Source organism: Catharus ustulatus, chromosome 6, assembly GCF_009819885.2.
Source record: "Catharus ustulatus isolate bCatUst1 chromosome 6, bCatUst1.pri.v2, whole genome shotgun sequence".
NCBI lineage: Eukaryota > Metazoa > Chordata > Aves > Passeriformes > Turdidae > Catharus > Catharus ustulatus.
Genome location: NC_046226.1, coordinates 10,020,935 through 10,080,461, shown reverse-complemented (window position 1 = coordinate 10,080,461; position 59,527 = coordinate 10,020,935). Strand labels below are relative to the sequence as shown.

The 59,527-nt window shown below is 40.9% G+C and overlaps 1 protein-coding gene across 2 annotated transcripts; it reads left to right on the top strand.

The window, feature by feature from the left end:
- The first annotated feature begins 13,561 nt into the window (after nucleotides 1-13,561).
- ASPG (asparaginase) lies at nucleotides 13,562-58,528 on the top strand. Of its 2 annotated transcripts, XM_033062843.2 has the most exons (16): nucleotides 13,564-13,785; nucleotides 18,283-18,412; nucleotides 20,984-21,095; nucleotides 23,742-23,867; nucleotides 25,350-25,433; nucleotides 26,473-26,599; nucleotides 32,671-32,783; nucleotides 34,266-34,451; nucleotides 37,397-37,510; nucleotides 40,505-40,624; nucleotides 41,638-41,733; nucleotides 43,459-43,622; nucleotides 49,951-50,037; nucleotides 56,002-56,101; nucleotides 56,412-56,470; nucleotides 58,107-58,528. In XM_033062843.2, exons 1-15 carry the CDS (start codon nucleotides 13,626-13,628, stop codon nucleotides 56,463-56,465), a joined length of 1,773 nt encoding a protein of 590 aa, XP_032918734.1. In that variant the 5' UTR covers nucleotides 13,564-13,625; the 3' UTR covers nucleotides 56,466-56,470; nucleotides 58,107-58,528. The 2 variants fall into 2 exon arrangements, with proteins under 2 accessions (XP_032918735.1, XP_032918734.1); XM_033062844.2 differs by lacking the exons at nucleotides 49,951-50,037; nucleotides 56,002-56,101; nucleotides 56,412-56,470; nucleotides 58,107-58,528 and adding an exon at nucleotides 43,977-48,887 and having other exon boundaries at nucleotides 13,562-13,785.
- The last annotated feature ends 999 nt before the right edge of the window (nucleotides 58,529-59,527 follow it).

The window sequence follows — 59,527 nt, the reverse complement described above, 5'->3', positions numbered from 1 at the left end:
AAGCTTAAGCTCAGGCAGTGAATTGAGTTATTTTAGGTTGGTATTTTGACTGAGTTGGAACAGAATGCAGAATTGATGAGATAAGAAACTGATAAACCAGCATCATGGAACACCACATAGGGAAAAATAAAAAGTGTGATTAAGACAGCTATGAATAGAAGAAAAGGAACTTTGGCCACCCAGTCTGTTCCTTGGAAGTGATTTCCCCAGAGAGGAAGGAAACCATCAGCAGGGTGAGATGGCTGTGCCCAAGGGGACAGCAGCCAGGCGTTTTGGAGTTGATGAGTGAAGCATGAGCTAAGCAGGCTGCAGAACCAAGGAAACAAGCCAGAGGCTACAGCATTTTTATTTTTGGGGGGAGTAGTGGGGGATAAAGGACAATCCCAACAAGCATCCAGGTGGGTCAGCAGAATTGGACCAATGATGGAGAGACTCTCCTGTGGAGAGCAGTGTCTTCTCCAAACCTTCTCAGTGCCGGTGGATTTGCTAGTGCAACTTGGCCAACAGACTGCTAGGAAAACTCTAAGAAAGATGTTTCTGACTTGCTGTTCAAAATCTATTACAGGTTTCACACATCCAGACCTTCCTCTTGTGCCAGAAGTACTCCAGGTGAACTGGTTTGACAGTCTGCAGCTTTCCAATCCTCCACCTTCACTTCCTGCTATAAGCTGGTGTGTGGGTCACAGCAATCTCGTGTCCTCCCTGAGGCTGATCGCAGCACATACTTTATTAACTCAAACTCCTGGCACTTTTTCCCTTTTCCTACATGTGTGTCAGTATGGCTTTTGTAAGTTTTGTTTTATTTCCTAAAGCCTTAAAAAGCATTCCAAGTTTATCTTGCCTGCAGTATCTGTGTGGCCTGAGGCTCAGTTACTCGTGTACACTGCCTCCTTCCACTGGTATTTTCCCTCTTGATGCCAAATCACTTCTCTTACTTTGCCTAAGGCCATTTTCAGCCTGCCCTTGCCAGTGCCTACAGCCCAGTGCCAGACTTTGCTCTCAAACACCAGGTGCAGGACCTGCTTCCAGTTCACACCCAGAGGTGAGGAAGAGATAACTGTGGAAATTTCTCCTTGCTGAGTCACTTCACTGCTGCTCTTGGCTTGCCAGGTCTGGAGTGGCACGTTTTGTGTCATGGGCTTTTTTTCTAGAGCTGTGTTTCCAAGGCTGAGACAGGATCATTTTTTTTGGGTCAAATGGTCACAAGGCCTTCCCCATGCCTCCCTAGCCAACACAGCCAGACTTTGAATGAGACTCTGTTCCCAAAATGGTCATTGAGCCCATTGAGCCCAACCCTCAGTTTTCTGGCAGAACTAAAAGAAGGCAAGGATTAACAATCTGAAGCATGAAGAAAAGCAGGGATGGCCAGCCTCTCTTGCAAAGTGGTCCATCTTCTAATTCTGCTACCACTTTATGTCCTATCAGGATTTGTCTCAGCATTGCACTGAGTGTTTTAGTGACTGAGTGTTTCTGAGACTTGACACCTATGGCAGAAATGCAATTCCAGTGGATTCACCACCTTTTAACACAGAAATACCTCCATGCTATTGCCATCTCAGTGGGCCTTTGGCTGGACAGAAAGGTTTTGGTCCCATCCACCTCTCAAAGAAAGAGGAATTAAACTTGTGCAGGCCAGTGTAAAAGTTTAACAGCATCTGTTTCCCATCCTTGTATCCCTTTTCCCTGTAATCCATGACTCATGGGGCTGCAGGCTGAGAGCATAGGGCCCAGCAGGAGCTCTGACCTGGTTATTCTTTGTCAGCAGATCAAACATGGAAGAACTAAAAACCCCTGAAGTCAAACAAGTACCTAAGAAGTTCTTTAGCTGATGGTGAACTATTGGTGGTGGTGAATGTTGGATGTGCACCATGCCTCTCAGGCAACTCTGGTTGTTACTATATTATTATTAACCAGTAATTACTAAACTAATTTGTTGCAACTAGATGTCTGTCTTCTAGATAACTGAATTCTGTAAAAAGATTACAGTAATTTCCCATGTATAAGGCGCACCCTTTTGACTCAAATTTTGGCCCGAACCCGGAAGTGCGCCTTATACTCCAGAGCACCTTTTATATGGAGAAAGTTTGGAAATTTCCCAACCTGGAAGTGCGAGCCAAGCCCTGGAGCCCTGGTGGCCATGCAGTCCTGCCGACCCTGCCATCCCTCACACCCCCCGCTGCGTCCCCGCCCGGCCGCTCCCGGGGCTGTGCGGCGCTGCGGCCGCGCCGAAGCCCCCAGGCCATACCCACTGCGGCTCGGCCGGGCTCACAGCCCCAGGTGCGGCACCGCGCACACCCCACGCACACAGCGTGGCCATGGACACCAGTGGGCCCCTGAATTTTGCAAGAGCTTTTGTTTACAGTGTAAAGAAAATTGAGGTTACTGGGGAAAGGAGGGCCAGAGCTGGCATTTGAATAAAGGAGGGATGATGGCTTCATGAGCTGCAGTGAGGGCAGTCTCAACAGGTTAAATTTAATGCCAGTCTACATGGAATTGTTAGAAAAACCCCCACATGAATTAATATAAATTATGGCATCATGCTTTAAACCCAGGGCACAGGTGTTGAGCACAGACTGCAGGAGTTACACTGACCTTGCTAAGTCATTGGAATGAAGGACCGGAGTACCACAGAGCAGGGTTTGTCTACCTCACAGAAAGGGATAGAACTGGACAGAAATAAAAATCCACCATTAGTGTGTAGTTTGATTTGGAGTTTTTCTGGGGAAGAACCTTGAGAAAAGCAAATGAAACTCCAAAGAGGTTAATAAATGAAAGAAATCTGAGGCAAAGTTGGTGTGTCTGAGATATCTGTTAATCCTCTGAAGGAGTGTTGAGGGAAAAGGCAAGCTCTGAGCTGATCTGGTGAATCTGTAGGAAGAGAAATTGCTCTTTTCTTAGTCACTGAGCTACTTGGATAGGTGTATTTGTCATCCCTGTCTGATGCTCCTATATTTAACTTTCACTCAAGCTCCAGGAGTGTCTGTCTAATCTCCCAGATCTGTGATTTCAATGCCTTGGGGAAACAGAGGTGGCTGCTCCCTCTGCTGAGAGCACTCCTCCATCCTGCAAGACAGGGCCAGGACCTTGCCAGAGCTCCCCCTTCAAGGGAGGGCACTCACCCCCTTTGCATCTCTGGGTGATCCTGGCAGATGTTTCTTGGCACATGGATGAGTGTGTGGATGTTTCTTGGTCCCAGGGCAAGGGGCCAGAGAGCTGAGCTTGGGTGCTGGTGCTCAGTGAGGGCACTGATGCTCACTGCTGAGACTGGTGAGAGGGAAATGGGTTGAGGTGAGCTGGGCAGGAGTGAGATGCACACAACGTGAGCCTTCCTGAGGGGTCATGGCCTTCCCTCTTTCCCCCCAGCAATTCCCTCCCACACTGGGAGCCACCCTGGGGAAAGAGGGAAGTGAATTTGTGACATATTTCAGGGGAAAGAGGGAGGTGAAGAGTGTGATTGAAATGCTGGCCTTGATTTCCTCCAAAAAGGGGCAGAGGCTGCTTTTTGCTCTGAAAAACTGGAATCAAAACTGCAACTTCATCCCTCATGGGGAGATGAATTCACGACTTTTTCACATGATGTTTATGAAACTTGTCTTCTCTCTAGGCCAGTCACAGTGATGAGCCCAGGTGCTCCACAAACGCACCAGTGTGATGGTTTTCTTTTCCCCTCCTGTATTTGTTCTTTGTGCCATGTGGAGAACCATGGAGGAGTTTTAAATATTTTGCTTCTCTCATTTTGTGTTCTTCCTAAAGAGAGCATACAACACCCAGGGGTGCCTTTCTCAGTGTGCTTGAAGAAGGAAGAGTACACCTGTTGGCAGTATTTCAGCATTTACAAAGCTCTTTGTTCTCTTTTTAGTAGCAAAAATCTAGAGTGCATAATCAAGAAATGACCAGCACAGAGGATGCATATATATCTCTGGGGTATTTTCTTCGTCTATCTTTAATAAGGGCAGAAAGGCCACATTTAAAAGACGGGAAAGTAGATAAGATTGTATTAAAATTCTTGATACAGACAGTATCTTCCACAGCAGGTATTTCAAGAGATTACAGAACATAGCTGCAGGGAGTTCCTCTGTAGTTGAAGATGTTAGCTCTGTCTTGAACTGCTTTGGCTCTGTCTTCAACAGCAGTTGTGCAAACACTTTCCTCCTGCCCAGCTTCCAGGTAAGATGGGAATCGAACAGGCACAGTTTACATCTGATTATTTTATGTATTTTCTAAGGAATAGATATTGCTTGAGTTTTTTATATAAAGGAGAAGGTAGTAGAAAATATGCTGGGACAAGCGCTAAATGATTGCTGCTGATGTTTTTATGTAAAGGAGAAGGAGGTAGAAAATATGCTGGGAAAAACATTAAGTGATTGCTGCTGATGGCAGTTCCTAAAATTGAAGTAGTTTCTGAAGCTGATCCATTTGTAGAGATGCTCCATAGGATGTCAGTGTTACAGGATGAGGAATCTACCCAGGGAAGCGCAGTCTGTGGTAACTTGGGAGCTTCCAGAGGATTCACAAGTGCTTCTGGAAGGAATATTTCACACTTCCCAAATGGTGGCTTCCAGACAGGAGGAGCAGGAGAACAATCCATCTAGAGATGGATGTGCAGTTAGAGTGTTGTAAAGCTGTTGTAAATCATAGCCCAGACTGGAATCAGAATGCAGAGGGCTTCTGTTTACTTCCTCTGTGCTTATGTGTGAGAAGGCATTCCCTGATCTTAATATCTTTATTTTCATATTAAAATGCAAATTATTGTCTTAATTTTACTGCTGCCAGTTTTCATGCTACTCTTTTTCAATTTATTTGCATTGAGAAAGTTCTTAATTTTTTTTCCTCTGTTTCTCTGCTGTAACAATATAGTCTCGTGGTTATTGGACAACTGTCCATCCAGTTACATTTAATTTAGATCTTCTAGAGCAATTTCACACAGCTCCTGTATTTATCTCATGCTGAGTATTGACCTACAGTCAACTTGAGTTGACTCCCTTCTGATAAAAGCTTTTCCAGGTTAGGATCATTTCAATAAGTACTTTTAATATACTCTGAACTAGTTTTTGTCTAGTAAACGAAAAAGCTACCACAATTTTTTCTGAGACATAGGGAGATAATGATTTAGGGCCACATTATCTGCTCCAATTAAATGTCTATAGTTTGCATTAAAATATTTTTATTATATAATTTTTTCTTTACAGCCTTTCTAAACACAAGAAGGATTGTCTGTGCAATCCCATCATATGTGTTGCTGCTTAATGCATGTAATGTGTTGTGATAGTAGAAGACTTGGCCAGAATAGCCAAGTATTTGAGGTCTTCAGTTCTCTTGTTCTTTTTTATTTAGTGCTGGAGATTAAAAGGAGAGAAATTGTCTATTTTAGCCCTTTGTGGATTAGTGATTTATGGGATTGGAATAAAAAGAAGCCTTTGGACTGGAGAGGCTGTTGGCACTTGCACGCATTTACTGAAAAATGGCCTTTGACTTCTTTGGTTTTCTCGTAAAGACTCAAAAAATGTTAGAGGCTGATGGAAATTTGTCTAGGACTACACTCCAAAGGTGACTGCCATGCGGTTTTCTACCATTCAGTGTCAGGAAAAATTGATGCGAGGTAGAAGTTGAAATTAGCAATTCTGCTTTTACTGCAGTTCATAGGAAGGAGCTCATTCCCCTGGATATAGCAAAGAAGCCCCATTTAACAGTGCACCTCTTCTGTTTCAGAGACTTTCTGGATACAAGATGGTTGAAAATTACTTGCTGAACATGCAAGATCTTAGAGCAGCAGAGCAACTTTGTCTCCCTGCCCACTCGCAGTTGTTAACAATTTGACGTGATGGCTGTCGTACTGACCTAATAATTGTTATTGAGCTTAAGCTCAGGCAGTGAATTGAGTTATTTTAGGTTGGAACAGAATGCAGAATTGATGAGATAAGAAACTGATAAACCAGCATAATGAACACCACATAGGGAAAAATAAAAAGTGTGATTAAGACAGCTATGAATAGAAGAAAAGGAACTTTGGCCACCCAGTCTGTTCCTTGGAAGTGATTTCCCCAGAGAGGAAGAACATCAGCAGGGTGAGATGGCTGTGCCCAAGGGGACAGCAGCCAGGCGTTTTGGAGTTGATGAGTGAAGCATGAGCTAAGCAGGCTGCAGAACCAAGGAAACAAGCCAGAGGCTACAGCATTTTTATTTTTGGGGGGAGTAGTGGTGGATAAAGGACAATCCCAACAAGCATCCAGGTGGGGTCAGCAGTATTGGACCAATGATGTAGAGCTCAATGGAGGGAGACACTCTCCTGTGGAGAGCAGTGTCTTCTCCAAACCTTCTCAGTGCCGGTGGATTTGCTAGTGCAACTTGGCCAACAGACTGCTAGGAAAACTCTAAGGAAGATGGTTCTGACTTGCTGTTCAAAATCTATTACAGGTTGCTGAACATGCGAGAAAATTTTAGAGCAGCAGAGCAACTTTGTCTCCCTGCCCACTCGCAGTTGTTAACAACTTGACGGGAGGGTGTCATACTGACCTAATAATTGTTATTGAAGCTTAAGCTCAGGCAGTACATTGAGTTATTTTAGGTTGGTATTTTGACTGAGTTGGAACAGAATGCAGAATTGATGAGATAAGAAACTGATAAACCAGCATCATGGAACACCACATAGGGAAAAATAAAAAGTGTGATTAAGACAGCTATGAATAGAAGAAAAGGAACTTTGGCTACCCAGTCTGTTCCTTGGAAGTGATTTCCCCAGAGAGGAAGGAAACCATCAGCAGGGTGAGATGGCTGTGCCCAAGGGGACAGCAGCCAGGCGTTTTGGAGTTGATGAGTGAAGCATGAGCTAAGCAGGCTGCAGAACCAAGGAAACAAGCCAGAGGCTACAGCATTTTTATTTTTGGGGGGAGTAGTGGTGGATAAAGGACAATCCCAACAAGCATCCAGGTGGGGTCAGCAGAATTGGACCAATGATGTAGAGCTCAATGGATGGAGAGACTCTCCTGTGGAGAGCAGTGTCTTCTCCAAACCACCTCAGTGCCGGTGGATTTGCTAGTTCAGCTTGGCCAACAGACTGCTAGGAAAACTCTAAGAAAGATGTTTCTGACTTGCTGTTCAAAATCTATTACAGGTTTCACACATCCAGACCTTCCTCTTGTGCCAGAAGTACTCCAGGTGAACTGGTTTGACAGTCTGCAGCTTTCCAATCCTCCACCTTCACTTCCTGCTATAAGCTGGTGTATGGGTCACAGCAATCTCGTGTCCTCCCTGAGGCTGATCGCAGCACATACTTTATTAACTCAAACTCCTGGCACTTTTTCCCTTTTCCTACATGTGTGTCAGGATGGCTTTTGTAAGTTTAGTTTTATTTCCTAAAACCTTAAAAAGCATTCCAAGTTTATCTTGCCTGCAGTATCTGTGTGGCCTGAGGCTCAGTTACTCGTGTACCCTGCCTCCTTCCACTGGTATTTTCCCTCTTGATGCCAAATCACTTCTCTTACTTTGCCTAAGGCCATTTTCAGCCTGCCCTTGCCAGTGCCTACAGCCCAGTGCCAGACTTTGCTCTCAAACACCAGGTGCAGGACCTGCTCCCAGCTCACACCCAGAGGTGAAGGAGAGATAACTGTGGAAATTTCTCCTTGCTGAGTCACTTCACTGCTGCTCTTGGCTTGCCAGGTCTGGAGTGGCACGTTCTGTGTCATGGGCTTTTTTTCTACAGCTATGATTCCAAGGCTGAGACAGGATCATTTTTTTTGGGTCAAATGGTCACAAGGCCTTCCCCATGCCTCCCTAGCCAACACAGCCAGACTTTGAATGAGACTCTGTTCCCAAAATGGTCATTGAGCCCATTGAGCCCAACCCTCAGTTTTCTGGCAGAACTAAAAGAAGGCAAGGATTAACAATCTGAAGCATGAAGAAAAGCAGGGATGGCCAGCCTCTCTTGCAAAGTGGTCCATCTTCTAATTCTGCTACCACTTTATGTCCTATCAGGATTTGTCTCAGCATTGCACTGAGTGTTTTAGTGACTGAGTGTTTCTGAGACTTGACACCTATGTCAGAAATGCAATTCCAGTGGATTCACCACCTTTTAACACAGAAATACCTCCATGCTATTGCCATCTCAGTGGGCCTTTGGCTGGACAGAAAGGTTTTGGTCCCATCCACCTCTCAAAGAAAGAGGAATTATACTTGTGCAGCCCAGTGTAAAAGTTTAACAGCATCTGTTTCCCATCCGTGTATCCCTTTTCCCTGTAATCCATGACTCATGGGTCTGCAGGCTGAGAGCATAGGGCACAGCAGGAGCTCTGACCTGGTTATTCTTTGTCAGCAGATCAAACATGGAAGAAATAAAAACCCCTGAAGTCAAACAAGTACCTAAAAAGTTTTTTAGCTGATGGTGAGCTATTGGTGATGGTGAATGTTGGATGTGCACCATGCCTCTCAGGCAACTCTGGTTGTTACTATATTATTATTAACTAGTAATTACTAAACTAATTTGTTGCAACTAAATGTCTGTCTTCTAGACAACTGAATTCAGTAGAAAGATTAATCTTTACTCTGAGGTATTTTAATTGACATATGACTGCCAAAAATTAGTCATGTGACCCAGTTGCGTATTCAGAGGAGGCTGTCAGGTTGATCAAGTGATAAATCTGTGGTGATTACTCCTGACTGCCTGTTTGACCTTCATATTTCTGGAAATAGCTTCCAGCTCTGTTTGCTCCACCACTTCCCAGGACTGAGGTGAGGCTGACCAGCCTCTAGTTTTCCATCTCCTCTTCCTTCTTCCCATTCTTGAAGTTACAGGTGACATTTGCTTTCTTCCTCTCCTCAAGAACCTTCCCCTGATTGCCATGACCTTTCAAAGGAAAACAAGTGTGCTCAAATTCCATCAGCCAGTTCCCTCAGCTCTTGTGAGTGCAACCCATCAGGTTCCAGGGACCTGTCAAGGTCTGGTTTATTTAAATATTCCCTAACCTTATCCTTCTCATTACAAGAAGTCTTCCTTGCCCTGCATCTTACTCAAGGTCTCAGGTGCCTGGGATTCCTAAAGGCAAATACAACCAGTGAATACTGAGACAAAGGTGGCATTGTCAGCTTTCCTATGTCCTTTGTCACCAAGTGTCCTGCCTTGGGCCCACCTTTTCTCTAGTCACCCTTTGGCTGCTTATTTATCTTAGGAAACCTTCCCTGTTGAACCTTCATATCCCTCTGTAAATTCAATTTCAGGAGGGCCTTGCCTTTCATAACAACATACCTGCACATATTCTGACAGTATCTCTAAATTCCTACTTGGACACCTGTCCCTTCTTCCACCTCTTGAATACTTTTAATGCGTAATTCTTACATGGAGTTCCTTGTTCATCCGTGCAGATCTGCTTCTACCTCTGCTTGATCTCTTCCCTGGCGGAAGAGACAGTTTTTGAGATTAGAGAAGGTGATCCTCCAAAATAGGTCAAAAATATATGGAGGTTTCTTAAGAGCTTCATTATTTTTGATGGATGATCTAGCCAGGCAGTCACCTCAGCTGTTGTGAAGCAACATATATAAAGATTCACCAGAGCTTCCAGAATTCCTGCAGAAAGACAACGTGTTGGAATTGATTTTCAGACAGCAGTTAGCTGTGAGAGATCTCACAATTGGTCACACACAACAGTATCTTCCTTTCTCAAAATCAAACTCCACAAATACTGGATTTAGAGAAGAGGGTCTCACCTTTGGTTAGCAAGCTGCAGCTTTGCTGTAGTTTCTCCAAGACAATTCTGTTCACTCGGGCCATCGCCTGTTGTCACTCTGGGCATGTCAGAGTTCTGCAGCAGGAGGTGATCACTCTAAATAAACCTGGGACACCTGACCACGGGTCAAGCAAGCAGAGCCTGTTGGGACTGCACTCACTGTAGCTCATCAAGTCACCATCCCTTTATTAGTCAAATGCCATCTCTCACCGTTTTTCCTTGGTAACTCAATTCTCTCTTTGCACTGTAAACAAAAGCTCTTGTAAAATCCATGGGCAAGCTTTCAGGATAGATGCCAATAAAAGCACAACACTGCTAGGAGAGGTCAAAGCTTCTACAGGATCTAAGTGCACTCACCTGTATCTCCTACAGCTAAAAAAGACAGTCCTGTTTTCTCTGGAAATGGATCACTTCACACTGACATGCACTCTCACCTTGATTTCCCCACTTGCCCTTCCTGCAGAGAGCACAGCTGCCATGGTGCCAGTGGCCACAGGCTCAGCAGGACCCAGCTGGTTTCATTCAAAGCACCCTAATCCTTACACACACACTTTTTGTGGAACTAATTGTGAAATTCCCAACTGTGTTACATCCTTTTCCCTTTTACTGTTCATCCTGACAATGTGATTCTCCTGAAAGAACAGAGCAGAAGTGCTTTGCAGCACTAAGGAGAATCAGTTGAGGAACCAGAGTGACATTCCACTCATCTTTTGGCAACCTCTGTGCCCTGGGGGTATCAGCTGGCACAGCTCACAGAGGCGAGGTGTAGGTTGCTGGTCACTTTGAAAAGAAGGAAAGACAGAGGCTGAAGCTCAGAAGGAATCTGGGCACTCCAGGCACCGCCTGCCTTGGAATAGTCTCCCTCTCCTGAGACCAACAGCAGATTCATTTCTGTTCCCCAGCTCCTCTTCCAGCTTCATCCAAAATGCTTTGTGGTGGCCCTTAATTACCAAGGCTTTAAACAGAGCCTTGAAACTTTGCTATTTAGACAGTCTGCCCAATCCTGACCTTCCTCTGCCTTTCACTTGTTTCAAGCACCAGCCCAGGAGCAAAGTGATACTTTTCTTGCTGTTTTCTTTGCATTTCATTAGTGTCCCTTTCTTCGACACTCCTCTGTATTCAAACATTATCTTCTGCCACAATCTACCCTCTCCAGCTCCCAAATCCCCTCCCAGGTAGATGATATTCCCTTCCATCCTGATATGTACATGATTTATCTTGCTTAAAGCAGAGTCATTCTACTTGCAGGCAGGCAAAGAGGGAACAGGTTTTCTTTTGGTTTGCTCCTTTCCTTTCTTGCTGCTGTTTCCACTGTTGTAGAAAATGACACTGAATTCTTCAAAGGAGGCCTAAGCTCATTCAGCAGATATGGAGAGTCCATTGCCTTCATAAACACCAGTTAAAATCATTAGAAAGGTCATGCTGACAGACTGTAGGGCTGGGATCCAGCTGCTGGAGACCTGAACAAAATAGCTGTGAGGGCAGAAACTCTTTCCAACCAGTGCCATCAATATTCCTTCTCATGTATGGGATTCTGTGAGGTATAGAATGTTAAATACCACCTTCCTCTGTTAAATCCCACTTTGCTGTTCTGGTTCTGAAACTTCCTGCTTTAAAATTGCAGCAAGTCCAGAACTCAGGTCCATTAAGTCATCCAAGCCATCATTCTTCTCTGCTTGCAAAGAAATCACTTATTTGGACATAGCTTTGCCAGTTAAGTTTTCAGAGGTACTTTTGTTGCTTCCAGCCTTATGTTCTGAGATGCACAGCCTGAGTCTGCTGTTGAGCTATTAGAAATGCTGCAATCAGTTCTTCCCTGGAAATGGAAGTTATGAGCTTGAATTCTCTGCCCTCAGGCAATCTGCTGCCTGCTGCATAATTCCAGGGAATAAGCATCTTTGTTGTGTATATTTTTCTACTGTCAGTATCTCAATATCTCTTATTTAGGTGTTATTCCTATGAATTCTGTTGCTGTGTCCTCCACTCTTCTGTTTGTGCAATGAGTAATTTCTGGACCTCATTGTGTAATTCACTTGGGATCACTTCTCTAATCCAAGGATGCCATTCAGAATTCTGTATTCCAACATACAAAGTGATTATCAGGTGTATGCAGTTAACAGCATACAGTTTTGATTTTTAAAATGAAGAATATTTTTAATTGAAAAAACCAAAATAAAAAACCAGTGTGTAATACTAAAAAAAAAACAATTTTTTTTTTTGCCAGAAACATTTTTAAAAGCTGATTATTCTGTGAAAGAAATAAAGAATTTCTGACCAACTCTAGTAATCCTGCTCAAATGGGGCTTCAGTTTGGTTCTTTCTGGAGGGAATCCCACAGAACCTAAAATGACCTTTCTGTTGAGTTTAAAACCCTTTGTCACATTCTTTTCATGTGATCTTGATTACTTTTTTTACTCTGAGTAGCATAGGGAGAAGAGCACAATGAATAAAGATACTTTGAGATCTGTGCCAGAAACACATGAAGGAAGTGGAAAGTATTTCTTTGATATATAACAGGAATTAGATGCAATTTTGTCATTATTTTTAAAAATATGTTTCCCTGCAGCAGATGCACAGTGTTTGTTTATTTACTTAGAAAATTTTGTTGTGATGTGTCAATACACACAGTGTACTCCAGCAGCTGAAGTTACTACACAGTTTGTTTCTACCTTCAGACACTGCTAGGTTTTTCTCAATAGCCTACAGTATAGATAAAAAAATGTAAGTAGCAGCTGGGCAAAAAAGGCTTGGGGATCCTATGGACAAGTCGTGTATGAGGCAGCAAAGGGTTCTTGCAGCGATGAAAGTGAAGGCTAGGCTGCACTAGCAGGACAATTACAGCCAGCACACAGGGGGTGATTACTGCCCTCTGCTTGGCACTTGTGAGACCACGTCTGGAATTCTGTGCCCACGTTTTGGGCCACTCAGACTATGAGAGATTGACAATTTGGTGGGAGAACATAAAATTTATTTCTGTTGGGAGTACTAAGTACTTCTACTGTTGGAAGTAGAAGAAATTGCTTGAACTATCCCACAATCCCTATTTTTACCTTGAAATTGAGTTACATTTCATTTAGAAGGTGCAGTGTAGGATACAAATTAAATTCATATGACCAGGAGCCAAAAAAATCCCCATCACGTTCCTGCAGGTAATATGTTCTTCCTCTGACGTACTGAGTACCTCAGGCACTTCAGTGACATGGTTAGCCTCAAGGTGCTTGTGCAGCAGCTGCTTCCCAGCTCACGCAGATCGTGCCTCCCAGCATTTGTCCCCAGTAACTGGCTCATTGGGTTTTAGCCAGTTCTTGGCTGATTTTGCTTTACAGTTAGCCAGTAATAACAAATCTCATGACAGCTGACTTAACGATTGATCAGATTTCCTTGAACACAACGTCAGCCTCCTCACAGCTGATGTCCTACCCGATCCTCAAAAGAATCTATGTGGGAGGAAGCCGAGGGTGCAGATTAGGATGCTGGAATGGAGGGGCAGGGGCTGCCACGCTGCCGGTTTGGGAGACGCTGGGTAGGCAGGAGGCGCCTCTGAGGCCAGGTAGGCAGGGGCAGTTCGCACCTTCTTCCCCTCGAAGGAAAAAGGGGACGACGCAGGTGCTGAGCCCTGTGTCCCTTCTCTCCTGCCCGGGCCCAGAACGCGCCGCTGCCCTCGGCTTCTCCTTCAAGCATGAGGGGCTCTGCCTGCCCGGGCCGCGCTGCCCGCAGCGCAAAGTGCAGGGGGCGGTGCCGGCGCTGCCCTCACGGCGCTGCCCCTCACGGGCGCTGCCCGGGCGGGCGGGCACGGCGGCTCTCCCCGCCCCCGGGATAGCGGGAAGGGGCGGCCCGGTCGCCGCCCTCCCGCCCCTATAACTCCCCGTTGTCCGGACGGCCGGGAGGTAGCGGATCCTGCGGTACGGGATGGAGGCGGCGGGAAAGGCGCGCTCCCTGCTCAGAGCCCTGGCCGGGCCCCGGCCCCAGGAGCGCCCCGGCTGCCCCCCGGCCTCTTCCCCCAAGAGCGAGGCGCGGGTGCTGGTCATCAACACGGGCGGCACCATCGGCATGGTGGAGGATGTCAAGGGTGAGTGGCCGGCAGCGGGGGTGGCTGCGGGGAGCGGGCCCGGCCGTGGGGCTGCGGCCGGGGCTGCCTGGGCACGGCGCGACCCCGGGGACCCGGCGCGGTTCGCGGTGCGCCATCGCTGCTGCGAGAGGCTCCCTCTGATCCCCGGCTCCCGTCAGCTGGCTCAGCCGGTAGCTCAGCTGATGGGCATCCTTGTGAGCGTCACAGCAGCAGCAGCGGCTTTTGGCAGGGGACAGCGTGTTTCCTGCAGCGCGCGTCCTTTCTGCCGTGCCTCGCGCGCTGAAAATGAAACCAACGCGATCGCACTAGGCATGCCGGCTGTTCTGAGCCTTAAATGTGCCACTGTCACCCGCCACCCGGAGAGCGTGTGCCTGGCATTCCTGCTGGGAAGAGCGTGGGCTGGTGGCCGTGACAGGGATTTTCCAGTGGTGACGGGGCAGGAGCAGCGGATGCAAGGGTGGCAGCTGCCAGGTGTCAGGATGAGCGAGATCGGATGCAGTGCCAGTCACCTGCCTTGGGATAGGTTTCTGCTGCTCTTCCACCAGGTCTTGCCTTCCTTCATGAAACCACTGAAGAGTGCTGCCTTGCCTTGCCTTACTGGGGGAGGGGGAGGCTTTGATGAAGAGACTAGATATGCCAAACTCTCTCCCAGCAAGGGGAAAATGTTTGCATCCAAAACTGAACACTGAGATGTGTCAGTATAATGCCTGCATTTTATCTGCAGGCTTCTTAGGTACCTGCAGGTACATGCTGTGGGTTTTTAGGTGCCCCTAAATGTCAGCAGATAGATGCCCAAACTCCCTGGACACCTGCACAGGCCCTTAGTCCAGCAGCTGGTTGGAGTGGCACCTAAGCACCCCTCGATCATCACTCAATAGGCACAGATCCCAAGGGGCGCTGGAAACATCAACCCATTCGTATGTCTGGGGAAAAAATGGATTTCAGTCAAGTCTGTCTTGCTGAAGGGCTGTGTGCTTGCCAGAGTTGGATTAAAGGGAAACAAGGTAACACAAGGAGTGGGAGTGAGAGGGAAACAGTCCAGTTTTGGGGAGTGACTAGTCTCTTTCCTCCTTTACTTGGAAGGCAGTGAAGCATCCCCGAGCTTCCACAGCATGTGTCTGTCTAGATTCAAACCATGGGTATTTGTGATCCCTACTACTGAGTTTTGTGCCCCTGCCTGAAATACTGTCTCTGCTTCTTATTTGTAGGATTAAAACACTTGGGGCTTCACCTTGGAGCTTCCTAGGCTTGATTTTTTTTTTCAAATACATGTCCTTTCTTCTCTGGAGACAGTGATTGGCTGATCCTTATTATAAGATGTTCTTTGTTTTTTATGGCTGTCATATTGTTTTTAATCTGTCAAAGTTGTAAAAAAAAGTCTGTAATTCAATGCCATGTGCTGACTTGCCTTTCTCGTTTTGCATTGTTTATACTAAAACAATTTCCTACTTTTATTGCCTCAGCTTTCTAAATGTCTTTTTTAAAGTGAATAAATTACAATCACATGTCTCATTCTTTTATGAATGAACTTTATAACCTCTTCTCATCTTGTATGTTGTTTTTTTTTTCTTTTGCTTAACAAGTGTCAATCATTGAAGCATGTGCAAACAATCTAGCAGTTATGATCCAATGATGCTGACTTGCTGCATCCTGGGGTGGGGGGAAGGGTTTGACCTGCTTTTCATACCCACATCTAGCTGCAGAGCAGCCAGACTACCTCTTTCAGAATATTTGGCAGTCTTTAGTGTTCAGACAGAAGCTAGTGAAAGGGCATGGGAAAGGCAGCATGCTTCAAGGGAAGATACAATAGATGCTCATTTCTTTTATTTATCAGTGGATGGAAAGTGCCTGTTTACAGCCCTTCCTAGAACTGCAAGTATTTTACTTCAAGCATGGTGAAGAGAAGTAGCTCATCTGGCAACTCCAGCACATCTTGGAAATTCTTGTTGGAATTTTTGCACACCTACGTTACCTGTGCAGGAGTCATTTTCAGAGAATGAATAGTCTGTTTCAGTTCATGTGACTTGGATGGCAACCAGACTCAGGTGCAGACTCCTTCATTATTTATGTTTTTTCTGTCAAGCCACTCCAGTGCATTTTTAAAGTTTCTTACTCCTACTTACTTCCTCCTACATTAGTTTCTTTTGGCTTATCAGTAGCTCATTTCAGAAAGAGAACCTTACTGTGCTCCAGAGTGAGGTTACTGTGATAGTGATCTTTCCATCAAGTTTGTGCTGGTGCTTTCAGGAAGATTTTTTCCTTAGGCATGTGGGCTAGCTCTCTTTCCTAGCTTTTACCTGTAATAAGGGAAAAAAAACCCCAAACCAACAAATCCAAGTAGAACTAAGATAAATACCCTTAGAAAAATTAACTATCTTGGACAGTCTACTTAGCTTAGTTATTTATGTGTCTATTTTAGGCATACTAGATTGCCAAAGGACTGGCTGCTGTAGTTCAAACCTTTTTCTCTTTAAAATCTGTGTACCTCACTTCTGAAAGCTCCAAGTAATGTAGCTGCTGCAGTTAATATTTTTGCTCCCTGCTCTCTGCAGCAGCACAGGTTGTAGGATAGTTTGGCAGGTAGCTATAACTTAGTTATCTACAGCAGCAGAGTGAAAAGCAGAGTCCTGGGCTGTAGGTGAGACAGAACCATGATTGTACTCCTTGGCCACAGGTGCCTGTTTGCCATTCTGTCTTTGTTCACCTGCTCTGGGATGCCAGTGCTGGCCAGCTAACAAGAGACAGGACAGAAGCTGATGAGAGCTATTTGGACAAGTCACACAGCCTGCCTGTGTTGCTTCAAATACTTGGTCAAGAAGCTTGGCTCACAAAAGCTGTTTTCCATGCATAACAAAGTAGAAGTGTTCTTAAAACTGTTGCACTTGAGTTCCCCCGTGTTTGCTTCTTGGAGCTGTAAAGCAGAAATCACTGCTAGAAGTGGATGCATGTAAGGGGCTGTCCAGGTTGTAAGTGGGTCATCTTGGATACATCTGCAGAATGCCTTAAAAAAAAAAAAAAAAAAGGTTTACATTCAGTGCAAGCAATTACAGAAAAATCCTGACAGATTTGTGATTAAGAGATGAGGAACTACTGTTTATAGAGAAGGGATTTAAGAATGTTAACGTTCCAGTTCCTGTGGCAAATACAAAAAATAAACAGTCTAATCCATTATCAATATTCAGGGCAAGATTAGCACTGGACAAACAGAAGAATAATCAGAAAACACCCAGGAAACGCTTGAAACTGGGCTGCATTTCTGAGCCAAAATGATTCAGTGCCCAAGCACGGCAGAAGTCAGCATTTGTGACTAAGCTAGGAACATCTTTAACAGGAAAAGTAGGGATTATAGCTGAATGAATGAAATATCTAGGGCTTGAAAGTGTTTTAAGTATATTTTGTAAAACAGAGCATTCTGGCAGTAATCCAAACAAATCCACTCAAATGCTGTTGCTGTCCTGTGAGGATGTTGGCTATGAAGAGGCCCCCTTCTTAATTTAAGGCAAGCCAGGAGGGAGAGCAGGGAGTTCTCAAGGATTTTTCCATCAGCTTGGAAAGTAAATGGAAAAAGATAGAAATACTATTGAAAATATTCTTTGTGTTTTGAGTATTTGAAATAAGCCTTGCTGTTTGAAGGTGAACCGAAAATAATTAGAGGTGCTAACCTGGATGAGAATAATGTTTATTTAAACAGAATTAGGAAATAGGAGAGAATTCCCTGACCTCAAACTAAAAGAAGTAGAACAATGAGATAATAGTTTGTTGGCCATGTGAAAGGTGCCTTTCTGGCTAACAGAGAACAACATGCAGATTCCCTTTGAAATACCTGGTTGCAATCAGAACACTTGAAGGTCCACCAGACACTAAAGGTGTTGAGCTAGTTTAAACAGCAGCTCTTTTAGGGCCCCTGCCACAGACAGACCCCATCACGGGCAGGGAGAAGGAGAGCTGAGTTTAAGATGCATCCACATTTTCAACTTTTTCTGTTCAGAGGTTTCTGCACCTTTTTACCTTTTGTGAGTTCAGATGTTCAAAAGTACCTAGCATATATCACAACTTGACAGTACAGAAAAATGCTGGGTGCTTTTAAAGCCTTCTACTACTACTACTAAGTAGTAATAGCAGCAATAGTTAATGGCAAATGTGAGAAAATGGTAGCTTTCTGCTAGCTGCAAAAATTGGCTTCCTATCCCTGCTTCTGATAAGTATTTGCAGACAAGCTACAATGAAAAATAGGTAAAAGCATAAATGTTTGATGTGGAGGAGATTTGAAACATTATTTCTCATAAATAAAGGATTTATCTGTTTCAAGTCAAGAAAAGAATAACTGTGTGAATATTTATTAGTTTTGTTCATTTTTCATGATTTTAAGCTGGCAATAGTTTAATTTGGAAGGATAGGCAAACTGCTGTGTAACTTGTCTTCTTCACTCCTTACCATGCCACTTGCTTCCTTCTATCCCTGCTCCTTGGTTTACTTCCTTTATTCTTTGTTTTTAAGGGCTTGCTCCTGAGGCCAATAAATTAGTGCACAGCTTGAAAATGATGCCAATGCTGCATGATGAGGCGTATGCCCGGGAAACAAAACTGAGCAGCTCCCATGAATTCCCAGAGAACACGCTGGTGCTCCCGTAAGTACAGAAGGGCTAGGAAGTGTCTTGTTGTTTTTCAGGTAATTACATCTTGTTGTTTTTCAGGTAGTTACATCTCTAGACATTTGACTTGAAGAATCTATAATGAGATTAGCAAAAAGGCTTTTATTAGTTTAGAAGAAAGAAGCCCACTGTGTTTGATGTGATAGAAAATATGTGTTTGGGTATATTTGCAATTAAGTGCCTTAGAACTGCCTGAGAAATAACTTTTAAATTAGGCAACAAGTAACCATTCCAGGCAGTCTATTCCTGGATTTTTTTTTTTTTTGGTATATTAATTTGCTGCTGTGCAAACATGCAAATATTCTATATAAACTAAGAAAACTGTACATACAGCTCCATGTGAATTATCTTCAGCATATGTTTGAAAAAGTAGCATGTAATTAATGCATCTGTGAATAGGCCTCATGCTTTAATTCTGCAGGCCTTCTGTTTTTAAAAGTTCTAAAAGCTGATTGCTTTTCCCAAATTTATGCAACATTATGATAATAAGCGATGGGCTTATAATTAATCTGCATTGCTTCTTAACTGTTGGGCAATGATTAATAAGCTTATATGTTTTATTTAGAGGCCAGTATGCTAATTTGAAATATTCCCTAGCGATGATGAATGACTGTACCCCTGTAAACATGCTAACTTTGCACAAAGGATGATTTTACACAGTTGTTTAAAAATAAATGGGACCATAGCTGGTTTTCTATAAGTCTAAAAATGCACATTCAGTAATCTTTAAGGAGAAAACCAGGATATTCAAAGAAAATAAAAGGTTTATGATTTTTTTTTCTACTTTGTATTGAGGCCTCTAGAAAGCTTTTAAAAGTAACCACTTCAAAGGCAGATAGCAGGAAAAGGTGTATAAGGAAAACACTAATGGACACCTGGTGCAGTAGTATTTATATGAATATACAGTTTGTGTTAAATGTGATGCTTACACTAAGAAAAATGGAGCTCTATTTTGATGTAGTGCTAGAATAACTTTTAAATACTTAAGGGATTAGAAACATAACAAAACTACACTAATATACCCGTATGAGTCCTAAATATCCTTCTCCTGAAAGTATCTTTCCCTGAAAACCAGAAAAGCTAATCTTGTCTTGTTCTTCTGGCACTGCTGAATGCTGTTTCTGGAGGTTAGTGGTGGCAATTTGCCATCTTGCCTTTTGTGCTGGCCAAGTGATATTTTAACTAGGTGGTTGAGAAATATTGTGAGTTCCTGAGGGGAGAAAAATTTGTGAACTTTGTTTATCATTGTGTAACGTCAATTGAAGAGGAATTTCAAGATCTCTTTTTAGAGAGAGACATCAGAAGCTGAAGACAGGGCTGGTTTCTGGTATCAAGATGTCATGTTTTATTTAAACAGCACATCCTCAAGAGAGCTTTCTTCTTGCAGATTTTCAGCTGACTTCCAAAGTTACTCTTAGCATGTGTAAATGTGATATCCAACAAGGCAGTTTTTCATGTGAAATCTGAGTTCTTAGGTACAGGATGTCAGTTTAAACACATTGCAAGTGCTCTCTCTGCTGTATGCAACAGTCTTAGAGGCTTCCTAGGGGGAATGAGTCTGCAGATTTTATTGGCAGTCTCAGGTGACTCGAACAAGGGAAATACTACACCCAGCTTCAAAAAGGATAGAAGGAAGATCATGGGACCCACTGACCTGTCAGCCTCCCCTCTGTGCATGGGAAAGTCATAAAACAGATTTTCTAGAAGGTCTGCTAAGGTGCATGGATGACAGGAAGGTGATTTCAGCTAGCACAGCTTTACCTGGACTTCTTTAAAACGTCTGATGTGGTCTCCTACAGCATCCTTCCCTCTAAATTGGAGAGAGATGGATTTGATGGGTGGGCTGTTCAGTGAATGAGGAATTGATTGGATGGTTGCAGCCAGAAGGTGGTGGTCAATGGCTCAGAGTCATGATGGACATCAGTGACAAGTGGTCTCTCTCAGGGGTCTATTTTGAGACCAGTGTTATTTAATATCTCCATTAATGACATGAATGGAGGGATCGAGGGCAGCCTCAGAAAATGTGTGGATGACACTACACTGAGTGGTGCTGTTGACACACCCGAAGGGTGGGATGCCATCCAGAGAGACCTGGACAAGCTCAGGAACTGGGCCCATGTGAATCTCATGAGATTTAACAAGACCAAATGCTGGTGCTGCACCTGGGTTAGAGCAGCCCTGGTGTCCATCCAGGCTGGGGATGAACAGATGAGAGCAACCCTGCCCAGAAGGACTTGGGGGTGCTGCTGCTGGATGGGAGGCTGGACATGATCCAGTAATGTGCATTCACAGCCCAGAAACCATCCATGTCTGCCTCCCAAGTTGTATTTATAATTCAATTAAATTTAGATATTTATGTTTTAAACCAGATCAAGCTATGAACTTCTAAACTAGGAATTTAATTTCCAGATTTTAGAGACAATTTTCATCTAGATTTGGGGGATGGGGAAGAAAAATGGGAAAACTATTGATTTAAAGTAATAATCAGAAGTTATGAGATTATATTAATGCTAAGATTTTTTTTTTTTCAATTCTCTTTCTTCATAGTCTCTCTAAGCAAAACAAGAGAATTTTTTACACAATCCTTGAGCTCTCGCCACTGCTTGATTCTTCCAACATGACGCCAGATGACTGGGCCAAAATTGCAAAGAAACTTGAGGTACAGTGATGTGGGATAAGAATTCATTTTTCACTTAAACAAAATCAGCAGTATATCTAGTATATTTAGGAAGATAAAACAATTCAGTAGCACTATACATATATATTTGTTTCTTTAAATGTTAAGTAGCTTAATTAGTGACTTGCAAAGTAAGAAGTACTGTGCTTGCAAAGTTTGCAGAGTTTTTATTTAATTTGAAAATGTTTTAAACTCCTTAAAGTTATATCATTCTTCCAAGGGTGAGCCATGCCATAATTCCATACAATAAAATAAATAGAAAAATTGCAGCTGTGATTGAATAAGGTGTGTAATATGTAGGCTGGTGTGTCCTAAAACATTGCCTTGAATTCGCTGTCCAAAAATGTTGAATAAAATCCTTAGGTAACTCAGCTGAAGGTTGCTTAGTTACATATCATTTGAGTGTTCAGATAACTTAATAGTTGATATAGAAAATAATTTAATGTCTTTATGCCTTTCTTACTCTGGGTACACATGGACTAGACTAGCTTTGATTTTGCGACCAGTAGAAAAAAATGCGGCTAGGGTTAAGTTCCCCATAGTGGAAAATGTTTCTGCATATATAGATAAACTCATTACATCCTTCTCTAGAATAAAAAAACAATCAGCATTTCTGTGCTCCTGTCCCTTGTCTGAACTTAGCTGTGTGCTTTTAAAAAAAGCAAAACTGCAAAACACTTCAAACGCTTCACACCAGGAATTCATACATAGCTGACAGAAGTAAAACTGTGGGGCTAGGAAGATACTTCTCTTCCACTCTGTGATAGTGGGCTTTATAGTGTAAATTCCCTTCTTCCACCACGCTGTAGCAATGCATGTGAACAGTTCAGTAACGCAGGGAAAGGTGCTGGAGGTTCAGGTAAGTCTTTCACCTTCAGGCTCTCTCATCCTGAAATCACCAAACTTGGGAGGTTGCTTGTCCTATCAAATGCATCTTGCCCTGGCAAAGAAGAGATGGAGCTGGTGTGTACATGGAAAATCCCTAGGATGGAGCAGCTGGAAAAGCCCAGGGACAGGAGAAGGCAGCAATCCCATGCTGAACAGGAGAGAATTTACCTTTTTTCCTTATTGGCATATTAGTTTTTATTACAAAAGAAGGGGGTTTCTTTTCTTGTACACAGGTTCTCTGTATGTCCAGTTTGTGTAATCCAAATGAGAGTGCTGAGAAGGCAAAAAAAGAAACCTTTTCAACTCTCCAGGTTGTGTACAGACACTGCCACTTTGTATTCATCTTGGGTGCATGCCTGCCACAGCTGTAACATGCTGATGATTTTCCAGACCAAAACATTCCAAGACATTTCTGTGGGTATCTCCTTAATTGCTAACCTGATCTTTTCCATTACGAAGCTTAAAACAAACTGTGTTCTTTTGCATCTAATAAGGCTTAAAGAACTTGTGAGTGTGCTGTTTTAGAGAAGACAGGCGGCTTTTTCTGTAATCTTGGCCCTTCTAGAAAGCTCCTTACATTGTTGCTGCTTTGGTGAATAGCTGCAGCATGGTTTTTGCATCACATTGTAGTTTGGCCTGCAGAAAGACCTTGCAACACTGGCAGTTATTGTGTTGGCTCAGTTGCTAGAGATAAGCAGAAATCCCCTGAAACTTCTAGTAGGTACCAACAGTAGACAGACATAGGTGAAGAAACAGCAAAAGGACAGATAGAAACCTCCAAATGAGTTTGGCGGTGATCTTATTATGAGGAGGTGCCAAGTATGTGTACCTAGTGTAACATGAGGAATGTAATTAAAAAGAAATCATCTTTAAACCTCTTTTTTCCTCCCCATGCTGGCACTTCCTGTATCTGGTTAGAGTTCTGCGTAATCCTTTGCATGTTACCAAGTTACGTCAGAGACATCAGTGTCTCTCCCTGCAGTATTTGCTATGTCCATCATTCTTAAAGTAGCTGAACCAATTCCTTTTTTTTCCAAAAGCCAGCAGATAACTATTCTCATAGGATGAGCAGTGTGATTCATAGCTTTGCATTTAAAAACCCTTACCTCTTGTGTGGAATTGTATGTAGATTTAAATTTTTATAAAACTCATTTTGATGTTGCATGTGCCTGACAGTGCAAGTGCCTTCGCAAAAAGCAGCAGGTGAATGTCCATTAATGAAGAGGAAGCCTCTCCCTCAGGTTCTGCTATGGAAAGGATGGCTTTCCTTCAGTAGAGGGCACTCTGACACTGGTAGTGTGCCTGTCTGCCATGGATTAAACGGACTGGTTTTCCCCCTGTATAATGATAGCCCTGGTTTGTCTAATCTGTTCCTGTAAATGGTGTAATCCCCAAAGTAAAAGCGGCAACAAGAAATCAGACTATACGACTAATTTGCATATGTTAACATTCCTGTTTAAAGCCATTGCTAAGCTTTTCTTAATTAGGAGTCTTCTGGTTTAAAAACGCTGCATTAATATGTATACACAGAAGAATCCCTTTGACTGTTCCATAATCAGAATTACTGGCTCTAGTGCTTAGTGTCCGATTAACCCTTAATTGTATTTAAACTGGAAACGGGGTAAGTTTAGGAGGAGTTGTGTGTGCAGTCTGCATCAGTGAAAGTAATGCCCTGTGTACCTCACCTGTTGGTGCCAGGACATTGCTTTAACAGTGTGAAAACTGTCTCTCCACCTCCAGGAACACTATGAGAAGTACGATGGTTTTGTGATCCTGCACGGTACTGATACTATGGCGTACACAGCTTCAGCCCTGTCCTTCATGTGTGAGAACCTGGGCAAAACTGTTGTTCTGACAGGATCTCAGGTAATGGAGTTAATTTGAAGCAGGAATCCTAATTTTTGGTTTTTATATGCAGAACTTGGCTGTATCCTGATTATCGCTGTACACCTTAGTGCAGGCTAGGCCCCTGGCCAGGGTGAGTGGTCACAGTGCTGACAGAAATGAGTGAAAAATGATGGGCTCACCAGCTGAGGATCTATCTCATAATTTTATAATTAATGACTTCACAACTCTGTACCAAATCAGACCAGGAGTTCATTATGGCTGGGGCCAGATGCTTCAGAGAAAAAACATAAAAGCTTGTCATTGGCCATTGTGTATTAATCGGTTTATATGAGAAGCATTTCTCCAGCCTCAGGTGGCCACTGGTTGTCAGCTGTCTTCATTTCTTTCTACTAAGCCCTGAAGCTTAGTATTTTTTACTTCATCAGTTATCTCAACTTACATTACTCATTGTTGCATTCTTTATAATTTAAAATTTAATTAATTTTAAAAAATAAATTTAAAGCATTAGATGCATTTTTAATTATTTCTGTTCCACAAAACATCCAATATGGACTGTTTCCTTTCCTTTCCTCTAAAGACTACATTTATTAATTTTCATTCTCTTAGCTGGAGATCAGCCCTTTGCATACTGTCTGAGGAGGAGGGGTTGTCTTACTAGAATAGCTTGCTTGAGTGTAAAATACTGCTCTAATCACAAAGGAAAGATGAAACATCACATTGTAAAATTCCCCTCCCCAATTCATAACTTCCCTTTCACATGTGGTCTATTTGAAGTGAAAATACAAAAGTCTAGGAAGGAGTAGGCTCCCACTTGCTGTCTTGACATGGAGCAGCCTAGTCGTGATACATCACTCAAGGTTTTGCTTTCTTTTTGGTTTTATTGCTTGGAGATCTATCTGATATATGATCCAGCAAGGGAGCATGTGATTTTCTTTTTTTAATAATTGCTGAAAGAAGCACTCTCTTTTAATAAAGAGGCAGTCTGAAAAGGCATGGAAATCATCACTCAGCAGACTAAATTTCTGTTTTTAATCTTACCCTTTTCTGTCAGTAATAACCTGCTGGCTCAGTTTTACTATGCTATGAGGAAAGATGGTGCAAGAGAGCTGTTGTGAAGCCCATAGTGACAGTTCTGTATGTTCTGGGGGTGTTGCTTTTTTTCCCTATCATCACTTCTCCTCTGCTCAATCTCTTTTAACTATGCCTACTTGCTAGTTTTTATATTTTTCTTCAACCAGTGTTAATATTCTTAATCACATTAGAAAAATCTCTGTATTAGTTTTTAAGCACTTAAATTACAAAATTCTGTTAAGCAGAGAGAGAAGTCTTGCCATCTGCTGCAGTCTAAAATAGTTTGAGTGAAGAAGGAAAACTTTTTTTGTCATAAATCATTGTTACATAAATTATTCATGTATTTGGGTTGCATAAGTTGGACTCATTTTTTCTGCTGTGTAGACTTTACATAAGGGCCAGGGTGTAATTCCTGTCTCTGCTCTTCAGGTGCCCATTTATGAGCTGCGGAGCGATGGCCGAGACAACCTTCTAGGGGCACTGCTGATGGCTGGGCAATTCGTGATTCCTGAGGTCTGTTTGCCTGGGAGGACCATCTAAGAAGCTGCATTTCTCCCCCTAGCCAGGACACAAATACATAAATATCTGGTAGGCAGTAAGGAATTGCACTTAAGCAGGAAGATGAATGGATTCAGCTGAGGTAACAGTGCTTGCATGGCAAAGCACGTGCTGTTCTCACATTGGTCATATTCCATTTGCCCATGCAGTCTAGATAGACTCTCAAGTCTGAAATGTACGCTGCAACAGACTTGAAACTAGAGGCTATCTTGCAAATATGTGGGATCAGAAACACTTGTCTGTTTTTTCACTGAATGTTACTTTGAACTTCTCCAGTTGCAATAGAACTGGTAGTATCTTCTAGCTCTGTTCCTGAAGACTGAAGTGTTGAGAGTGATACACTTAATAAACATGGAGTTTAATGCTCCATAATCTCAGCACCCTGCTGTTTGTGCTGTGCAGCCCAAAACTCAGAGAGAGAATGGGTCAGGTTACACCTTATTTTACTTCTGCTGTGCTCCCAAAGCCAGTTCTTAGACCACAGCAACAGCTGACTGGCCAAGATCTTAATAACTGATAAGAGCTTTGAGGTATCTCTTTCCTTCAAGTTGACAAACTTTAAGAGACTTGAGAAGGAACATAATTACTTATGTGTGGTAACTCTTGAAAGTTATCCTCATTTTTGCCAGGCCTTTTTTTATGTTTTGGACTCTGAATTTATACATAACTCATAAATTTATTAAAAAGTTCACACTGTTTCTTTCCTCTATCTCTGAAGTGGACTTAAGCAAATTTGTTGTCTCCTAGAGTAAGCCTCATGAGAGGATTATGAAACTAGTTAGCTCTTAACTTGTTTTGTTCTTAAATTCTTAAACCAATGTGTGACAGATGTGCCAACGCTTTTTGAAAGGGTTAGACTTGTAAACATCTACTAGCCTCTGAATTGCTTTAAAGATTTAGAAAACACATTATAAAGGACAGACTACAGTATTTATCTACTGCATCTTTTAATTACTGGCTTATTCATAGACCTGTTTCTTTACTTGTCTTGCAGGTGTGCCTGTATTTTTATAATAAACTGTACAGGGGAAATAGGGTGACTAAGGTGGATGCTGGGAGTTTCAATGCCTTTTCCTCACCTAACCTGCCTCCACTTGCAAATGCTGAGGTTGATATTACAAGTAAGCAACATCATCTCTTAAGCTGTGTAATTTATGCCGCATGCAATAGAAGTGTAGCTGAAAAAAACCTCTGCTTATGTAGTTGAAATGTCATTTTTAAAGTCAAATGTCTTTGAAAGTCCTGTAGCTTGACTTCTCTTCATCTGCTCTGAATCTGTTTAAATATTAGTGAGGCTGAGACTTTGTGACTCAACTGCATTTATCTATTGAATATAGATGTGAGCTAGGCTGACTTTGACTAAAGATCCAGACTAACCAGAGGGAATGTTGCCCCTGTGTCAGGAAAAAGCTTACTCCAACGATAAAATGAGGGAGTTAGGACTGAAAGAACAAAGAGTTTCATCTCGTTAATGACCATGTTGGGCTCTGAAATCAGGGAAAAAAGTCATTGCAGAGTACTTGCAGCTTCAACAGATTCTCTGTTGCATGTCATTGTGTAACATGTTTTGATGGATATTTAGGACCTGCCTGAACTGCAAACACACTGACAAGCAGCAGACCTAAAATATGTGAAGTCTTTTTTCCCCTAAACTTACTCAGGCTCCCTGTAATTTTTCTGTGGCTTTTTCTAAAGATGGGAAAAAACTACCTGAAGATTTCAGTACCCATTTACAAAGCCATTAAATGACTGTTCTTGGATAAATGGCACTCTTTCTTTGGAGAGAGGAGAAGAGATACTCATTTGGAATCTAACCAAATGAGAACCTGCCAGAAAACATACTAAAGGACGGTTTTAAAAACCATGTGAGGTACTTTTGTATAGACTAGATATTAAAAAGGAGTAGGACTTGGTGACAGTCTCCATTATTAGAAAAAAAACGGCAACAGTTCCTGAATTCTTCAGCTAAGTGCCATTAGTGGCAGTAGGAGACCTAGCCCTGTGCCATGCAACATGCCATTCTGAATGGATACTACTGCTAGAGAAAGGCACTCTGCAATCTGGAAAAATAAACTCCTCCCTTCCACCTAATGAGTGGGAGTCACCTAACCAAGTTTCAGGATCAAAGTGCTGTGTTTGCAGTAGCCAGATACAAACTAAAGACTGTGAAATACTGTAGTTGTCTCTAAGACATCTCTTAGGTAGAGAGTCTGCCACTTGTGCTGTGTCAAAGAGGATGTCTCTGAAATCAGCAGAAATGCTGTCAGTTGATTGCTGCAGTAAATTGGGGAGAATCTTCTTTCTTGGGTTTTTATGAACTGCATCAAACAGAGTATGAATAAATTCTGTTTACTGACTGATCAATAATGAAATCAAGCTGCAAATTGCATGCTATTCCTCTCTTGGATTTGAATGAACTGTTTTGTGATTCCTTGTCTGGAGTAGAAAAATGAGCACATTATTAAGCACTTCCCTTGGCCCGTATTGGGACCCATTATCTTTTCAGTAAATGCCTCATTGGGATCAGTGGGGATCTCTGATTTAAAAACTGATGGTGTGACAGGCTCTATTTTTATTTGCTTCAGTTGATTACCCAGTTAGGGTAGCATCATTTATCCAAGATGACGGTGTCACTATTGAAGGATTGTTTCATTTTGAAAGAACATAGTTTATAGTAAGGGCAATCTACTGGTGCTGCTTTATTTTGTCCAAAGTAATTGTTTGAAACATCTCTGTCTCCCTTGAGTTTTCTTGTACAGTCCATGTATGAAGCTTTCATGGAGACAAGGAACTACTTTGGCTTTTAAAAACAAAGCAAACAAATCTAGCATCTTTTAACTTTTTTTTTCCCAAATGACTTTATATAATATGAATTAATCCTCCTGTACACAGGGCTGACTGTGGCTGGTTCAGCATTATGGAGAGCAGCCCAAGGATGCCAGGAGGAGTAGGCCATATGCAGAAGCTCCTCCTCAGGCTCCCTGGTTCTAACAAAACTGGGAATGAAGACTCCAGGGAAGCAGAAGGGGAGAGGTGGCAGGAAGTGGGAAGCGTAGTGGGATCATGGGTTGGTGCACAGGAATGAGAAGACATGCTGTTCATGGCTCAGCAAAACATATAACAGCAACAGTCTACTTCAGAGCTAGAGAGAGGGAAGCTTAGTCCTCTTCCCTCTCTTACCTTTCCAGTTCTCTTTTTCATTTATGATATCCATTTTTTATCCTGTTCCCTTTTCAGATGAGGCTCCCAGAGGATTTCTGATCCCATACCTGGCTGCATTCTCAGCCAGATCCTTAGCTGTGTTAGCAATGCCTAGGAGTTGTGTTAACCACTTCCAGATGAGAAAGTGTACCAACTTCCTTAGGCCTTTCAACTTAGCACAAGAAACTCTTGTAAGAAACTGAGTAAGAAACCCAGTGCTGATGGGAAATACTTTTGCAGAAGGATCAGAAATCTTTGTATTAAATGGGCAGTATAGAAATAATAAGAACTATTTCTAAAATCTCAAAGCTTATCAGATAAAATACATTTCTCCCATATTTTGAAAACAGGAGAGACAAGGAAGAGTATTTCTCTTGAAATCTGTAAACATTCTCAGTATATTTTGTAATTGATTGCTTTATTCTTGATTGTTTAATGAAGAACACATGAAACTTAGTTACTGTAGCTGGAATTTCTCCATCAGACTTGCCTGTAACTTCTGGGAGTGGTGCACATGTGCAGGACCATACGATGAGAGACAACCTGTGCAGGGGACAGAGCCTGTGTGACTGCATGCAGATGTGGCACAGCAGCAGACAGATAAAGGTCCTTTTGGGCTAGTCTACCCACAAATCTCATTAGAGAGAAGCTATTAGTCACTTGGTCAGTTATTTATATAGAAAGTCCAGGTCATTTATGTATGAAGGCATATATCAGCTCTCTTCACTGGAGTACTTTTGGTCCCCATCCCTGCTCCCTTCCACCAGGCATCTTGGTTGTTGACTGCAATACCAGTCAGTTGAAATATTCACTCCCAAAGATGTATGTTGATTGCTTTATAACAAAATGCCAAGAAAGGGGGTCTGTGCTCATTTGCCTGCTGCAGGAGTTTGCAGCCATAGGCTGGGCTGTGCTCCCCACCCCTTGGCTGCTGCTGTGAATCGCAATGAACGCTGGGGCAGTTTATATAATGGTAGGGCTTGCCTGTAGCCCTGCAGAGAAGGATGAGGAGAGAGCACTGCTGTTTGTCTGCAGCTCTGCAATCAAGAAAAGCTGTATTTCTTGTTTGATTTCATAACTCAGAATTCAGTCACCACTCCTAAGGGAGGTGTCGCTCTGAGTTGCCGCTCTCCTGTTATAAGTTGAAACCTGTACTGTGGCATAGGCCCTGTTTAACAACAGGGGGATTTGCTGCTTTCTCATCTGTGTAGAGTTACTTTTATTTTAAGTCAGGTTGTTTTTGTTTTGCACTAACCAAATCACTGTATTTTGTGTATGTGTGTGAATAAAGCTGCATAAGTTAAGGATGTAATTTCTTGGCAGCAATTTTATAGGCTGTAGTGTTTGGTATGGAGGGGGAGATTGGAAATATCAGAGTATTGTTTATGTGATGGTTTGGTTTGGGAGAGCAAACAGAAGGCCCTAATTTCTTGAATGTAGTCTCCTTGAATAGACCAATCTATCCCAAGCCATTATGAGTGTAGTATGTAAATAGCCATTACCATTACTTCTTTATTTTATGTACACTGCTTTGGAAACGTTCTTTCTGCTGTGCCACACCAGTAGCTAGCTTGTGTTTGTTCCTCATTTTTGCATCCACATTTACATGATGCATTGTTCTGTATCAGTTAAACTCTTCACAAGCACAGGCCCCCCAAGTCAGAGCAGGTTACTGTTTTCCATGCTGTGCCAAAACTGAGTATCCCTAACTAATGACTCTTATCCATAAGATAAAAAAGAGTTGTGAACACCAAGAGATGTAGCTTTTTGTACTTCACTTGCTTGTATCTGAATTTCTTCCTTAAGAGCTGTTAGTTTTTCTGATGTTCTTGGGTTTTTTAACAAAAAAAGAAGATTGCTTTGTGGTATGACACAGCAAGACAGCTGGTTTATTCAGTACAATGAAGGTACTTGAACTTACCTATGTGACACAAATACTGTTCCTTTTTGAGAATGTAAACTTTGAGATGGAGGATGCAAAGGGTGTGTTCTACTTCCTTTTTTCCCCTGCATGGTGTCCTGCCTCACTTTCAACAGTTCTGAGTAGATCTGAGATGAAGTCAGTTTTCTATGTATATTTGTTTGTCTTTGGCTCTTACATCACATTTGCCTTTTGTTCTGCCTTTTAGACTTGTTTGGCAAATGGAAAACTGACATCTGTGGAGTCTGCAGCACCAAACATGTTATGTAGGCTGATGAGGTTCATGACCAAGCGAATGTTAACTCAGGGGCAGGGCAGTCTTTATCTTCTTTTTAATATAATTTGGAATTACATCACTATACTATGTCTGCATGCATTAAATTTATCTTGGAGATGTTATTTGGTAGAGCGTACTCCAAGAGTACAGGTATAGGCCTGGTGTAGGTCTGACTTCTAAACCTCTGATCTCCTTCCTTGGTCTTCTGCTTTTGGCAGTGTCTTAGTGCTCCATGCCAAGGCAGGTTTCCTCAGTTCATTCTTCAAGTTGGTTACAGGCATCAGGGATGCTCACAGTTGCCAAACGTAGTAGAATGCATTTGTGAAGTTTGGCAGGGACTCCTACCTTATGGAGGATAAAAGAAAAGCAAGCTGTGATAAAATTTTATTGCCATCCTTTCTTATAGAGGAGGCTGCTTTTAAAGAATTAACCTATTTTTTAGAAGGCTTAGAGGAATGGATTTATTGCTAAACAGTGCTGCTTCTTAAAGCACAGTACTCATGTCGAATGTGGCTAGCCAGACCCACGAACGTCATGCAGAACAAATGCACAGGCTCTGCACTTCCCTGGGTTCCTCCTCCTAAATGGCTCTGGAAAGCTTTTGGAGGGCATTGGGAGCTGCTTGGATAACTACTGAGTCCAGCCAGGTAGTCTCAGAATCATGCAACACAGCTTATCAGAAAGAAAGAAGTTGCAAAAATGGTCTTTATTTCTATTCTCACACTCCCAGAACAGTAGGAATCCATGTGCTGAAGTGTGACTGTATGGACAAAAAAATGCCAAGCCAACTGCTTTGACCTGGTTAATGGTGTGTGGCAGTTTTTAGAGAGAACGGAGGCTGTAGTTGCTGACAGGGAAGGAAAGTTCATAGAGTCTTACAGAAGAATCCTATTTTGTGTCCTGACTTAATGGATTGTGTAGTTTTTAGTATCTCTGGTAATGTGACACTACAACAGGCTTCAATGGAGGCTTTTTAATTTATTCTTGATTTTTTTTTTTTAATTTTTTCAAGTGGCTGTCTGCTGATTGCAAGAAATTGCAACAGTAATTGGTGTGAGTAACTCTCCGCATGGCTGAGAGCAAGTCAGTATTATGCATGCAGATCTTTTATCTGCCTTGCTGCTTGGGAGTTTCTCCAAAATCTCAAAAACTTAAGTCATGAAGGGGAAGCAGGCAGCTTTACAGCATGGCCTATTTCATGGAGGCACAATGCTCTGAGCTGTTGGCTGCTGTTTGTTAAACCTCTTCCACTGCCTTGTAGGAGCCATCAGTGTTATCAATGCTGCTCTTCTACACTGAAGTAGTAAAATTTTGAAATCAATAATGCATGACTTGGCTTCTAATAATGCAACACAAACAAACTATTAGTTAAACAGCTGGCTTCTGGCTCTAAATGTATAATCGGAGTTAATTGAATCCTTGCAATTTTATTTAATCGTTAATAACTACCTAATAAACTCTGGAGGTGATTAGCAGCAACAGTAACTGCATTTGTCATCTCTTATGTCTGAGAAGATCAAGGTCTGTTTTCCAAACATGAATCCAGGCTTGTATCAGGCCAGCTACATAACAGTGAAGTTCAGGTCAGTGTATGACAAGTAAATATCTCACCTCTCAGCTGCTAATTCTTCTGTCTTAAATGTGCCTTCATTTCTTCTTTAAAAAGTACATTGTCTTTGATGAATCCACTGCCCAAGAACAATTTTAAAAACAGAGTTGTAAGCATGAAATACTACAAGTGTACTTGATACCATGTCTTAATATTAAATTTAAAAGGCCATTTCTCTTAATAGTAAACTGGGAAACGGTTTGGAGAGCCAATACCAAAAAGAAATTTCGAGTTCACACCAACATGAACAGGAATGTTGGACTTCTGCGGATCTTCCCAGGAATCACTGCTGCTGCTGTAAGTGTCACCACTTCATTTTGGAAATGGGCTAAGTGATGCTTGAATACTTGTAGGAAAGCTGCATTGTTTAGAGCAGTGGTTGGGGTTTGGAGGGAAGTGAAAGGATCTGTCTTCTTCTGATAAGCATTTTTTTAAAATATCAGGGCATTCAAAGACTATTTTCATATGCTATAAGTGACAAAAGCTTTTCAAATATCTTTAGTATAAACTGTCTGGACTCTGGAACTTACAATTAATTTCTTATCAGGACTCATAAATAGGTCAAGTTGGTTTTCTAGACAGGTGCAAACCACAGTGACTAGGGAAATATTATCCTGGTGCATATTGAGGCATATTAATAGATATCTTGTCAAAGAATAGACACTATGGTGGGTGGAGTGTGATTATTTCTACAACTGATGATTCTTTTTCAAGGTTCATTTTGTCTCACATTGATTGTTCACATGACCCTCAGCATTCATACAGAGCTGAAAATGAAAAGTGGGATTTTGCTGCTGAAAATGAGAAGTGGGATTTTTTTGCCTTTAGAAATTATTTTGCAGACTGTGATTTTAGGTAAATTAGTCTTTAAGTTTTTGTCTAATATTAGTTCCATTAAATTGACAGGTCTTTTGTGACTCTTACCTTTTAAAATTGAATCCAGTAGTTTAAGCAGCACACCCCAATTATATCACTATTTTTTTAGGTGAATATGAACAGATGGAAAGACAGAGGGGTGGTGTATTTGCAATAAAACTCCAACTGCATAGTTAGCCTCATGGGGGTTTACAGTGTATTGCATTTAGCATATGTGATCAGCAAGGAAATGTCTAGGTTGTTGAAAATATATCTTTCTAGGAAGAGAACTTTGCTAGGCATTCTCTTACAGTAAGGCACAATTTCTATTTCAATATCAACTGACCCAGAATAAATAAGTGTCTCTGAGTTAAATCAATTTGGTTTGGGATTAAAAATCTTCATGCTTCATTAGAATGTTCTTTCCTGAAAGGTGAAACACTCTGTCTCTTAGGCAGACATTGGTTAACAAAAACTCTTTGCTAAAGCAAAAAAAATCTGGGCAGGGGTGTGGAGTTCTAACCTCAGTTAATAATTCAACATTTATTTCATAAGTGTAACTGTACCTCTTTATTGCAGCAAACAGTGGTGCAACAGTACAGCCTGTTAATGGCACTTGAACAATAGCATCCTTTCTCACATCAGCTAATGACTGTACAAAACAGTTTATTTTAAAATCTAACCTTCCAGAAATTTTAAAGGAAGGCAGAGAGGGAAAATCTCAGTTTTTTAAAGGTTATTCTAAAGTCTCAGTTATTGCAAAAGGGAAGCACAGAAAGGTGTAAGAAGACTGCAAGGCATGAGAACCTATAGAAGACTATAGCAGGAACAGAGTACTTTTAAAAATGCTGTGCCATACAAGAAAATGTTAAGGATGACTTAAACATACCTTTTGTGTCTGTTCCCGGTCTTGTTTTTAACCAGGTAAAAGCATTTCTTCAGCCTCCAATTGAGGGCATAGTACTCGAAACTTATGGAAGTGGCAATGCCCCAGACAATAGAGAAGATTTGCTGGAAGAACTGAGGAAAGCAGCTAAACGCAAAGTGGTGATTCTGAACTGCACCCAGTGCTTACGTGGGGCTGTTAAAACAGTTTATGCAACAGGACAGGTGAGGAGTGTGAAACCACTTCATTCCCCACTGCTGTGTAAAAGAAACATCCCACTGATACAAGTTGCTTTAAACTTCCAGTAGTCCCAGTGTATAAAAACAGGTTTATTAACTGTAAAGTTGTTGCTCATAAAATAACTACATCTGAAAAATCTTCAGCTGGAAGCATTTAAACACGTATGTACAAACAAGATCCTGTTCCTCCTGGTCTGAATGGTCAAAACAGGCAGCTCAAATCCCAAATTAGTGATTGCTCACTCCTGTCATGTGCAGCACTCCAGGATACTTTGCATTAGATCTGTAGAATCTCTCTCAGAGGAATTTCATTGAGCTGAAAGCTAGCTTAGGGGTCAGATGATCAAATAAAGTAGTATTTGATAGGATAACAGTTGCTTAGCTACAATGTAGGAGCATGAAGAAAGCCTATAGATGCAAGCAGTATTCCAAATCCCAGTTCTTTATTTGACTGGAAGTACAACTGAATTCAGGGCAAGATTTGAAAACAGTATCTAAGGAATTGACTGTATTGAAGAATGGAAATCAGTTTAGTTTAACCCATGAGGATTAGCTTAAAGCAGGTTTTCTGTACATGTTGTTAATATTCAGGCCATTTTGTACTGTTTCTCAGCTGTGTACCAAAACACATCACTGGGACTAATAAGAGCACAAAGCCATATTAGAATATGTGCTGCTTGTATTAGTGTGAGGGAAGCTGGTTTAACTGGCCTTTAGAAAAGGACCAGACATTAAATAGCCGAGAAGCACTACCAGAGAGTGACTCATCCCTCTGCCTTGGACACCTGGTTTTGTTGGGAGCAACCACCAGTGTGGGAGAGTCAGCCTCTTCTTTGACTTCTTAGGCAAACCTAAATACCCCAGTTTTTCTGGTGCTGAAACCTGCCTCTTTTAGCTTTGGTTTTGACACAGCTTTAGATAATATTTGCAAAAAGTCTGTTTTGAGGAAAAAGAAAAGGAGATTGCAAGATTTTCTTTATACCTCCTTAGTATCCAAACTTGGTATTTTCTGATGGGTAATTATTTGATTGTTGGTAAAACTTTTGCATAACTTAATGGAAATGTTTTGAGAATTAGTGACTTTTGCAAACATCCCATGATTTGTAGCAAGTACTGTAGGAATAGGCAGAATATATAGAACATCTCACTCAGAAGGGAAAAAGCAGTTAAGTCAATAAAAGGCACTGAAATTATATTTGAAAAATAACTTGAAAATAAACTTTAGGTTGTATGTGATGTTCTGATTGAAATTAACTGCTAAAATCTATGAAAAGAAGAAAACCCCTCTTCTACACTCTGATTAAAAGATTCTCCAAGTAGACACCTAAAATGGCTTTTTGCACTCTGATCCAGATGGTTGATATATTGAATTGAAAGATTATATTCAGGTCTTACTGAACCACTTTAAGACTGTGTGGAAATGTGTTCCCTTCTGGCTTCCATTTTTTTATATGGAGTTTGTAGTATGTTTCTTCAGCATCAGTTGTTGGAGGTTACCCTGTTTTGGTGGCATCCTTTGAGGAGAATACTGTCTAAAGCAAGTCCTACAAAATTATTTCATGTATGATCTTTCAATGCCTTCTCCTTTTCATGAGGATCTGCTTAGTGAAGGAAGTATCAGGAGTGAATGCTGTAAAGTTGCTATAATGTTAATTTTACTTTGATTTTTCTTTAAATGAAATACTTCAAAGGTCTTTTCACATGGCTGGGCCAGTTTTTATTCATTTGAGCTAGTCAGGTAGGTCATCTGAGTCCCTGGCTTCCCTTGAAGTGTTTGTTTTAATTAACTGAATGTCTGGCCTCTGATCCATTCACACAGAGGAAACTTATAATGGAGGAGACTTTAGGTATAGGAAGGAAGCTGGGAAATCCCTTCCTCCTCCTCCTTCACAAACCCACTGAAAAAGCCCTAACTGTTCTTTGGTTAGCTCTGCAGTACAGAAGGTATTTTTCACCTTCTCTGTGTATGGTTTCTCATGGGACTTTAAAAATGTTACTCTGGGTCTCCCGGAGGTGGTTAATGAGCTAATTAAGGCTCTCTACCTTGCTGAAAATATTAGTTAAGCCACAACAAGTTTTTTAGCTGAAGATTGTATACAAGGTCATTAAAAGTAAAATGCAGTGCAAAGAACCTAGTTCGAGATGCTTTACGGTGAGGCATCACATTATGGCAAAGAAGACAATCTGTGATTTGCCCAGGTACAGTTTAATGACAAGAGATCTGAAGTCTCCTTTGCTGTCTTGTACACTTAGAAGGCTTGCTGATCATAGCAAAGATGCTTCTTCTTTTTGCTTTTGTTCAGACATTTCATTTTTTTAACTACCAGAAAGATAAGTTAAAAACGCCATCTTTTTCAGTTGTTCTTGTCAGAACTGTGTAAATTACATATTTTAGTTGTATCTTCTAAATCATACACTGCTAGTGCAGCCTGCAAGGATCTGAAAGCACTCCCGCTGTGAGCACACTGTAGTGCTGGAATTCATCCAAAGTAATGCCCCATAAAAGAATGGTAAATATGTCTGTGTGAGAACAGCCTACTTGGCAGTGTTCAAAATGCCACTGGGTTAAAACAGAGTAACTGCAGCTTTTCAATAAAGGGAATCTGACAACTCTGCAGATAGCTGATACGGACCTGTAACCTTTCCCTTTTAGCATAGTAAGCGACCGTGGCAAGCATTTGGTGGAATTCTTCAGTGTTATTGCAGGAAAAGGAATTTAAAGTAAAAGTCAACTTAGATTGCTCTAGTATTTGCTTGGTATTTGATAACTGAAAGTACAAAAATTACAGTGGCAGTAGGAGGAGCAAGGGAGTGGAGGCTTGGCTGCACACTGCATTCTGTGTAGCTGCTCATCTTCCAAACACCTTTTCTGTATGTGCAGGTATTTCTGAATGCTATGCTAATTAGAATCATTATTCCTTTTTATTCAGACTCTTGCTGATGCTGGAGTAATTCCTGGAGGTGATATGACACCAGAGGCAGCCCTAACTAAACTGTCATACATTCTCAGCAAGGGAAACCTTAGCTGGGAGGAGAAGAGGCAGGTAAATATTTCAGTGTGACCTTGAAAGACTTAAAGTTTCGCATCTACTGTGCTCACTTCTGCTTAGCTTCATGCCTTGAGCTCTTCTCTTGCAGTTAAAAGCAGCTGGTTCCAGAACTGTAATGTGAACAGCCCATGTTTTTTTCTTAGGGAAAATACTATTAAGCAAACAAATGTATGAAGATAGGGAGAGAAAAGAATTCTCTGCATAAGTCAGGTGAGGACCATGACTGAGCCATAAAAATGCCATCTTTAAATGGTAGTAGTCTAGCTTGGCACTTCTGCACTGAAAACTCTGTGTGGAAATTCTTATGGGAGACAGAATCCCAACCCTCCTGAAGTCAGCAAAGATCTTGTCACTGATCTTGGTGTGGTGAAGATTTAATCCCAGACTCATTCACACAAAGCTTCTTCTGAAAATAAATATCGCCTACAGCCTTTTCCTTTACAGCATTACTCATAACAGTATTAGATTTTCTTTCTCTAAAAGGAGATACACTTTATAATACATAAAAAGTAGAGAATTATTCTAGAACCAGTTGTAACTCTTTTTGAAATCAGAATGCCTTTAACAATGTTCTCACTGTTTATTGGTTGCTTAATCAAGGCTTTTTTTCCTGCAGGTTGCATAGCTGTTTATCATGTCCTTTAATACAAGGAACATATAGCTATGAACTAGATAAGGAAGCAGCAGTCTGCAGGAATGCATGAATTTCTGTGCTTGTATGTAGTGAAATCTTAATCCTGACACTTTGGGAGATGACATCATGATGAGTCATTCTCCAGACTTAACACTGTAGGCACATGTGTATCTCAGGATGGTGCTTTGTTTTTATTAAAACCATAACAAACCTGATCATTATTTTATGCTCCACATCTTCCAACCAGCAGCAGCTCTTGAGACAAACATATCTGGATACCTGTGATGATAAGTGTAGTGGCTGGAAGTACCACTTACTGTGCTTAGACACAGTTTCAGCCTCTGAGCTTGCAGTTGTTTGCTAAAGCTGAGAAATGGAAGGAGGAGGAGCTGTGTGTGTTAGGATGCTCAGAACATGCTCTGTGCAAGGACATGCCTGGCAGATGACACAGTGCTGTGAGGAGCAGGGATATTGGATGTGTTTGCACTTCAGAAATTCCAGCTCTTCACTGATACTCCTTTGGCATACTCACTGACCCTGGAACATACATGCACTAGCTTGCTTTTTTTTAATGCAGACTTTAATCTTCTTGCACAGTGGATTATTTGACCTGGGACAGGAGAAACCTTCCCAGCTGGCATCTTGCCTGGGTGTGTGAGTTAAAACTTAATTTGAGATCCAGTTTGCTGAGGTGAGATAGCTGACTTGCTCAGGTGAGGATTTGATGATAAGGTGTTTTAGTTAGGTACCATGTCACAAGATAATTGTGCGTTTTCATGTGCTGCCCTTTGGATTGTGCCACACAGTGTTTGTGTGGTGGCGTGCTGGACCTCCTTTATATGGTTTGAAAAACAAAATAACTTTTGCAATTTCTTTGAGTTGTGCAGGATTGTTTTCCTCATTTGACTTATTGTACAGACCCACAAACAATTGTGCTGGCACAACTAAGGGAACAGCATGCTGCATTGCCTGGGCAGGAATGAGTTACAGAGACCAGGAGAAGAAGAAAGCCTGGAAATATGTTGTCTGTGGCAATATCTTCAGCTAAACATATCACCAAACAATAGTCTCCCAAGAGACAGAAGCTCTCCTGAAGCTGGCGTAGTTATTTTAGGATTCTTTTTCAACATGAAGAGTGAGGAATGTGCCCCCAGACACATACAAATGTCTGAAGAGCTGGTAGGACTGAATCAGGCATACAGGGTTTTGCACTGGGTGCATTTAGTGCAGGTGCCAATTGCTAAGGTTACCTGTGTAAAGCAATGATCTCAACCTGTCAAATTCTAAAAGTGTGCCAAAGCAGTTGGTATCCTCTGAGTTACATGAATATGGGACTCTTCCAGCAGACAGCTATGGTGTTGTCAGCTTGGAGGGTTTTTTTTTAATAAAGGGCATGCCTAGACATAAGTAAACCTGGGGCATTCCTCCTGCCAACATCACATCTGTTTCTTGCAAACTTTCACAATCCTACTTTTTAAAATTCTAATTGAAATAACTATGTGCTTTATAGCTGCATCAGCAACCTTTCCTGAAAGAGTGCCAGTGTGTAAAATTGTCAGAATTGAGGAAACTAGTTACTTTTTCTTGATGACTGGCTTCTATCTGTTTCTCCAAGTTTCCCAGAATCTGTCATTTAGAGTACTTTTATTTCTTTATTGCCCTATTCAAGTACTTTCTGCACATGAATTGGCTGACCTTTTTACATTTTGATTTGGTCTTTTTTCCCAGTTATATTGGAGACACCCATCCTGCAAACTGTTACATGCCTGTTTGGATACTTAATGACTGGTACTACTGTAGATTTTCTGCATTCAAAGCTGGATCTAGGTCTAAATTTTAACAAAATCAGGGTTAATGGAGCTGTTTGAAAACCCATGGAAATAGATGACTGTCTACAGGCAGCACTGGGCTTTGTTTTGAGGTCTATGTACACAGTCTGTGTAGGAGTCCTGAGGTTTGTGAATGCTGGCAAGAGGCAGCATTTCAGAATATTCTGGTCTTAAGCCTCACTCTGCTCATTACTCATTATCTTTGTGTTTTTAAGTAGGCTGCAGCTTACCCCACTAGGGAACTTTTGTCCGCATATTCTAAAATTTGGGGTGTTTTGTTATGTGTTTATTTTGGTTTTCTTTGCTTTGGAAGAAAGTTTTGTTTGCCTGTCTCTCTCTCTCCTTTGTCTTTTTAAACGTGCAGTCTGCATGGGACAGTAACTATTTCTTTAATCTTTTGTCTGCATTCAATTAGTTTCCATAATTCCTCCAAAACAATTTTCTAACTTGATTCTAAAATTTTTTTATTAGACTACCACCATATTTTTCTTCTGCTAACAAAGGGTTTGATTGCTTGCTTTTCAGATGCTGAGTGAGAATCTAAGAGGAGAAATGACTGTTGTACCCACAGGAGCCAAGATCTCTTTGAGAGATAGCAAGTTTATTCAAGTGATTGCCAAATCTCTAAGTATCAGCAGCAAGGAGGTATATACTTACATATTTTAAATTAATATAATGTAAAACTGTAAACTGAGTTAAATGAGCCTAGATTAAAGATGAACACCAAAGCTGTAAGAAAATTGAACTATGGAGTTAGGGAGACAGGACACAATGAAAATTCTATAACTGGTTTTAATTAAAAACATATTAACTTTTTCCCCCTCTTTGTAGTTCTATCTTGGGATAATTTTTGGCTGGCTGGTTGCATTAACAAGCCTCAGACAGACACTCTAATTCAGGGTATCGATGATATGAAGAAGTGCTTTATATTTTTGTGGTCAAATGTATTGACAGTTAGGAGCAATCCAAATAATAATGGGTAAAACAGCTTAATTGTACAGTCAGAGGAGGCTGATACTAAGGAAGCATTGCACAAGTGTAATTTAGTCCCTCCCAATTAGAAAATGTAATATAAATATAAATTAGATAATATACTACTGGTTGTACTAATACTCACTTTTCTCTTGATTTGGATTCAGGGAAGATGGGATTTTTATTAACTAATGAATACTAAGGTATTCTTTAGTTCTTCTTTAGTAAGCATGAGAAATGGGAGAATATTCAGGGAGCCTAGGAGGCTTGTCAGTGTAGGTTTACAAATACAAATATCTGAGGAATAGCAGTAATAAAATTGATCCAGTCTTGAGGACATGGTCTTTTCCAGCTCCCACCAGCACTGTTTCTCTTACTGAACTGATGTGTAGCTATGGTAGTACAGAGATGGCAATTAGTGTGTGCACCTTAAATGGTTTATAAAGATATCAGGTACTTGTAGTGTTGCCAGGGAGGAATATAAATCAAATGATGTGAGACTGACAAAATGTAAAATAAACATGAGACTTCTTTCCTTCCAAGAACTAAATGCTACTATTTCTAAATATCCAAATGACTAATTTGGAAACTTTACATGAAAGCAAGGGCAGTAGTTTTACAACTTGGGTGTCAATCACATTAGAGGCAAGGCTGATATTAAGTGTTTAATTTTATTTGTTTCCCAGGAGTTAGAAGCCGTACGAGATGCATTAATTCCACCTTTGGCTTGTGCTGCAGCTAAACTGGGTGACATAAATGCACTAAGAGCCATAGCAGAAATGGTAATGTAAAATGAACAGTGTGTACAAAACCTTAATTTTTAAATAGAACTGTAACTGATGATAGAAAGCCATGCTCATGTAAAATGACAACCTAAGATTTAGAGTCAAGGTGCTATGACAATTACAAGTGGCTTCTAGACTTCTTGGTCTTTGCCTTTCAGAACTGGTATGTTCTTGTCCCTCTCTGGTTTTCAACTGTTTACATTTTCTTTAGAACTTGAAAATACAGGTAGATTAAGATGCAAGTTCTTATCTGCTAACTTTGGAACATTTAAAAATTATTTGTGCTGCTTTCTTTTCATGTACAGTAATTTCACAATTATAAGCCACACCTGATTATAAGCTGCATGTTACAATACAGAGTGTGATAAAAGGTATCTGTTCTATCACCATCTGTTGAGGGTGGGGGCAGTGATCCTTATCTCCGTGGGAGATATTCTGCTAATGGGCCATCCATTGAAACCAGGCAGGGCACTGTTCTTTATCTTTTCACAACCCATCCTTCCCCCAGCGAGTCATTTTCTGCTAATGGTCCATTGAGTCCCACTGTGGGACTGATAAAATTACTGCATCCCATTGGAAGTTGCTCCAGCCAGGGGGAAGAGCCCAACATTTCTTACCAAGATAAAAACAGAGGTTTTGGGACACTAAGGTAGCCCCTTTCTCCACTGGACTCCAGAGGAAAACCGGATTTCTCCACATCACCACTGGACCTCTGGAGGGAAACTGCACCTTGTACAGGAGCACTGCTTCAACTGAACCATATCTATCACTACAAAAGGACTGCAGCCACCATTTAATGGGACTGCTACCAACACCCTGCCTGCCGGGGTGCCAGGTTGTACTCTGACTTTGTCAGGGTTTGGAGTTTGTTTCTTTGTAGTACTGTATTTCTATTTTAATTTTCCTAGAAAAGAACTGTTATTCCTAATTCCCATATCTTTGCCTGAGAGCTACTTGATTTCAAAATTGTAATAATTTGGAGGGAGAGGGTTTACATCATTTCAAAGAGAGGCTCCTGCCTTTCTCAGCAGACACGTGTCCTCCAAACTACAACAGCAACTTTTCGTTCTTTGTCCATATATAAGCTGCACCTGATTATAAGCCGCACTTTGGGTTCGGACCAAAATTTTAGTCAAAATGGTACGGCTTATAATCGTGAAATTACTGTAACTTTCTTTTATGCATATTCATAGTATCCACCTCTTGGATGTAAATCTGTCAGGAATAAAAAAAAAAAGAGCTTGAAAATTTTATTTAAGCAAAACACAGTGCAGTGCTAATTCAGGATTTCTGGCTCTCCCCAAAGCTTTGACTTGGGTTATACCCAAAGAAGAAACAGGCATTTCCCTGTCATCTCTTCTCTTTTCCCCCCCTCTTTGCCTTAGTTTACCCTACTATTGATTTTGGTAATGGGCCTCAAGAAACGATAAATATGTCTTGAAAGTAGGAATTAACTAAGACAGTTAACAGTCTATGGGCTAGTCTACAAAGCTGCTGTATGGTGTGCTGTAATAAAGAACATATCTCAGCAGGAAACATGCAGGAGATGGAATAAATATCTTTATTGGTACTAAAACAATGCTGCAAGATAAACTGTGACAGTCTTAACAATATTGATGGCAGAATTAAAATGTGATGTATACATCCTACTGTGTGATGTTTGCAACAGCTTAATGTGCAGCCATTATCCTTTTGGCATGTGAAGGATATGTCCTTTTGTAGGGTGGAAACCTGAGCTGTGGAGACTACGACGGCCGAACTCCACTCCACATTGCAGCCTCCGAAGGGCACCTGCCCTTAGTTGAGTATTTGTTGACGTCTGGCGCGACTGTTTATGCCAGAGACAGATATGGATCTACCCCGCTGATGAATGCGATCGAGTTCAGGTAACAATTTATCTACTGCTCTATATAAAGTTTATAAACCTTTTGTCATTTTGGATTTTAACTCCATCCATCCTGTGTTCTGGTCTTGTCTGCTCTCAGCAGTCATGTGTAAATGACAGTGGTTAAAATAACACATATCAGCTTATTTCAAAGGATGTGACTAGCCTAAATGAAAATATTTTTTTAAATAATGTGGAATGAAAGCAAACAACTTGGTATGCATGCAGAATTTTAGCATAAGGTATTATTGCTGTCCTCCTGCCAAGACTTTGTCCATAATTTCAAGGCTTCACTCTTTATTCTGAAGCTTCCTTATTAAACAGAGCCAAACTGATCACTCCTTTTGATTGTCAGAAGTGAGAGTGCAGGACCATGGGCTTGTTCTCTTTCTGCCCTTCCCTTTCTCATCAAGACCAGACTGTTTCAGTTGGCACAAAATATACTGGTAGGTTGACATGTTTTAATCTTCCCCTTCCACCAGTGCTTTCCTGAGTCTCTTGCTGAATGACTGGTTTTTTGATTTTTCCCTTCCACCCACTCATAATTATATGGGTTGGTTGCATGGCTCTGCCTGCTTTGTGGATTTCCTCTTCCTGCTGTTATGAATGTCAGCAGTTCTTGAATGGTAGTCACGGACTTGCACTTTACTGGTCTGTTTCATGTTGTATAGTCCTAAGGAATGGCCATAACACAGAATATAAAAGCTATCAGTAATCAGAATTTAATTTTCTAAGATTTAGTTTGTATAGCCTGGGGATTCATAGAGCCATTGGTCTTCCAGCATGTTAGAAGCTGCACACCATAATCTCTCCTTGTCTTTGATCCACTTTCAGCTCCTTATCTCATATTCAGTCTGTATCATAGCAGGAGAAAAGCCATTTTTTCCTGTAAAAGAGCTCGGAGTCATTGAATTTTCATGGTCTTCATGAGTGAATGTCCCCAAATATTCCTACAGCTTTCTAAGGTTGACAGGTTCACCTGGTCTGTCAAGCTAGAGTTAGCTCCCTGGGAGGTCTGATAGTCCTGGATTACCATGGATAGGCTGCAGGAATAACTTGAAGGCTTCTTCTGTTTCAAAGACCAGATGTGGAAAACTCTCCAGACTCTCTGACTGTGAGAGCTGGAGCTGTCCTGGCCGTGCTGTGCTATTGCCATTCCTCCTGCATGGTCCCCAACAGCTTTGTGGCTGTTGCTTTACCTCATGAATATATAACCTCTGCAGTCTTAAAGCAAAACCAAGCCCAACAGCAAATCAAACAAATAACCTTGGAGTTGAATAGAGGTGGCTCTGGTCCAATGTGAGAAAATGCTAAAGCATTAGATACTATTAGATGTTCCTGCAAATCAGGCACCTACTTTTTTTACCGCACCCATCTACCGCCTGAGGAATTTCACATGAGCTTGTTGTTTGGATTCCTTAGAATTGCCACTCCTATATTAGACTCCTACTATGACTCTTAAGCTCTTTAAAACTGCACACCCATTTTGATGCAGGGAATTGTAAAAGGAAACTGCACCATAACCATTTTCAGTTTCTCTTTTTGTTTCTACTGTCGGAATGAGAGGAAGAGTTGACTTAGAACTAATCTCATAAATGTGTATTTATGATCTGCTGTGTACTCACACTGCATTTCACACTGGTAAGCATATAAAGGAGAATGCTAAAGAGCAGACAGCTGTATATGTGTGTAATTAGATACCCACTAAAAAGATTTCTGCTACAGAAGTATTTAAATCCTATTTATTAAACACTTGCAAGCTGAAAGGAAAGATATTATCCTGATAGAAAGTGGCAGAGAGGGAAGGGGTGAGGGGGCAAAAACTGATGATAATGAGTAGTAAATGCTTTAAACTGTTTTATATTGTAACTTTCTCAATTTTACTGAACATTGCATCAGCTTAATCCCATTTTCTGAGAATTAATATTTGTTTAATTGGCATTTAACTGCAATACAGTATCCACTAATCTTAAAAATTGCTTTCTTCCAGTCTTTTATGTACCATTTCTCAGTGGCTTGCCTTTTAAGCAGTATGCAAACCTGTATAATGATGACTGATTTCTGTCTTCCATTTATTAATTTGTAAAGATGATCAGGAATTATGTTTCCTCTTAAAAGCTTCTTAACATAGCACTGTCAGCTGATAGACCAGTGACTTGATTTATGTCAATGACAATCTCTTAAATTTTTTTACTTTAAGTGACTCTTTGTTTCTTTCTAAATAAGAAATAAACTACTGCATTTCTGCTTTTTCATTTGTAACTCTGCAGGTTGCCTGTAGTCTCGCTCACTTTATGCATGAAGCTAAACAGACCACTGTTAATTTAGGCCAGTTGCTTGACATATCAAAATAAGTAGCATTCCTTTAATTTCTTACAGCACCCTTGAGGGATAATTCATTTTCAAAACAATAGAATAATATTTTTTTAATAACAGAAACTCTCTAAGCAGGAAAATGTCTTGAATAAAAATTGTGTATATTTTAAGTAGTAAAAGTACTTCCATTTACTTGTAGAGCAGTGGTAAAAGGTTGAAAATGGGGAGTTGCTCATACAGTGCTGTGAGAACATCAGATTAGAGGTAGTAAAATTACCTCCCACGTAAATATGAATTTAAATACTTGATATTTTGCAAGGTTACATTTACATTACTTCAGGAAATCTAAGGCAGAGAGAAAATCTAACCACCCCTGACTTCAAGAAGTACACTGAAGCCTGTTCTTACAGTGTTTGAGCATGAAATTCCCACTGATGCCATGCAGAAAACTGAACAAGTGAAACTAAGCTGATCCTGCCATAACCATTCTGGTTGCTAGGGGAGCAAGCATTAAAAAGAATGAAGCCAGTCAAGTTTGGATATACATTACACCTGCATTTCTTTAACGAGAGTTGGTGGAAGGTGTGTACCCTAAGGCCCCAATCCTGCAAACTCTTACATGTGTGTTAATTTCACATGTATGATTCATCCCTTTTGAAGTTGATTCACTTTTAATAAGTGTCTGCCAGGTGAGGGCCTGGGATGATAGATACTGTACAGAACCTGGATCCCTGTGAATCCAGAGCCCTCATGGACTGGTAGGAGTGTGGATGCCTTTACCTGGAACTCAAACTTTGCTCATAGTGCTGAATGAAGATTGCACCAGATCAGATATTCGGCTATTAATATATTAAAATATTAGTATACACTCAATTTTTAATGTCTAGCTTTATCAACAATGGAACCTAGCAAGTATGAGACACTAGAAACACCTTTTGTCTATTTGCTTTTTTCCTTCAGAGAGGGATGAATAACTGATACTACTAAAAAGCTATCTCAAGTAACATATGCAGAATGACATTGTTTCTGTAGCCTGTGTCTGACCAAGAGCCATGGTTTGGTGACAGAACACAGTAGGAAAAGGGAGGGTCAGGAAGAGCTCACAGGTGGGGCTAAAATGAGCATGGAGCTGTGCAAGCCGGGGCTGACATTGGGATGTTGCCATCCCTCTGCACCTTGAGCTTTGGCTGTCCAGCAGTTCTTCTGCTCTTGGCTTTCTACTGTCACAGAACAGGAGCTGTTCCCAAGAAGTTTGTGGCTCATGACATCACCTGAACTTCAGATCAGCTCAACTGTGACCCTTGTGAGGCTTTTGTAAAGCCACAGGAGCCCAGCACTTACAGAAACAATTTCTAAAGACAAATACATCTCATGTGCCCAAGACATAACACTATCAGAAAATTCACCGCCAGCCTCTTGAGATATGAATAATGGCCTTTGTGGTAGGTACAAGACAGCAGAAGTGGTGCTCTGGAGAGGGCTTTAGTTTGTTCAGAATGCAGATAGCATTGGGGTGCAAGTAGGAACAAGCTGCAGTGCCTTGCCTCCTGCATATTTTCATGTTGAGTGGTGGGAATGTGAGAGGTGGTCTGTTTGCTTTCTTGGAGAGAGCTGCACTTCACAGCCACAGTACTAAATCTGACACTTTTAAACTTTGCATTAATATTTGCTCCTGCTCTTCCTCTCCCTTGTCCTGTCTTTAACAAGCAGTAGTGCACAGCACTTCTTCCCACTTCACCAAGAAATGTGACTTTGAATGACTCATCAGGACATTGTACTTCTGTTTGGAAATGCTTTATTGTAAGCATTTTTTATAAACATTATCGGTTATGATGCCTACAAATTTAATCTATTTCAAACCACTTTCTTTTCTTGCCTAAATTTGCTGTATTAAATGAACAGGGTAAATGATCCCAAATCTGTCTGTAGCAAATATTTATAGAGTCCCACTCAGTAATGGCTGTGTGGTGTGAGTGGGATGTGAAAGGCTTTCTGGAGAGATTCTTCCTACCAATAAGGAGTAAATAGTTAGAACAGGAAGAGAAAATATGTCTTTTTGCTGGTATCCAGAGATACAGTCCTTATAGGTGGAGCACATTTAGGGAAGATACCACACAACACTACAACATGCTTTGCAGCCTTTTATCTTGTAGTGCTGTCCCATAGCAAAGCTTTTGTTTTCAAAAAATGCTCATTTCATGCTGAGATTTCCTCTATAAGGTGGGAAATGAGGAACACTCCAGTGCAGTTGTTGGAGAGTAAACAGACACTCCCCATGTTCTGTTCAGTAACCAATGAGGGCCTGAGTGAACAGACATGTTCTACTTTAATCTATTTCAGGCCAAATTTCATTTCAGCTAATTACTGTTCGGATTAAGACTAAAAACTAAAAAATTCATACGTGTAGAATTCATGCTTCACCATGGATTGAAAAGTAGGAGACTCTGCCATTATTTGTTGGCTCAAGGAGATGCTTGTAGATGACGAGCCATGTTGTAAGGGACCCACCTGAGAAAATAATTTAGATAACTGAACAAACTTGAGGCATGTGCTGTCCCAGCAATGTTTTGCTATGAAGCAAAGGAAGATTTTTTTTTTTTTGGCTGTCAATTGGAACAAAATACAATTAAAAAAAAATAAAGTTTCTCTCTTAGGGTCAATAACCTGTGTTTGGAAAAGCAAGATGATTCCTATAGGACATGTACAGTTCTTTGGTTAGTTTAGAAACTAAAGATCTTATATTAAAAAAAAAAAAAGTAGCATTCCTTTGATTTCTTACCACACTCTCAAGGGATAATTTTCAAGCTTATATAGACTTTATATGGATAACTGTAAAGTAACTTCTGATTGAAGATGAAGTTTCCTAAAAACAGGCAGAGGGATTAGATAAATAGTTTAGTCCAATTGAAAAATGGAAAGGCCCATGGCTACCACCAAGTAATTAAACAGGAAGTCTATTTTTCTATTTTTAATTACTACAGATGATATTTTAGGTAATTGGTTGGAAAAACTCATGTATTTCCTATTAAACAATAAGCCTACCTCTTTATTTTGAAGTGTTATATTATAGCAACTTGCTTAAAATAGGAACTATGAAACTATTCCTGATCTACTGGGTCATCATACTCTTTCTGGAGAAAAAAAAAAGGTGTTTTGATTTGTAAACTAGATCAGTTGTTTAACAGAGGAGCATTCTGTCATCTCCTTTTCAAATCTAGTTCTAAACCTTCCACTAGGTTAGTTTTGAAAAATGTATATTTCAGATTTTTTACTTGTCATGTTATTTTCTATCAACAAGAGTACCTTTAGAGAGCAGCCTTTGCACAGAGTTTCTTAAGCATCTGACTAAGGTGTAGGTGTTGGCTGGTAGTCCCATTTGTCCCTTTATCTCAAAGGAAAGGACAAGGAAGACCTCCTGAAGTCTCCAGGTATAAATCAGTAATAATGGTATTGGGAGGAGGAAGTTAGGAAAAGATGTAATTTTGATGGAGGTTCACAAGAATACTTACCATCATTCTGAAGCCATGAAAATCCAATTAGCTTCTCCATTGATATGCTGATTCATTGCTTATCTGCAAGACAGAATGTTTTATTTAAGACTGATCTATATGGGCATTGTATTTTTTAAAATACAGAAATGATGCTATGTAATAAATATTCCCCCTGTTTGCATGTGTTTCAGTTACTAATACTTCTACTGTTAAATTAAACTGGCACTAAGTTTAAGATACTAAGAATTCTTGGAAGAGAAGGGTACGCATCCCTTTCCTTTTTAGAGCTGAACTTAACACTTCCTTGAGCTTAGTGCGTGAATGAGTTTTTGAGAGGGAGGAAAGCTCTGTTTACTGCATCTGTCACCTTGGAAAAGATTCATTGGTTCTGTGATTGTGGAAAAGAGAATGTGAGAACTTTCACTGACTGTTGGTGTACATGACAATGTTGGATTCAGGGGGTAAAAAGCCCCTCCAGGTCAAGACACTTTCTCATTTTTTTTTCCTGTTCCTCTCATAAAGGCACATACCGGTGATTAACTTGTTACGAGAAACAGGAGCACACCTTTCATGCCATGACTTGGAAGACATTGGAACAATACTCTGCAGGTAAATGTGATATATGAGATAGCCCTAAAATGAGTGTGGAATGGGATAGTTTTTCAGAGGAGACTCAAAAATGGAGCACTTTCAATAAACAGTTGAGTCCCTGGCACACGAGGGGACACTTTCTGTGATAGATGAATAATAAGGCAACAAGTGAAGTGATGAAATTAGGAATCAATTCTGTTCCAAAGCACCAATAACTCAAGAGAGTTCCGAAGGAGAGATGATTGTGGGGTAAGTGAGCTGGAAGCAAATAAATATCCCATTTCGCCCCAAAGTCTCTTGCTGAGGAATGGTGAAAAGAAGCTGTTCAAGGTGTGATTTTGTAACATCTCTCTTTAAAAATAAAGCTGCACAAAATGTATCATTTTTATTGTGCTAAAGTCCACTTTTCACTTATATTGGAATGGCTTCTATTCCAATTAGTATGGAGTATTGTTCTTAAAAATAACTGAATCAAACAGACAAATAGGTTTAACCCCAAAACTTGTGAACTGCTGCTCACCATTAGTATATTTAATTTTAAGAGAATATAATTCTCTTAGAGCTGGCTTTCCATACAGTTACTTTCAACATATAACAATGTGGATATGTGTTATAAAAAGAAATAGATGTTAGATTTCATTTTTTCCAGTACTGGTCCTCTGAAAATTGTGAGAAGGTTCCATGTATTTCCAAAAATTACTTGTAGTTTTTACTGCATTTCCTCTTCTCTCTTCTTTTGAAAAACAAACAAAACCCCCTGAGCACTGGCCTTTATATCAGGACTTGGCAGGAAATCATGAGACTTGCAGGGACCAGCCAGTGCTGTATAATGTCTACAAAACAAGGTCAAGGTAAAGCTTATGTTCTGGGCTCTGTCCTTTGAGTAATTCTGGAACTGAGGAACACTGTCTGGAGTGCTTCCATTGTCATAACATGCTCAGAGGAGACTGGGTAATAAGGCTTTTACCATGGAGTCAAAATATGCACTTCCCAGGGCACTGCAAGTGACAGGACAGACCTAAACCCTTGGGTTGTGCAGTTTGCCTCTGCCAAAAGGTTTAGGGAATGACATTCCTCTGCAAATAAATTGGCCCCCTTTCTTAGTCCTGGTGGCACGTGCAGAACCAGTCTGTCTAGCTGACCTGGAAGTAATATGTCCAAAACAAAACAAAAAAAACCAAAACAAAACAAAAAAAACCAAACCAAAAAGAAAGAAAGAAAAAAAAACCCAACAAAAAACCCAAAACAACAACAAAAAAAACCAAACAAAAAAACCCAAACAAACAAACCAAGAAGAGGAAAAGGGTTCTTCACACAAAATAACAAAATGGGGTTCTCATGCAGTTTGTTACAGCTTTTTAGAGATCATTGTGCACCTGGATCTGTGGCAGGAGCAGAGGCAGGCAGTGGTCAGTGGCTGAAGTGGCTGCTCCTACCCTGCTCCTGCAGAGCTGAAGCTCTTCATTTGCTCTGTTGTTTTAGAGGGCCTGGCATACTCATTTCTAACAAAGTGGACTTTTTCCACAGAGTGTCACTCAGCTACCTGTAAGTTACTAAATCTGAGGTACTGGTGTTTGTCCTCTTGCCAAAATGTCTCTGAGACTTCTGCAGATGTCCTCAGATGACCTTACTGATACACTCATTTTTCCAGCATGCTCTGGCTCACTTCTCTGTCCTCTCTTGTTTTAAGCCCCTTCTTTGCAGGCACTGGCACCTTCATGGCAGTCAACGTGGCCACATGGTCAAGCTGCTTATAGAACCAGCTGTTTATAACATCTCCCCTTTGTCTAGTTTGAACTCTTTTCTACATTTCTTCTATCTTGTAATGTATCTTAAGCTGCAATTTCCACCAGTCTGAATTTGTCACCAAGGCAATATGTCAAGTTCTCGGGGTTTAGAAGGATAAAGCTGTTTGCTTTTTGATAAGCTCTGTGTTTCTGCACTTAGCTAACTTAACTTTTTCCCCCATGCAATTCTCTCTGAATTAAACTATAAGCATGTTTTTCCTCTGCTACCTACCAATCCTCAAAGTGTTATGAAAGACCATGAATAGTGATTTTTGTGTTCTAATAGTCTCCTCAGCCTCCTGTTTAGAGTGAATAGAATAGAATAGAATAGAATAGATAGTTCACTTGGAAGATTATGGAGATAAAATAAAAATAAATGTGTTCCTTTGGTATTGGTGATGTTTGAGAGGGAAAGAAGTACCAGCCAGAACTGAGGGTTGGACAGTATCAGTGGGAATTCTTGTGTGGGAAGTTGAGATGCACACAGTTATTAAATCTTTCATTGTTTCATTTGCTGGTGTCTTTTTTAAAGTGAGAGGTGTTAGTCTGGTTTTAGAATCACTTTGTTGATGTTTGGTATCTGGTTCATGGCTTTCTTTCAAAATGAGATCTCAGTGTTAGTAATCTGTTAGAAATGTCAGAATATCTTCTCATATTGCAATAGTATTGTCATCTGTCTGAAAAACCAAACCGTGGTGAGATAAATTGGGACACTGAGACTTATTCTGAAAGCTTCTGGACTTCTGGAATTGGTAAACAGTTGATTTGTGTTTGTTTTTTAAAGGGAAAAAAGCTTGTATAGAATTGAGGTACTTCAGGTCTACTTCAAAAAATCAAACGGGGGCATAAAGCCAAACCAGCTTCCTCATATTCTTAGATTTCATAAAATGGTATGGTGATATGATATATGATATGATATGATTGATATATACAAGGATACAGCCTTTCAAAATCCCCACCTTTCAGAATAACATGCCTCTTCAATTTAACATAAAGAGGGGGTAAGGCTGGGGAAGAAAGAGTAAATATGCCTCTGCAGGAATAAGAACCAAGCTTCTACTGCTTGCTGTCTTTCAAAGAAGTCTGTCTGAGCTGAGAGAGATGTGGAGACAAGCTAAGAACAGCATGTGTTCAGGACAGAGCAATCCATGACTTGCACTGGACTGCTGGACTCTTTTATTTTTTTATTTTTTCCTTTGGATCTTCATCTTTTAAAAAGTAAAAAGAAAAATTTTTTTTCTCTTCTGTCAGGGTGATGACACACCTGGAAAAAAGAAATTCTGTCCTGATTGCTTTATATAGACACAGAAAAAGGAGACTTGCTGATAAAGCACAGCTTTGTGTTCCAGGGAAAGATGAAATCCTAGTACATGAAGATGCAGGAGGGAATCCCAAGGTGTCATTTCACTGTACTTTTTACTTCCCAAATCTACAACTGCATTGGCCCTTGTCCTTAAAAACCCTCTGAGACCTGACAAGCTTTGCTCCTGGTCCCCTGGTGGTAAAAAGCACCCCTTAAATTGCAGCTTGATGTTGGTGTGATTGGAGGCACAGAGAGCACTGTCACTCTTCTTGATACCTTAGCTCTGGCATCATCGTGGCTGCATTAGCCCTGCTGAAACTATGAACTGGATACATAATGATTTTTCTGAATGCAGGAGTACTGATAGGCAGGATGCCTGAGATTTTTGGCTGTCAAAGGTACAGTCAGAGTTTAGTAAACTGTGGTAGATAATTCTTTATCAAAAAAGCAGGTTTTAAACATCTTAAGTGTATATTGAAGATATTTTTATTCCATTTCATTATATAATAAGAGGTTGCACTTGTAGCTGGAATTGCTGGCATAAATATCTTTGAAACAAATACCGAAACAAGGGTTCCTATAGTGTATGAGAAGTCCTTATAAACATTTTAGCATATGAAGTACACTAACTGTGTGTAAAGGAAATTAAGATGTATGGCTTGACTATGGAAATCTGGATTTAGAGAAAATGTTTTGTGGTGATTATCAATCTAGTAAATAGTAGGTATCTTCTATTTAGATTGGTATCTAAATTTTCTCACAAGCAACATCACCTTTTGTTCTCTGGTCACAGTCCCCACAGAATAAGGCTCTCACTTGATCAGTAAATGGCTGCTGCAAAATTGAAGATAACTTCTGTGTATTTGGATTGCTCTAATGTCACAGAAGGAGATCACAGTTTTGACCTCTGCAGCAAGGGTTAAATTGCTCTTTCTGAATAGGTGCTCTTCATAGGCAGTTAAATTTCCAGTAAGTGCAGCCTTCCTTGTTTGTTGCTTACAGAGATGTAGCTGTGGTGCCCTGGGTGTATAGGTTGGTAGTATTTCTGAAAGTCTTTGACCAAAGTGGTTTCCGCTTTGCACATGGCTGAACGATGCGATTCTGTTTGGCAAATACAATGTGCTCTCCTGTCCAGTGTTGGTGATGCTCACAACTCTTTAAGTAGGCTTTCTGTTTCTTCCTTAGCCTACGACCTTAAAGTGTTAACAGCAAGGGATTAGTCTTTGTAAATAAAGAAAATTCATGTGTTCCAAAAGTGGCTGCTAAGCGGTTTCTGTGCTTTACTAATGCTTACATTTTTTCTTTACTAATGCTTACCTCTTTCCTGTTTCCAGTTTCCTTACTAACCTCTCACTGAGCTTCCTGTTGGACCTCCTTTGCTTTCCTCTATTTCCTTATTGCTTCTGAGGGGCCTTTTCTTTTGTGATGGCAGTTTTCATTAATGATTTATTGATCCTATCCTTTCCTTCATGATGCCAGACTGAAGCACTGTTAAACCTCTTAGTACCCCACTACCACTTCCCTGTGCCCCAAAGGCCTCAGCTACAGGTCAACTGGGAATTCCATGGAGGAACACAGAGACCATTTGCTTTCCCTTTTCATGCCCAGCTTCTGGGACTGCTGCAATTAGAGGTGTCCACTCCCCTGAAAACATATTTTCAGGTACTTAAGTGATTTAATCAACAACAGAAGTGATTTCAACCTAGCAGAGAAGTGAATTTTGCAGCCCTGCTTTCATGGTTTCTTCCATGACTGCCCCTTGCATCTTGAGCCTTCTCCACTCTTCACCAGGTCTGCCTGGCTTGGTCATCACTCCCAAGAGCTAATCACCATCTGCATCCCTGCTGCATGCTTTTCACCCACAGCAAGCTCTAGTTAAGGCAGCAAACTCTGAACTCAATAATGTTGGGGAGGTTTCCTCTCTCTTAATTAGATTCAACCTCACTTGATGATTACCATAAGGTTCTGCTGAAACAATCTGCAAGCTCATGGCAAGCTCAGGTTTGAAGCCTCACAGATGCAGATATCCTGAAAAGACTGAAGGTCATCCTCCCAGCCTTCCTTTCAGTTCAGCCTGTCTTCAGGCTTGGTACAGACTGGCATGATTTTGCATACGTACAGGCTCTTAGCCCTTTTACCAAAATGAAAGTTAAAAATAAGCTTTAAGTATTGTGGATAGGACTACCAGCAGAAGTGCAAAGAAATAACCCAGTGTGCATTCCTCTGAAAACTTTAACTTATTTGTGTATGATTCATTCTGATTCTTTCTATTGCTTGTTACATGTGACAGGCAGAGGTCATCTTTGAAAAGATTTTTTCGGTTTTTTTTTGTTTGCTGCCCATTTAAATCCTACAATTTTTTTCATGAAACTCAAATATAGCTGTGTTACTGTCCAAATACTATCACATAAATGTACTTAAGGTCATAACTACTGATATCAAACATAGTTATGCAAACTTGTGACAGGGTTTTCTTAGGAGTTTTAAGTAAGTCCTATGGATTTCTGGCACATCTGCTTGTGCTCTCACTCAGCTGCATCTTGATTTAGCCATTGCCCTCCCCCCAACTCATTTCATGAGATAAATATTGTGTTGTGAAATATGAAACTGCGTGACTTTTTTTTCCCCTTTGGTCATAGTCACACCCACTATGTGAAACTAGCCTGTTGTAAGTACTTATAGCACAGCCCTAATAATTTAAGGAACTGATTCATCAAGCTGTGTTGCTTGCTCAGCTATTCAAAGCTGTTGTAATACTGTTCCTTACCTGTCTACCCTGGTAGCCATGTTGAGCCTGGTTCAGCCTTCACCTGCTGAGCTCATTGACAGGACCCAGGAGTTCACTGAAATTAACTGAAAGATTTACAACCAGTATTAATTATTCTTTTCCAGCCTTGCAGCTAAAGGAGATGTGGATGGGCTGTGTGCCTGGTATCTGGCTGGTGCAGACCTGGAGCAAACTGGTTATGATGGCAGGAAACCCCTACAAGTAGTAAGTGTCCATACAGCTGTGCTCCCTTGGTGTGCTACCTGAGTAATAACATGTGCTCTTGGATAATAACAATTTAGGAAAAATATATGTTGGACTATAAACTGGATTAGAATTTGTTACAAAGTCAAACCTGGTGCTGTTGTGAAGTAATAAATAGTTGGAACAAGAATTTTCTCATTTATGTCAGAGGAATTAAAATTTAAATTGGATTTTAATTATTTTGTGGTAACGAAATCTTAATTCTCACAAGTGAGTATTTGCATGTCCTGGTGCACACGATGATTGGATTTAATCAAGTTTCTTCTTACAGGCAGAGGCTACAGGACAGAAGGAGGTTCTTGACTTCCTTAGACAAAAGCAGTAAGAAAGGTAAGATTTTGTTCTCGTGTGCTGGAGTTCTGAAATGTATCATCAGCATGAGTATGAAGAGGCATCTTGTATTTAAGCCCTAGTACACCCTGGGACATCTGGGTTCATGTGCTGTCCCTGTCTTGGTTTCTGACTTGACTCTGAACACTTAAATCCTTCTTTGTAGAATGGGGCTAATGTTTATTAGTCTTTCTGCCTGAACCTAGAAATGCTTTTTTGTGGTTCCACAGTGTAGTTCTGAACTTGGCTGGAAATGTATAAGCTACTAAAATAAAATCACTGAGGGCAACGATGTTCTATCAGCCTGTTGCAATAAAAGGTTCCTCTGTCTTGCCTGCATTGGAGAGGAAATACCTTTTATCAGGCACGTTGGCCAGGCCCAGCTCTCAGGGTGCCATGCCCCAGCACAGGAGTGTTCCCTTCCCCAGGACAGCTGCACGGCCACCACAGCCATTCAGGGTGGGCCACTCTGCCACCTGCAGCATCCCCACCTGCCCTCTCCTTCTGGCTTTTAATGGAGCACCCTAAACCAGACAATCTCCTGGTGTAACATTGTCAACCCCATGGGAAACGCGTGCCAGATTTGTCACAGACCGGAGCTAGCTGTACTAACTAACAACTAGTTGTACAACTAACTAGTTAGTTGTACTCCACATGTGGGCTGCAGAAATCTCTGGCACAGAGAGCTATGCCCAGGGGCTGCTCCTGCTCTGGCACAGGACAGGGCAGTGCCATGGCCTCCCTCTTCCTCAGGCCACAGAGGCAGCTGCCTGGTTGTGCCTGACATGAATCCCTTCTGTGCTGCCATCATCCAAGGTGTGTTTCCCTGGCCCTGTGTGCGTGTCTCGTGTTCAGAGCATCGGATCTGACAAGTCTCTCTATAGGGAACTTGTTGGGGCATTTGATCTACTCCAGTGCTGTGCTGTGCTGTAACTGGAAGCATTTAAAACACTCATCTTAATTTCTCAGAGCTCCTTTCTGATGCAATACATTTTTTATTTAGATTTATCCAATATATTGGCAAGTCTAATCCAAATTTAAATATTGGGAGGAGATGATCTCCTTTATTTATTAAAATTAGCACAAAATGTAATTAAAGGTTTTGCTGCATCGATGGTTATCTGGCCACTTGCGTGTCCCATTTGAGAGATGTTAGTGCGGACTGCAACTGGAATTTTTTTATTTTCTCCATACTGGTTTATATTAATGAAGGACACAATCAGGCAGATTTCTTTGCTTTCCTTTAATTTTTGGGGTTTTCTTTGGTTTTACCCAATATAGAAGGATTAGATACAAACACAATCTTGAGCATTTAAATGCAAGTTTTTCAGCAGTGAGGATGGCAATGCAAAAATACCTTTAGAATATGAGTTATGCTGCAAAGGGATTTCCATTTTCACTGAAATAGGTCTGCAAAAATCCCTTTTCTTTTGTAAGTGAGGAGTGAATGTGTTAATCCCCAACTCCTCCACAGATCACCTCATAATTCTTTTGGACTGAGCCACCAGTAGTGTAGGCGGTCTGAAGGAAGTCTTCAGCCCTGCGTGAGAACTGGCTTGGCAGGCTACAGGGTAATCTGTCCTTGGGAAGGCTTTGGACACTGCCTATTCTAAATGTCCATTCTCTCTTTCTCCAGGGGCTGTGGAACATGGTCACTCCTCATCAGCAACACCAGCTTCAAGCATTAATGGTGCTAAGCTGCAATGGGAGGAAAAGAGGAAAGGAACAATGGTAGCGCTGCTTGGTGTATGCAGGAAAGCTACAGCTTAGAAAGATTCTTGATTTAGGATCACACTGATTGCCTAAAAATCATTTGCTGCCTTTATATTTTAATCACTTTTTTGGAAAGAAATTATTTTAAGCAAATGAGGCTGCAATGCATGGCTGTTCCTTTTACAAGTTCTGATTTTAAAGAAGCCTTTTGAATGTTCTTATGTTAAACCGCAGAGGACAGTATTGCAGGCATAGCAAATGGAAATGCTGTGGTGAATTCATACCAAGGAAAAACAGTGGATTGTGCCTTTCTGGATTTCAGCTAATAAAATCTCTGAGGAACAATGTTGATTTCGCTTTGTCTGTTTTTTTGCAATGACTTTTATCACTCCAGCTGCAATTACAGCAATTGTGAGTGTCAGTGCAAACAATTGAATCAGTCATGGGCATCTGCCTGCAGTTGTGTACTAATCTTCACCAATGTGTCACTATAAACCCTCACTTGAAATGAGTAGGAGGCAGATGCCATAAAGCATGTTTGTGGGACTGCCTGAGTGAATTGATTGTTTTGTTTCTAATAGCATCTTTCCCACATCCTGACCGGAATATAATCAAGATTGCTACATACTGGACACATAATTCTTTGGACTGTAAATGGGATCTCAGGATTAACAGACCCCAAGTTTAAAGTCCCAACACTTTCAGACTAGATAAAGAAGGCAATATGTATGTTTACAGCTGTGTCTGCCCTAGAATATGTAAACGTAGGGAATACTTCAGGCAAATGCATATATTGGAGATGGCAACTTTTAATTTCACCTACAGCTTCTGCAGTAATCTGTGTGGATTTTCTATCTGCTACATCTGAAGGGAATCTTTGAAGTGCAGATAGTTTTTTCTTTTTCCTCTTTATACTACTCAACCTTCCCACAGCTATTCTTATCATAGAGAAAAGCAGCAAGGACTACTTGCTGAGCCTGCTAGTATTAAAAGATTCCCAAGGTATACTGCATGTCAGATCACACCAAAACAAGGGAACTGTGCATGCAGTCTGAGAAAATGCTGTATACACTCCAGTTAAAAAAATCCTCAAACATAAAAATACTTGATTAATGCGAAAAGTAGTGCACATCTTCACTATGGTCACAAAAGCTAAGTTGTCTCATTATTAAATAATGGATACACAGCAATAACATGCTTTAGATTGAATAAAATGAACACAGAATTAAATAAATGAGATCTAAAATCAAAAATCAGGCATCAAATTTGTCATGTTTTTGGTGTCTTATCAGTAAATACATAAAGTTGATGCTGTATGGAGCAAAGTAATGTTTGAAAATTTTT

Bases quoted from the DNA above. Each gene is read 5' to 3' on its own strand.
- ASPG (XM_033062843.2), top strand. From the start codon at position 13,626: ATGGAGGCGGCGGGAAAGGCGCGCTCCCTGCTCAGAGCCCTGGCCGGG. The intron at 34,452-37,396 runs GTGAGGAGTGTG...CTTTTTATTCAG, and splicing joins CAGTTTATGCAACAGGACAG to ACTCTTGCTGATGCTGGAGT. The intron at 50,038-56,001 runs GTAAATGTGATA...ATTCTTTTCCAG, and splicing joins ATTGGAACAATACTCTGCAG to CCTTGCAGCTAAAGGAGATG.